Consider the following 72,089-nt stretch of genomic DNA (forward strand, 5'->3'; position numbering starts at 1 on the left):
AACATTTGGAACAGCTGCCAATCTTCCCAAGTAGAGTGAATCTTCTTAAGGGGTTCAATTAGTAAAAAGGAACAAACAAGACTTGTTTTGAAGGGTTACAATAAGAAAGACTATTGACTCTTAAAAAACATGGCAGCCGAATTTAGATTAGCAAAGTTGCATAAGTCTGCAAAGCTGAACCATAATATACTAAAATACTCCTCAGAGCGATATTGCCAGAGGTTGTTTTACCAGGGCATAATAGTTGGGATAAACTTTGTTTTTCCAACAGTTTTCCAGTTAATTATAAGCTGGATTCATATACATACACATTCCTTTTCTACAATATGTTTTATAAAATATCGCTGGGAATAAAGGTCTTCATAGAGAGATACAATGTTGTATAGCTAAAAACATATTCATCTGCTAGACTGAAGTCCAGACCTAAATTAAATTGAGAATCTGTGACAAGACCTGAAAAATCATGCTGACCATGATCCAACCCATCTGACTGAGTTTAAGATTTCTCACTTAGAAAAGTGGGCAAAAATGTCTTTCTCTAGATGTACAAAACCGGTGGAAATATTACAAAAGACGTGCAGCTGTATATGAAGCAAAAAGTGGTTCTCAAAGGTGGAGGTACACTTTTCAAATTTGTAATTTTAACATATTTTTTTAATAATTTATCATCCATAAAACAGTTATGCACTCCTCATAAGGTTAATGATCAACATAAGGAGAGTATTTCAGGTTTCCATTGTTTGCTGCAATATTAAGAGAAGATGACCACCCTGGCAAAACCTGGTGCTACTCACATTCTTTACTGGAATAAGTGCCAGGTGAAATATCTTGGTCCTTAAAGGGGTTTCTTTTTTCTTTTTTTTCTTGGTTATGACATGTTACATGCAGGCATACCATGTTTCTTGTGGGCTTGTGTTACTCGTAAATTAACCACTACTCATTGCAGATTCAACAGGTCAGCTCATTTGTGACCCCAAGTTAATTTGCGCAGGATACGGTAGATTACTTTGGTCATTACTGAAATGAGCTGCCTCTGCTTACGTTCATAAATCAGAGCAATGTTACAAGATCACTAAGAAACCTAACATCTTTCATCAGTTTTTTTAAAGATACTGCTGCACTGTTTGTATGATGTTTGTTAGCACATAGATACACTTTTTTGTGTTCAAAAATGAAGCGCATATAAAGAAACACCATGTCCCATTATTTACATGATGCATGATGTGTCACTGTTACCTGAAGTCTTCTCTATAGAGAGTAGTCACCCTGTTAAAATGTCAGTGAAAATGTCAGATATTATGTAACATTTGTTCTGTATAATTCAACTGCAAAAACAAATCTGTATGAAAAAGGTGGAATAAAACCTAAAAGGTAACTTCAGCTGATTTAATAAATATTTGCATGTAACAACAGCAAAATCACACAACCAACACTGACTATAACAAAACTTAAATAGCCATCCACCTAAATTGTTTCTGCCAGACAAGGGGAGTATTTGTTAGAGAAGCAGTGGCCTTCACAAATTGGACAAGAAGAAGTGACAAGAAGAAAATGTTTGTTGAAAGAAAGCCATATGAAGGACAATTAACACAACACTTACAGTGAAACATGGTAGTAGCAGTATCAGCAATTACTTTTCTTAATATGGAACTATATATTATTGATATAAAATTGCTTACAGAAAACTGATTATATCCAACTTCACGCAATCACCAGTAGTGATCAGGGTTCAGTAAAGTCCCCTCCTGACAGTAACAGATTTTATCTCCCAACAGTTGTATCTGCTTGGCTAATCCTCACATGTCTCAGATTTTTTATATATATAACTTTTTGATAATTTGGTTCATAAAATGTTTTGGTGCAGTTCCAGTTAATCGTGTGCAGTCACACTTTCTATAACACTTGATGAAAAAAACCCAGGTTGTTTAGGTAAAAAAAAAAAATCTATTGCGCACCATGTATCGAACTTTCACAAGCTGTGCACTTAAAAATAGTTAAACTTTTTTTTTTAAATTAGATGAGCATGCTACAACTGCACAGATATCTTGAGCAAAAGCAGAGATGAAGTCACAGACATTAGACCAACAACAAGGACCAGAAGTTGAGTATACGTAAGGACTCAGGCGTTGACTGCTTAAAAAAATGCTTGGTCAAAACATTCCTACTTATTTTCATCTCCTTCTGGGTCACTTCGCCTTTCAAATGGAAAGACTACATCTGAAAAGTCTCTTTTATGTTGTTTGTTGTTTCTGTCTTGTGTCTAACTGAGCAGGGATGATTATTCTCAACTTGCATTGACAGCCTTACCTGTGACAGTAAGTGGTTTCGACATGGCTTTCCCTTCACTGCCATTGCCGAAGGCCTCAGTAATGCCGCCCATATGTGAGACCTAATTACTTTCTGAGCCGCCCATTGCAACAAGGTCACACTGCTGATGCCACCTTCCCATTCACACCTTCAGGAGTCACACAATGAGAGCTAATCTCATTCCTTCACAAGCCATTATCTTGATAAGACCGGCTTTTACACAATTTACAATGCTGTCCAGATGAGAGAATGACTTTTCTTTAGCAGGAGTGAACGCACTCATCAGCATCCCACTGAGAAGCTTCAAACTGTCAGCCAACACGCACCATCTCCAAATTGGAGTTAAATTGAAGAGGCGTCCGGCTGGAGAAAGGCCAAGAAAAGCAGGCCCGAGTGCCGCGGCAGCGGCAGATGTCGATGAGGGTTTTAATGGACTTGAATTAATTCACATCGGGCGTAATTTGTCCTGTGGATGAGGAAGGCGTACCAAACCTGAACTTTTTCATGGTCAAGGGAGTCATCGCATTGATAGACATCTGCTGGAGAGGCCAGCAAATTTGCAAAAACTGACAGATCTGTTCTGGTGTTGGGATAATGATGAATTGCTTTCCTCCAATGTGAGCTTAGTTGCGGAGCCAGATCAGCACTTTCACATATGTTTGGCCATTTAAACAGCTCCTCAACCAAATAACTGCTGATTTACTCATCTTGAAAAATTCCAAACCACCATCTGTAAATTTATTAGAAGTCTATGAGCTGAATGTTGCCCTGAGTTTGGAGAATAAATGTTTCTTGTTGAGACTTAGGACATAATTGACATAATTTAACGCTTGATTTTTTAGAAAAGCATATCAAAAAAAATGTAAATCTGGATGTGGGTTTTCATCCGTTGTTTTTAAAACAGAAAAACTTCTCAGGATCCTTAATTGTATCAAATCTAGATAATTTCAGAAAGCTTAATGAATTTTAGACAGGTGATGTTAAGGACAAGTTCTGTCTTGGCTGTGGAGACATTTAATGCATAAATAGGGTGTAAACCAACCTGACAGGTAAACAGCTCACAAACATCAATCCATTCTCTGAAATTGAAAAAGTTCCAAATGGAAATCTACCAATACATGGCCATCCACCTTAACTGACGTGGGGATTAGTGGGGGGTTGCTTAGATGGTCCGTGTCCAGCTCGCTGACTCGGTCCTGGTTCATGGCGGCTCTCAATACTGGTTCTATCTGGGGAACAGGGTCAGCATTGCTCGGGCTGGCTGAGTAGAGTGGGTTTGGTCCAGGTGGGGATGGTCCAGTTGTGTGAGTGTTTGTGTTGAAGGAGCTGGAGTGTTGGTTTCGGCTTTTGGCTAGAGTGGATTAGTTTTTTTCTGTTTGTTGTTGCCTGGACCATCCCGGCCCCCCAAAGGAGGGCCGGGATGGTCCAGGCGATGGGGGATGCTGGGGGTTGGTTTTCTTTTCTTTCTCTTTTCTTGGGGGGGTGTGGGGGGGTTATGGGGGTTTGGTTTGCGGTTGGCTCTCAGGCCTCCTCACTTGTCTCTAGCCTCTGACCACGCAGACTTTGGTGGAGTGGCTAGTGCGCCCTTCCTCTCTGAGTAGGTTCTTGGAGAACAGGGTTGGCCTCCCGGGAGGGCATGTTGCTCTCCAGTCATTTCCTCCACATCCCCAGACGTCTCCCTCTGCTTGCTCCATCATGCTGCCACACATGTAGGACCTTGGAGAGTGGGAATGTTATTGGGTAGCGGGAAGGATTACCCAGCCCCACTGTTTTGTGATGTTCTTTGTCCCAATTGTATTGTGGAACTTAAACAGTTTCAGTTATAACATTCTCACAAGACACATATGTATGGCATGGATTGGGGCAAGGGTAAGGCAACAGTGGGGGAGGGGGGGTGGTTGATTGTGTCTGCCTCACCCCCGATGGTTTCCTCTGCCCCATTTGTATTTAGACATCGAGGGTTCTGGGTGGGGTGTGTGGGGGAGGGGGTGCGCTAGCGCCATCTGCCTTCTGGAGGGGCATGGGCTGTGGCGGATATCCCCCTTTTGGCCCTCCCAGCTCTCCCCCAGAATAATGGGGTAGGATGGAGGGTAGGGTCTGGGGGAGGCAGTGCCCCTGGGTTCAAGGGGTGGGCTCTGGTTGGCTGGCTTATTTGGTTCAAATTGGCCCCATCTCCAAGTGGATAGGCTTTTCTCTTTTGTGTCTCTCTGACCACTTTAGTGGTGAGTCAGAGTGTCAGTTTTGCCCCCCCTGTCCTGGGCCTGGGACAACTGACCCGTTTGCCCCCCCCTGTCGGTGGGCGTGTATACTGGACTTGTAACCAGTGCAAATCTGCTAATACTGGGGTAATGTGTTCTCTTTTATTTATGTGAGTTAAAAGCCTTGCAGCAGAGTTCCGGACAACCTGAAGACGGTTTAGCTCCTTCTTGCTCAAAAATGTAAAAAGACTATTGCAATAGTCCAACAGTGAGGAAATAAAAGCATGAATAATCATTTCCAACTCACCCTTTGACACCTATTGTCTTAATTTGGATATATTCCTTAGTTGGAAATAACAGTTCCTAACTAATTGTTTAGAGTGGTTCTCCAAGGACATTGCTGTATCGAACACAACACCTAAGCTCCTGAGTTCGGCTGAACAGACGAACCTAAGTCAGCAATATATTGCGTTATCTGAGGGATTTTACATTCAGGTGCGATAATTAGTGTTTCCGTTTTCTCTGAATTCAGAAGCAAGAAATTGTCACTAAACCACTGTTTAATACTAGCCAGACAGTTTGTTAAGGAAGACAATTTATGAAATTCAGTATCCTTAAATGAGCAATAAAGTTGAATATCGTCTGCATACAGATGGTAAGATATGTCACTGAATTTACTAATTAGTTGACCTAGTGGAAATAAAAGCTTTTAAAAACAATGTATCATTTTTCTTACAAAATTCTCCACTACTTTCTGTGGATCTTCATTTTTTTTTTTTTTTTTTTTTTTGCTGGCTTTCTCACACACAAACACGTCCCCAATCTCAATCCCCCCTACAAAGCACAGATTAGTTTGACATTTGTTTGGCTGTGAGAAACTGGCAGTGACTCAGTGGTGTGAGGGCCAGAAGCCCTCTGTGTTTTCATTGATATGTCAGTCTTTTTCAGAAAGAAATTAGATTGCTGAGGTTTCTTCTTACGTGCACTCGAGAACTGAATTCAGCTTTGCGGATGCCTGGAGACAACAAGGCCCCTGGTTATTTCAAGCCATAGATGTTTGTTGCATATGTCCTACTTAGGTTTTCTTTTTTTTCATAGCTCATCTACTTGTAAGTAACATTTACCATTCAGGCAGAGTTCTTCAACACCCAAACTTGAGCCATGAACTGATTGTAGCATAGCTGGATTTATTTCTCTAGTTTCAGGCTGACTTCCGGTGTGACCTACCACTGGTCAGTTTAAACATCTACTGATTCAATGTGTGGAGCTCCATTCTTCCATCAACATTTTGAGAGATAAAATAGGTTATGGGTTTTATAAGGGTTTCTTAATCAAAGTTCTGCACTTTTTAAAGCAAGATATACCTTGAAGAAATATAATTTAACTTAAAAACAGGACTGAGTCTTGACGGATTAGCAGATTCTCTCATCTCGTCTGCCCTTGATCTCATTCTGGGATGTGCTGCCACCTGCTGGTGTTAGCTCTACATGTGTGCATTTAACTAATTCAATGTAATTTATTTTTCCAGTAATTCAGATTTATTTAAAAAATAGATTTAAATAAGGTCGTATTAAGTAGTGATAACACACACACACACACACACACACGCACACACACACACACACACATACTGCTCAAGAAATAAAAGGGACCATTAAAACAACACATCCTAGATCTGAACTAATAAAATATTCTTATTAAATAATTTGTTGGTGAATGTGCTGACAACAAAACCACACAAAATTGTCAATTGAAATCAAATGTATTAATCCTTGGAGGTCTGGATGTGGCGCCACACTCAAAATCAAAGTGGAAAAACACACTACAGGCAGAACTTTGAGGCCATGTTCTTAAAACAAGTCAGAATGAGGCTTAGTAGCGTGTGTGGTCTCCATGTGGCTGTATGACCTCCCTACAACGCCTGGGCATGCTCCTGATGAGGCGTTGGATGGTCTCCTGAGGTTTCTCCTCCCAGACCTGGACTAACACATCCGCCAACTCCTGGACAGTCTCTGGTGCAATGGAAGGTGGATGGAGCGAGACATGATGTCCCAGATGTGCTCCATTGGATTAGGTCTGGGGAACGAGCAGGCCGGTCCATAGCATCAACGCTTTTATTTTGCAGGAACTGCTGACACACTCCAGCCACATGAGGTTTAGCACAGTCTTGCATTAGGAGGAACCCAGGGTCAACTGCTCCAGCATATGGTCTCACAATGGTCTGTGGATCTCATCTCTGTACCTAATGGCAGTCAGACTACCTCCTGGCAGCGCCTCCATGCTCTGGACACTAAGCTGACACACACAGAGCAAACCTTCTTGCTACAGCTCGCGTTGATGTGCCATCCTGGATGAACTGCAATGCCTGAGCCACTTGTGTGGGTTGTAGACTCCGTCTCATGCTACCACTAGAGTGAAAGCACCGCCAGCATTCAGAAGTGACCAAGAGATCAGCCAGAAAGCAGAGGAACTGAGAAGTGGTCTGTGGTCACCACCGCCAGAACCATTCCTTCATTGGGGGTCTTGCTAACTGCCTATAGTTTCCACCCGTTGTCTTTTCCATTAGCACAACCTCAGGTGAAATTGACTGTCAGTCAGTGATGGTTCTTAGGTGGACAGTTTGATTTCACAGAAGTGTGATTGACTTGGAGTTACATTGTGTTGTTTAAGTGTTCCTGACATAAATAGTGGTGGTGCTTGTTGTTGGACCCGAATACAGAGAGGATACTTGCTCTCAAGTAGTTATTGGTGGATTTAATCAAAACTCACAAAAACACTTGAGGATGCAGGTGCCAAAGCAAAAACTTAGACCTGGGAAGCAAACAAGGAAGCGATCGGCCGAAGTGACAGAAAGAACACAGTAGAAACCAGCGGCGAGTGGGAAAATGAGAGGAGCTCAAATACTGGGAGGATGAGAGCTGAAACAACGGCAGGTTGATTGACTAATTGATGGCAGGTGTGGAGAAGGAGCTGTAGGACAAACTGAGGAGAAAGAGTGAGTGTCAACAGGGGGCGAGAGAGAGCAACAGTGGAACGAAGAAGAGAATAAATGTAACTGAGGGTAACTAGACACAGGGAATAAACTAAAGACTGTCCAGAAGTCACCTGGAACAAGGCTGATCTAAAAAATATAAGAAACACAGGACAACAGGGGAAAACATGTAAGGAAAATAACTAGGATAACTAAGGAAAGACTGAGATGTCAAACAAGGAACAAAACATAATCTAAAGATACTGAAATGGTAAAACAGCACAATAACCAAAAACTGTGCAGACTGTGACAGTTCCCTGTATTTTTTTGATCAGTGTACATGTGTGTGTGTGTATATCTATATATATATTTCTATCTATCTATCTATCTATCTATCTATCTATCTATCTATCTATCTATATATATATATATATATATATATATATATATATATATATATATATATAGCTCTTTATTCTTTTATTTTTATGAAGGCGTTTGTCTCACACAAAGGAGAACTGGATCCCTGCACGCAAAAAAGAGAGTTTAAATTTCTAAAACAAAAGAAAACAACAAATATATCATACAAGATACACATAAGCTAAAACTAGAAATATGTCTAATTATCTTTTTCTTCCAACATAACATAATAACATGTCAAGATTTAGTTCTCAAAACTGCTCTTGTTCTTTTTGTGAATGTGACACGCTCAGAAATTATAGCAGTTTTAAAAATTATAATTTGCATAAAATATTTTCATAATATTACCCTTAAAAGATTAGAGATTGTGTTGTGTTTTCTTCATTTTAATTGAGGTAAAATTCCTTATAGCTATGGACACTAACAGTATGCATACTGAAACTTACCTGATGAATTTCTAAGTTAATTTTAGTATGATTTTGGCAGATTAAAAAAAAGTCCTAAAAAGGAAAATAGCCACTTTGTATTGAATTGAAATTCTGGCTTCTTTTTATCAAATAGAATTCTGTTTGGGTTTATTATCATTAGTTTTAGATCTGTTGTGTACATGTTGTTTCATGTTGACTCTGTAATCACGTAACTATTTACTTAGACACAAAACTAACTATGTTGATCCCTACACATTTTATATTTCTGCAAACATTTTCGTCGTGCTCTGACTGCAATGCTCACAAACTTTTCTCTTGAAGTCTATTTCAAGTATAGGATGCTGAGCGTAAAGATTAGATTTGCAGTTACTGCAGCACTATCTTTGATCCTAATTAAGTTACGCAGATATTATGTGGCTGAGATCTTAAAGGCTGGTTAAAAGTACCTACTTTTATGTCTATGCTTGCTGCTTACATTCTGTGACACTATAAATCAGGCCATCGGACAAGTTGAGCAACACCGCCATCCGCTGCCCATGTCAGGCATATGCGCAGCTGCGGGACCGACATGACAAGGAATAAAAAAAGGCTCTCTGCATTCAAAGCATAGGCTACACTTAAAAAGCAGTTTATTCCAGGGTGAAATGGTTATACATCATACAACCCAACCCTGGAAGGTTCAATCCCACAGTGAACTGGACCCAGCAGGAGCACCAGTGTTGCTGTTCACAGTGAGGACAGTTTCACATCATCACAGACTAATAGTGCTGCCCAGAATGAAAGTCCCTTCTTCAAAAGCAATCCTTTCAAGTTTGACAGGAATGTGCAAGGGCCCACAGGAAAAATCCAAATTTCTTCTGGAGAAGAGTTTCATTGTCCGACACGACTAAGGTGGAGCTTTCACCGCCATGACAAGAACAATGTTTGTATGTAGGATTCAGGTGGGGGGGTTTTCAAACATAAGAGCACCACATCAACGTTCAGGCATGGTGAGGGTTGCATCGACTTTTGGGACTCTGTTTTTCCGCCAGCGGTACTGATGCATTGCATAAAGTGGATAAAATAATTGCAGAAGGACTATGTCAAAATCAGCTGCTACATGACTGAGATGTGGACATGGCTGTGTGCTCCAACAGGACAGTGAGCCTAAATAATCAAAAGAATTGACTTTGGAACAGATGAAGCAGGCTAACATTGAGTTTCTGGAACTGCTTCCCCAAAGCCCTGACTGTGCCTAACCAAAAACCAATTAATGCTTCCAATTCTGATATGAGCAGTCAAATGCCAGGTTCTTCGTCGTCGTGGCTTAATAATTATATGTGAGACATGTGGGAGAGGGTGTATGTATATATTTGAGCCTGTATGTATAATTCTGGCTCTGTTTGTATTTCAATAAATTCAGAATAAATGTAAACTTGTGCGCCTAATTATAATTTTTAATTTAAATTACCTGCTGTACAATCATTCATAATGGAAAAAGAACAGCTAAATTTATCATTTAAAGTCCAAAACTAAAAACACATTCATGCCCACCATGAGTGTATGTGAGAATCTTGTGGTCAAAGCAAAATGAGGCTGTTCAAAATGCTCCTCTGTGTGTGTGTGTGTGTGTGTGTGTGTGTGTGTGTGTGTGTGTGTGTGTGTGTGTGTGTGTGTGTGTGTGTGAGAGAGAGAGAGAGAGAGAGAGAGAGAGAGAGAGAGAGTGTGTGCTGCCCTGTGGATGTCAAAAACTGAGCCCCAAAGACTCTTTGATTTGGAGATGAAAACGACATTTTTCAATGCCATAACTCTCAGCTGGAAAAGTAAAGTTCTTTTAGAAGCCCAGGGCTCTTTTGAAGTCAACACAAAAAAGAACAGGAACAAAGCGTGCTCTCAACGTTAATAAGACTGCAGTATATACCAACTTTTGCCTTGCATGATCGTTGTTAGGTCACTTTGCAAACAGGACTCTGTAGCATGTGCATAAGGTCTGCCACGGTTCCTGAACAGCCGGCCTAATTATGAACAATAAGACAAAGACAAGAGCAAGATGTGATCCCAATGTGTGTCGAAGTGATTATTCAAGATAATGTCAAAGATGGGCCCCTTAGAGCCAAACTGTAAGTGACTTTCTGGCAGCAGAAACTGACTTAAGAAAAGAAGGTACCTTCCTCCAGTGAGAGGCTCGGTACACCCTGGACAGGTGGTTTGTCCATCAATGGGAACACAGACATGCTAACATTTTTTTGGACTGAAGCCAGAGTACCTGGAGGTCTGGAACTGGCCTAACAGCTGAGCTGGGTCCATGTCAATGCTGCTCCTTGTGCTCAAACTTCCTCTTCTCTTCTGTAAACTCCACAGGCATGACCCAAAGAAGGCAGCAATGTCTCCATCGGCTGGAACTCCGCCCGGTATCAGCTGCAGCCAGTGGACTGACAGTGTGACTTTGACACCATGGCCTTCTTTAGGGCATGCGTGTTGGGCTCCTGAAGAGAGAGATTCACAGAGAAAACACAGCTGAGGGCTCAGGGTTTAACCCGGAGATAAGGGGAAGCTTGAACACGAGAAGCAGAAATCCAAGCAGATATATCTGCAAGAGGCGCTAAATCTGATGGCAGAAACATCGTTTTCTGAGGGAGCAGAGGAGCGTAAGCAAGCAAGGGTTTTTCTCAGAGTCAGAGCAGTAAAACATCGGGAACTAGAAAAAAAGGAAACTTGCTCTCAAACTGAAATTGTATGCTCTTAGATTTTTTTAAAGACAAACATCTTCATATGGATCTTATTTAATTTATGTTGTGCCATTATACGCTGTTTAAAGTTATTTCATGTTTCATAAATAACTGTGTGGTAAGTATTGTCTGGTGATAATCAGCTCTTAAGCTGATATCAAGACAATGGTTGAAAGGGATGAATTTGAGCGCTAGCGATCTTTTAACAGCAAATCTTGCAGACACATAGAATAAAGGAGTGACAGCTTCTTTTCAAGTTTAGCCTTCTTGGTAGGGACATGCTGAATCCTCCTTGAGTCTTTGCTTATGTTTGTTAACTTACCTTTGGGTAGTCCAATTGGCGTGCGCCCTTGGCCTCCAAGGTTGTCTCATGTTGGTTTCCAGGCCAATCCTGCGCCACTTCTACACAAATCTCCATGACGGATCTCTCCAGAAATCCTTCCATGGCTGTGCTCTGCAGCTTCACTGCAAAAATATACCTAAAAATAAGAATTTTTTTCTTGAAATTAAAGTATTTTTCCTTGATTTGAGCAGGTAAATAGGATTATTTGCCAATGGAATAAGATTTTTGCACTCAAAATAGGAACAATTCATCTTCATTGTCTTATTTTAAGTGCAGTTTATCTAATTATCTTATTTTAGGGGTAAAAATACTCATTCCATTAGCAAATAGTCTTATTTACCTGCTCAAATCGAGGGCAAATACATTCATTTCAAGAAAATTTTACTTATTTTTAGTTCTCTTTTTGCAGTGTTCGGGGACCTGCAGGCCATCACCTGCCTGCTCTCCAAGCCTCCTCCTGCCAACTTTGTTCAGATCTCATACCTCACACTGGAACCCATCCAGGAACTCAGCTTCAAGCAGAACAATCCTCATTCTCAGACTACCACCAGAGTCCAGACTTTCCTTCAAAATCCTCCATGTGCATCAGAAAGCCTTCTATTAACATGACACTAGCACTGTCTACATATAGACTTTTAGTTAAAGTCTGGAAAGAATAAAACCGGCAATGTGTTTTGTCTATCTTTTAATGCGTCTGTATCCCGGACAGCTTGCAGAATTCTTACAAAAACAGACTACCATAGAAATCTGTAGGGTTTTTATTTTTCTGCAACGATGAAACAAGCCTTACACAAACAGGCAGACAATTGGAGACCGTTCATTTCTGCTGTGGACTGCCTTCATGTCTAAAGGGAGTTAAACTAGAAGAGAAACTTTAAGGATCACACTTGCTTTGTAGCAGGAATCCTTTAATCGTACCCTGAAACAGAGCGATCCTTTACATTGCAACGAAGAAACAGATGAACACAGCTCCTCAGAGAAAACGTAATGAGTACAACGCTTCAGTTTTTATTGTCAGCAGCAGAATTTGGACGTACAATTGCAGGTTCTCACTGGAGAAAAACAGGGGGAAAAAATCAACTCTGCAGCCACAAGAAAACAGAAGAACATATATCATCACGGCTGGTTGGTCCTCTTGTCTTGACCGAGCGATGGCTGTCAGTAAGCCGAGCTACGCTTTAAGATGTAAGGCCTCCGTGACTTGGTGTTGTGTGCGGCTTGTCTCTTCAGGATGTACGGGGATTTTCGCTTCAGGGGAGCATCGCTGTTCTCCTCCGAATACTCCACAGAGTCTCGGAGTAGCTGTGATAAGTACAGAGAGAGAGGGAAGACCGTCACATATCCCGCATCTGCGTGTGTGCGTGTGCGGGGGGGGGGGGGGGGGGGGGGGGGTTGGGTAGTGAGTTGTGGTGCGGAAACATGTGTTTTGTTGCTCAGAGGCAGTGTAATGGGTTCCTGAGCTGGCGTAACTGTGATTAAAGGAGTGCACTTGCTCCGCATAATCATGCACGGTGAAACAGGTGCTAATCTGCAGGCGCAGTGTTAACATTTAAAAAGAAAGAGGAGGAAAACCTCCCTGAAAGAAAGATGATGGAGGATGTAGATGAAGACAGGGGAGACTTTAAAGAGGTGTGTGTACCACCTCTCTCGTGGCACACACACCTCGTGGGCTGCCATGTGGCTGTGTGTGTGCGTGTGTGTGTGTGTGTGTGTGTGTGTGTGTGTGGTTGAAGGACAGGACGTGTGTTCAGGGGATTTCAAATCAGCTTAGTCCGGCTGTTATTGGCTTAGCTGGATCACTTTTGTTGATGATTTTCTCATCTTTTTGCCAAACATCTCGTCTCAGCTGTACCAGCATCAAGTAAAAATGGCACATTTTCTCAATGTTAACACAAAAAATTGTTTTTGACTTAAAAAGAAAAGCAACACTAATTCTTGTTTTCTCTATTATGATATGATAAATATGATAAAAGAATATATGTATTATTACATGTATAATAGTATTATCCATAACTTTTATTTTTATTCTGATAGCATCAACAAAACAAAGAAAATATCTAGACATCTTCCATTTTTAATAGTGTTTTTTAGACTAATTTTGCAAAATGACATCACTTTTTACCATTATTTGCTTTGTGGAGTTAAAAAATCTAAGAACCTGACATAAGCTGAGTAACAAATTGGTATATCTCATGTGTTGCTTCAAAAAGAGTTGAGCCGATAGCATTTCCAAACAACCACACAAAAACGTTTCTTGTGCACGAGAGAAAAGTAGTTTAGCTTTCTTCCAGCCAGCTGATTGACAGTGCACAAGGATACTTAGGGAACAAGTAAGGGTGTTCTACTCTGTGCTGCGTATAAAACAACTTGTTTCACTCTGGCACTTGATCTTGTTAAAAAGATTTTAAACCATATGGCTGGTATGACAGAAAAGGTGGGTGGTTCTGAAATCCTGCCTTTCTAATACCTTGGCATGTCTTGATACAGGTCGGCGACCCATACTGACATTCATATTAGCCTCCGAAAGATTGTCTTGGAAATTTCATAGCATAAAATCGCTTTACCATTTCTGTTTATCAGACTGCATTTTTATTTCTTCAGTGGACCTCTAGAAGCCACAATTGCTGATTTCGAAGCCGTTATGACCCCAACCTGACCCCAACTTTAGAAACCACTGCCCTAGACTGCCTGATCACAGCTTTTAGGCATTGCGGTGTAGGATAATACATGTTTATCAATACTCTTATAATAATCTTACCAATTCACATCTATGATCTCCATTTGATATTTTGGTAATAATAATTCGGCAAACATGCATATATATATATATATATATATATATATATATATATATATATATATATATATATATATATATATATATATATATTTGACTCATTATTACTTTTCGTGTGCCTATTTTGCAGAATAAAATAACCGTTAACTCCACACAGCTGTCCTTGGCCTTAGACCATTTGAGAATGAGAAGTAAAAGACCTTTTTAAACTCTTAATTCTTCATCTTTATTACAGTCTTATTCTATTTATCAATTTCTGATTGCTGGTGTAACTGTGAAGCATGTGTTTCAGCTCTTATTGTTTTTAGGTGCTATTAGCTGGCTAGTTAATTAATATTCCTGCTTAGGTAGCTAGCCTGCAGTCTGCTGCCTTTCCCACTGTAATTTCAGAACAGTTTTAATGATTGTAATGAATGTTTGAGGCCTTGCCAATATTTACAGGTCAAGGCTGTCTGTGGAGGCTTTACCTTGACTTCACTGACACTCATATTAATTCACTACCCCCTTGCTAGCAAATGTAACAGAAACAAGAGTGCCTATAATAAAAGTAGGTATTTGTGTATAACAGGTTTGAAGTTCTTGATCAATGTCTCACATTATTTTAAGTGCAATATTTTTTGCTTTTGTCCTTTGAATAAAACCTAAAAAGGTTCATGTTGAACCTCAAGTTTTGTGTAAATATCTTTTGCAAAAACCTTGGTATTTGTTTCTAAATACTGTGAGATTCCAGCTCATGTCTATTCAGATGGTATCAAATAGTCCAGTGTATATTACAACAGAATAAAAAACACCAGAATTTCTGTTAAGACTTTTGCCTTTAGTGTGAGAAACATCATAATCAGCCTCTGTTTGGCAACTCCATTTTTAAACCTTCATGCTCAGCGGTCAAAACTGAAGACTGTCCAAATGACAAATGGGAAATAAGGCCGTCCATTTGAGTTATACATTGACGTACAAAGCAAATGGTAGAAAGAAATGGCTAAGATGTATAGTTTTGATCTGACTGTTTATGAGGACTCTGCGCCTCCCTGTGCTCCCCTCACCCTCTCCTCCTGGCTCTGCAGCGCTCTGCAGATGTGTTGCAGGCTGTACAGCTCCCCCAGCAGCTGGAGGCTCCCTTCGCTCAGCTCGGAAACCTCCTCTTCCTCCTCCTCTCCGCTCCACGCTTCCTGCCGCAGGCCAGCCACCAACCTGCAGAGGTTGGTCATTGATACATGCCAATAGGGGGCACTCTGCCTATTGTTTTTCACCTGTAACAGAAAGAGAGGAATGGGGGTGGTCAGCTGGAACCAGGATTGGCCTCCAAATGTAATTGTGGATGTGATTGAAGGGATTCACTCTATAAAACTGAAAACAAATTAGATCAGACCACATTTTAAAAAAATCATATGTGCACTGATGGATTTACTTTGAGTTATGTTTCATGTTTTGAGTTTTAAGTATCAGATTCGGATAGGAAAACTCAGCCTAATGCCGTGCCATCCAGTATTAAATATAGTTGTTTTTTGATTAAGCAAATTAATCTGTAAATGTAATGTTTTGTGGCTGTATATTGGCTCTGTTTACATGCACAAAATTTCACGATCAGATTGAATGTATTCGGATTAAAAACCAAGAAATAATCACATTGTACCACTTATATGGGCACACAATCAATTAAACCGATCATAGTGTGCATTTATATACACCTGGCTTTATTTAGAATAGAACCACTATGACATGCACAGAAATCTCCCTAAGAAAACACAGAAGAAGACCGTCTTTGCTGACCAACAAAAAATAGTAAAAAAAGCAGCATTATACGAGTTTGTTAGTCTTCCGAATGCCCAGGCTGGACTTGCACCAGGTTCTAATTACGGTTGAGTCGTTAATGAATGAATAATCATTTTGAGCTCTCTTAATGTTTCGAATAGAAAGGTTGTATCGGGAGCCCCGACAGTTTTGCTTCTCAACACATTTGCACTACTCAACAACGTGGAAATACATCACATTTACGTCGGGCACACATGCACGCTTGAGTCAGTTTGCCACATTCCAAAAAACTTGATCCTGACAAACTTTTATATGCATGTTTTTCGGATTATCAATCCGCATAGACCACCCCTCTCCTTCGGATTACAATTTAATTCCGATTGATCTTAATCCAATCACGATATTCTGGTTGGTTTGTTTACATGACACATTTTTATTCCGATCAGCCCTCTATTCTTCTTACTTTTGTCCATGTAAATGTAGCTAATAATTCTATTGTGATAATAATAATTCTCATTTGTCATGTGCTGAAGCACAGCAGGACTGATGAATACATATATATATATATATATATATATATATATATATATATATATATATATATATATATATATATATATATATATATATATATATATATATAAACTGAGTAAAGGTTAAGTCTTCTGGCTAAAGAAGCTTCTGTGCTCGAGCAAGAGTTTGTACGTTTCCAGTTTTAGCTAAGTTAATGACAGCTACGACAGCTGCAGTCAAACTTGCTAAGCCTGAATCACAAACCAATAATGTAATTCCAATAATATCATGAAGTCTTATAAGTAACTGATGAATAACTAGTAGTTGAAAACGACCTAGTATTGCAACTGCACTGTTAATAAAGTCGAACATGCTGGCAAGATGAGCTTCTCTTAAAACCAGAATAATATAAAAGATAAATGGGAAAATTTTTGATTTCATGGCGATATGACTACCAGAAAAAAAATCCAGTTTTTCAAAAGACAACTTTTTCTAAAAACGGGTCTAACCTAATGCAGTTGCTGCTAATGAGCGGGATATCTTAGCTGAGCTAAGATAAAAAGTTTACAAATCAGCTTAATGCTGTAGATTTAATACTTTTACTGAAGTTTTGAACTATTACCATTTCTGTAAGCTTTTATCCTTCAATCACAAACTGTTAAACTTTGTCCTTAGGCTCGAACATGAGTTTGTAGGTTTGATGTGAATATTTAGGATTCTGGGCTGAGAAATGTCAATAGCATGCTAACTGCCTGTCCATTAACTGCTGTGCAGATGTTTTGTACTTACATTGGATTTATAAAACATAAGTAGACATGTTTTTTTCTGTGGTGTCAAAAAAATTAAATCAAATAATAACTAATTAAAGTTATACATTTTTTATTAGGTGTCTTTTAGCTGTTAAGCTTCCAGAATTTCTATTCAGAAATGACGACTGAAATTTGATGTGTGGGTTTCTTCCGTTTTCCATGTAGAAGACAAAGAACTGTCAAAGAAGCAATAAGCTACTGACATTTGGAAATCAATCCTAGATCAAAGACTTGAACAGCTTCAGTTTAACTCCAGACTGATTGGGACCCTTTGAGCTCATGCTTGTGTTTTATTTATTTATTTTTTCTTCAGTTGTCATAGTAGCATCCATACAAGAGCAATTACGACAAAAACTTCACCAGATCAACAGCGAATGTAAGCGGTCGACTGAGGTCAGAGGAAAACAAGTCGGTCTAACAGGTTAATGCTGTCTGTTTTATGATTACATGTTCAGATACGACGTATCTCATCGGAGAAGCTACGAGGACCACTAGGTCATTCTTTCTGAATGATCATGAATATTGTTCAAATGGAGAGTGACAAGCATCCTCCTCTTACGCTAGTTCTCCTTCCGGTTCCTCGAACGCTCTATCAGTCATCCGACAACTTATAATCACGATCATCACCCCTGAGCACGCACTGAGCATCGGCAGCAATGAATCACACGGCCGATTTGTCACTGTCACGTCTCCGTGTGAGCGGCCCAGTTATTTATCAGGCTGAGAAAAGGAGCAGGATGTGCTGTCGTTAGGATGCTGTCGGCTCCATCTGAATCCCATTAGCCAATCTCTGCACACCTCTAGCTCCTCTCGTGGAGACTTCATCGCTCCGGTTTGCATGTCATTGACTCGACGTGTTCAGCCTGACGTGATAAAGTCCAAAAGCAACAAGCGACTCACTTTTCTTCTTTGCATCTCATCCTCAATGAGCGCGTTATCTAGCCGCAGAGATTGGAACTGGAATAAACAAAGGCGTCGTTTTCCCTCAGTCAAACCAAAAATGCGAGCTACCTCAGGAAGTCTGAGTGCTCTGATTGATTGTTTGCCACCCACTCAGCATGAACACAAGCCAGACCCGAGGCTTCCACCGAGGCTTTTCATGAAAGGACACCTGGGCGGCTTGCGTGGCGAAGGTGGGAGTGGAAGGTCGCTAAAAACACCCGGTGTATGAGGCGGCTTTTTGGAGACTGGTTTCTCTGATGTTACAGGAGCAAAACGAGAACGTACCTTAGAGGTGAAGAGGCTGGTGAGGAGCTCTTCTGCGAGCGCTCGCTGCTCCTGGTCGACATCTGTCAGAGAAACATGACGATAAAGCGTCAGCCTGGTGTAGAAATGTAGGCTCCAACTAAAGACAGCTTTAAATCTCAGATCATTTACGAAAGATCCTCTTGAGTGAAGGTTTCAGGGAGTGAATGCAGCTGAACACCAGTTTTATCTGACAGAAGCTAACGCCGAGCTTCCAGGAGGTGATTTGATTTCTACTAACGAGTCCTAATTGCAGTTGAATATGTAATGTCCATATTAATGGACAGGCTTCTTCGTGGGCTGTTAAGGACCGACACAGGAAAAAGGGGACTGATCGAATTTCAGAATCTGCAGGTTAAAACTTGTGCAGAAGGAACGACAAATATCAAGATCACACAATAAACAGGAGGCTATTGGATATTAGCCTTTAGAATTATTTTAACTAGGACTGTCCATAAATTGAATGCTAAATAATGGTTGAACTGCTTTGTTTTTGGTAACAAACCCTGCCTAAATGTGCTGATCAGAATTTAGCTGAAGAGGCTGCTTCCGTCAGCTGTTGAACTATTATGCTATTGGTCAAGAATTTAATAGGAGTTTGTACCTAGCAGCTAGCTGCCACTCTTGAGAGCTAGACTTATGGGTTATTCACGTCTTGTATCCAAAAAAAGCCACCTTTTTTTACCCATTAAATGTATGTCTTTATGACTATTTTATTTACGTGTTATGCCTTAATCAAAAACTAATTATGATTTAAGTTTCTCTTTAGCAATCGAGGTCACTTGTTCGCAACTTATCATACATGATTCTACTGCTAACGAGAACCCAGCAGAGATGTCTGTTGTGGTCGAGTGTCCATAATACCTGTTTGCTGGTCGCAACTAAATTCTTCTCTGCATTGTTGATCAAAACCTAAGCAAATTAACCTGCGTGTGAATTGTACATTCTCTACTGGGTGAATTAATTTGTTTTATCAGTGAACAACATTCACCCCCATGCTGGACCAGAAAATAGCCAAAACACATCTTACCTGTTTGAAATGGTTTCCATTCAAAATGTTACAATGCCATTTGAAACAGAAACATCTGTTATTGGAGAAACTTTTCTAACAGCATGCACCTGTTGCAATTTATAGGTTATGTGAAAATGGTGAGAATTCATTTTTATTTCTATTGCCCCAATAAATGAAAGGATAAAAAGACACACGCGGAACCTGTTGAGTGATGCCTGTTGCTTACCTGTGCAGAGAGCGCCGCACGTGAGACAGAGAAGGAGCATACAAGCCAACAGTGCCTGCATCTTGATGACAAAATGACAAATGTGTGAAATAAAGGGCTTCCGCACTGACGACTGCACCTAAGGATGAGTCTAGTCCATAAGGTTAAGGGTCAAAGTTCTATTGAAGAGGCTGGAGAGGATTTAGAGTGGCACCGCTGCTGCTGCTGCTGCTGCTTCTTTTCTGTTTTCCTTTTCTTCTTCTGTTCCTCCAGGTCTAAGATGGTTCTTGCAGGTTCCAGGTTGGATGCGAAGTGTAGCGGGCTCCATTCCCTCAGTATATAAGAGCCCATGTGATGTCAGAGCATCAGTCTCCAACTCCCCAACTCCCACCCATCTCCTCTCCTCATCTTCATCCCCACCTTCCCACCCACTGACACAGCCCCCCCCCCCCCCACCCCACTTCATATCATCTTTTTTCCATCCTGTCACGTCTCCCCAGACGTCACTTTTGCATCACGAAGCCAAAAGGTTGTTTTTTTTTGTTTTTTTGCGTCACAGCTTGGCAGATTTGGTTTTAAATTTAAATGAATACACTTAGAAAAAAGGTTTGCTGTAGACTTGTCTCTGAGTGGTGGAGGCTGACGTGGGAGGATCCGCAGATCACAGTTTCTGTCACCGTTTGAAATAGAAAACAAAACATTAATCTTTGCTAATTACTGCATGAGTTTCAAACAAGTTGAACAGGTAGCTGTCTAGGGCCGGTACACTGAAACGCCTCTGAGTAAAGCTTTGTCTGTCGCTAGGTGTTTCAGTTAAGGTTTCTAAGCTTACTATAAAAGTACATACATTTTTTTTCAAAGTGTTTTGTAATTATTGTTAATTTGCCCTAACAAGATACGTGTTATGTGACATATTGCACTGTATGTTTTTTGTTTTTTACTAAAAATAAAACCAAAATCCTGAATAATTGAAGAAAAATAAATCCCTGCAGATTTTATAAAAAATAATTAGATATTATAGCACCTCTGTAACAGCAGAGGTTTGACTGCTCTGGGGCCCCGGGCTGCGTGTCTTAACACAATGCTGCAGTAGTTCATCCATCTGGGAAGTAAAGGGCTTCCCTAGCCCTTTATAAACACGTCCGTGGTGTGAGGAGTGCAGAGAATTCTGGAATAAATAAGTATTATTTGGTGTGCTATATTAGGTAGGTAAATTTGGTATACATTGTATCCAATATGACAATATGAACCGTATAAACAGCACTGAAAGAATAATGGATAATAACTGGGGAAAAGGCAGCTAATAAACAGCTAAATGGCTAATTAGAGGCAGAATTACTGGGGTACTGCACAGGAGTTATTTTCTTGTTTGTTTGTTTACTATTGTGAGTGAGAGTCAGGAAACGCTCGTTAGAGTGATGGCTTCTGGGAGGAAATGGAAACGGTTCCTGAGTTTGTATATTTTCACAACTACTGGCTTCTTAGGCCTGGAAGACTTACCTTTACATCTCAAAACATTTTTCTAGGTATTCTTGGTCAAACAGTTAAACCTTTGTTTTCCTTGAATTTTTTCTCACTTTTCAGTAATGTTCAGCTCACTTCACTGTTGACAAAGAATGAATCTGGGGTTCCAACATCTTTCACTTTACAATAGGCTCGGTGATTCCTGGACTGTACCTGAACATTTTAACACATTTACTTTCATGTGAGAGTGAGAGTTAGTTTAAAATTAAGATAATCACTGTTATGTAGTGGTGATTCTCCGGGATTATGAGGTATTAAATTAATCAGTTAGGAGCCTAGTCTTAAGGAACTGTTAAGGTTTATTCCTGGTTATTGATAGCGGTAGAGTTTAGTGTCACAGCAGATCTATGTTGCAAATGCTACATGGATTCATTGCGATCAAATAATTACTGACTACTATTAGAAAATATTTCTCTCTGACAAAAACTGATTCTTTTAACCAACTTATGTCAATTTTCTTGTGTTAAAAACTTAATGATGCCATATTTTTTAAACCAAAATCGCATTTTAGATGCAGTGAGTGTTTTTCAGCACAGAAATTTGAACTGTGGCATGATTCTTGGAGCTTTTTACAGAATGCAATATTTTGCAACATTAAATGCTGTCATGGTCTCCATTTGAATGCTGTAAGGCCTTTGTGTTTAATGTGGGATAGGTGGAATAATGTTCTGTTTAATTAGTTTAATCTCCTATTCTGAGTTAACAGAACCCTAGCCATAACAATGTTATGTAGTACTAGTGCCTCATTACTAATCTGGAGTTGATTCATGTATATGGATGTCTGTAAATACCCCACAGGCACTGAGCATTGCAGTAGGGCACACACAGATCAATCTGATCATCCCCCCTGGAAAAAAACCCACAGGTTAGGACATCAACAAAGAGACATCAGAAAAACATATAGTTGAACTGATTGGGTAAAAAAAAAAAAAAGACTTCCTTCTTTGGAAGGAATTTGAATTCAGTTATGTTTAAATCCAGCAGCCTGAGTAATTAACTGGAGGTAAATATTTCCCTCCCTTATTCCATTTTCAGATGAGTCTGCATGGAAAGATATTGGGGATCAATAGAACTTTTTTTTTTTCTAAGTTCCTGCAGTCTCCTGGTTTTTATGTACCTTTTTTTTATCTGAGAACGTCAGCCATTCTTTAAAAGATGTTTTTAATTCCGTGTAAGTCGCATATCTGGTTTGATATCTCCACCTGTGGCAGGACTCTGCCCCCTTCTTCCTCCGGGTGGAAGAAGGGGGCAGAGTCAGACCAGAGTTTCTAAGGAAACACCTCCCTCGGATGGGGGCGGACAGAGTTGCAGACGGGACGCTTCTGAAAACTTTTTTTTTTTTTTTTGTTTCCCAATCGAAACATTCCAGCACAGTGTAGTGATCGTCCTGCCATGCTGCTGCTGGGACTCTAGTGCGTGTTCGGATCGCCGGGACTGTCATACCTGTCTGTCTTCTTGCGCTCCAGAGTCATGGCTCCGTTTGGAAAGAACTTCCTGAAAGCTCGGCTGAAGAACAGGTAACTTGATGAGTTGTTGGAGGGTTACTTGAAACCTGCGGAGTGCGAGCTTTCTGCTGCGAGAAGGCGCTCTGTGTCTGAGGAGATGGATTACGCACGCAAGGCGCAGAGCGCGTCGGATTTGTGCAGCTTCAGGAACAAAGCGGGTTAAGCTGTTTCGGGCTGCTGTTCATGTGTAACTTAGGAAGCATTATAACAGAGTGAAACAAATGTCTATAATCCTATTTATGGCACATTATAAACCTCTGAGGATTAGAGTATCACATTGTTTGCGTTTACGCCAAGGCTTTCAACCCAAAACACTTTTAAATGGATATCAGCTTTTACTGTAAAACCTGAGGTTTTTTTTTTTTATACCTTATTAGTGGCAATGGAAATATGTGGAAAGACACAAGTAATGACATGAAACGGAGGGAGCTTAGTTTCCCTTTTTCTTTTTCATTTTTGTGTCAGTGCAGCATTAAAATATGAGCTTCAGTGGTGGCTCTCATTCCTCAGAAATTACAGAGTTCACAGTCTTACCTTTGACCTTCTCTCTCTGTAATTACAACAGCCTTGCTTTCAAAACTTAATGTCTGAAATATATTTCAGCCTCTGCAGCGGGGGCATAACTTATCCTTTTCAGACTTTGAGATGCAGTTTGCTGAGCTTGCTCTTGAGCTTGTGATCCATCTACGTCTGCAGCTAAGGTCCAGTCGAGTGGCTTGAAGAGGCAACAAGAAGGTTCACTTACAGCAGAAAGGCAGTGCAGTTGGTGGAGAGGAAGATTTTTGTCTTATGCAGCTGGTAAACGTGAGGTTTCCTCACACTATGGAAAGGAATTTTAAGACTATTAAATATTACACATTTAAATGGTTAAACATTTAATCAGTCATATTGTAGCTTGAATTTCCACCAAGGCTTGAATTCTAACACCTTAACCTTTTGATCAGAGTATAACAGAAGACGTTGGTTGAGTCAGCAGCTTTTTTCTCGTTGGCTGTGTTGGGCAGAGAACTGCATGTTTTGTAGGAGGTTGTATCTCTTGTATTGTATGAGATCTGCATTGTGGTTGAGAAAAGTTTCTTTGTCAGAGCAAGAATTCACATTTGGATCCAGCTGCAATTAGCTCAACAACAGTATTAATTCTAAAATCAAACTTGCCAGCAAAGTGAGTTTCTTACACTGACGAAAACAAACTGTTGGAATTTAATGATTAAAATCTGTGAACTGATTTGATTACATTTACTATGGGCGATGATCCAAATTTTGACATCATTTATTAAAAGTGACCGCTGGAGACGGGCTCAGTATAATTCAAAATGGCGGTTTGGGAAGAACTATGAGGCCTCCTCCGGTCTCTTCTAGATCCTAACAAACTGGGTCACAGTTTTGTACCCACTGTCCCCAAAGCAGAAACCCAGTATTCAGGCTAATGAAATTATCTGGCAGTGTTTTTGCATGTTTGGGTCACGATCAAGTCCCTCACAGGATCTGTTCTGGCAAGACCAGGATCAAGAGAGGAGAAGGATTCTTTCATTAGCTCTACTTATCAGAAACGTTATTTGCCACCAAAGTCTGCGTTTGAAATGGTTTGATTGTAGAGATAAACCAGCCTATTATGTTCAATTACTGTTAAATGCTCCACAGTGGCACCGTTACAAGACAGCATTTGTTTTTCTATATCATCCGGCTCGCCGCAATCTTTGATAACTTCAGACAGTCAGACTGAAGTCGTCTCTGGTCGCTGTCTTTTGTTGATGTGTCTGTAGCCTACCTGAGTGCGAGTGTGTGTTTTACTCCGTAATTACCATCGCAGCACCTATAATTATGTGAAGCGTGTAGATCTCCAGATATGTCAGACGTTTGATTACAGAGACTGGCTCAAAATCGCACTCAGATGCTGAGCTGAGCAGGGAAACATGGAAACCTGTCAGAGGGTGAGCCCCAGCGCTCAGATGAGCTCGTCAGATGACAGCGCTGGCTTAGATTCTTTCAGCGTCCTAATAGCTGATCGGCGAGTCTTTGGCATTATGCAGAGGACTTACTCTGAAGTAGTTGCCAGCCGGCACCATATGCACGAAGGAAACTGTGTCTGCTGTCCTCAACGTTTTGAGATGAGGTGTTTGCCAGCCAGCGAGAAATGTGGCCAAAAGTAGCTCCCTCCTGTTGCTCACCACAGTTGCAGCTCCTCGGCACGGTGCACAAGGCCAATTAGCTGCTGAAATAGCTCAGGGTTTACAAATTAGCTGACAGAAGAAACCGAATAAAAGGACGCTATTTGCACTGGAAGAAACCGGGGAAGCCATTTATCTTTTATGCAAGCAAAACCTAATTTGGTGATTCACGGATGCAGTTATGGGAAGAGCCAAACGGGTGTGGGGTGGGTGGGGGGGGGGGTTCACAGAGGGAAGGAAGAGCAGAAGAGAGGGTTTGTGTTGTGTCTCTGCTCACAGATGCCTATCATGGTGGGACTCATCTGAGAGATCGACATGTCCAGATAGAGAAGCGGTGTTATTTCCTTAATGATCCTCCATCCTCCCTTAGATAAGAGCGACAGGAAGCTCCTTCTGTCCAGCAATTGGTTGTTCCTCTCCTGTCTTATTTTTTGTTTCTGGTTTGTTTTCTTTTATTATTCATATAAAGCATCAGGCCAAAAATTACATAAAGTTGATAAGTATGTTTATCCTCATTCTAGGATTGAATTTCATATCATTTTAGACTTTTTCTCTTTCCGTTTTGTTTTTTTGGGGGGTTTTTTGGGGGGGGGGGGTGATGATTAGCAGTAAAGTTATCCTTTTCTTTCTTTATCCAAACAGGCATCCAAACAGGTTCAAAAGACATTTTAGGCACCCAGCCGTTGATTTTAAAGGAAGTAGAAATAATTGGAGGTAGCTCGACTTCAATACTCTGATCCATTCTGTGCAACGCACCAATTCCAAGGACAAGGAAATAGCCCCACATCATGATGCTATCACCACCATGCTTTGCACTTGTTTTGCAGCGTATTCATAGATCTGAAAATCTCATCTCAGACTCTTACAAACACTCTTTCTGTCATTATGATCATCAGGCCAATCTTTGTCCCACCTGACCCTAAAACATTTCTCTTGAAGGAAATGTTCAGTTTTTAAAGCTCTGTCTTGGTAATTTAATGTTAACCATGTTTGTTATTGGGGAACTTCTTCTCATTTAACCTTTTTACGTAAGTGGATGAAAAAGGTCCATGTCTGACCAACGCTGCCTTGAACGGTTTAGAAAAGGCCAATGACAGATATTTGCTTTGGTTGCTAAAATGTCTGGTGTATTTAACATTAGCTGCATGAAGGTCCCGTCTTGTAATGTTGTTTAGCATGTCCCACATCCGCCTTCCAGAAGTCCTGGTTTGCAGGGGAACTTCTTTTAAGTGACTAAATGGAGCATCAGCGGCTCCAGGTTTTAGATATTTAAACAGCAAGTGGATAACTCACCTTTTTTATTGTATCCAGAAACCCATTGTCTATATAGGATGACTGTTTACAAACTGAACGCTTTCCTGACTTCTGCTCCTCTGATGTAATGAAGTTGGCATTTATAGGCTTGAACAAAATAGCTCCTACTACAGGTTGACATTTGTAACACACATTCACCTCCACAGCAGAGGGAAATTCAATGTCTTTATTGATCTTTCAGCTTTATGTCCAACAACCATAATCAGGTGTTAGAACCATCAAAATTAATACTACTGACTATTCAGATTGCTCTAAAGTCAATATATTGAAGATAAAGATACTCACTCAGCTTAAATCTCTGTGAAGATATACATCACGTTTGAGGTAAATAGTTGTAAAGGTGCAGCTTCTGTACTCACTGCATCTCCTTTATCAGAAATAGTACTGCAAAATGAAAACTGATTTAAGGAATTATGTTTATTTAACTCTAAAGAACAGAAAATTATTGTCTAACTACTTTATTTCAGAGATCCAATACAAAAGTGTTTAAGTCATTTATTTCTTCTCAACTTAATGGCTTTTCAGTCAGCATAAAAATCCTCACCAACTCAAGAGTCATGAAAGAGAATTGGTCAGCAGGGCCTTTTGTTAGAAATGCACGTGTCTCATGAAGTTAGATCTCACTGTATTTCATCACTGAGGACCAGTTGAGACAAGATCTTAGCATGATAACTAAGAGACCTAGTTTTTGTTTTTACAAATATAGCAAATGTTAAAGAATGTAAAATCAACATAAAATGTCAGTGTGGTGATTGGAGGACCTGAAAGCTGGCAAGGTCGGATGTAGAATATAGAAAATAAAAGGTTTATTGATTCAAACAGAAACGTCCAAAAACAGCTCAAGGTCTAAAATCCAACACATAAAGTGAAGGATAGGAAACAGAAACAAATCCAAAATCCACTGGTAAAATCTGTAAACAAGAGACATGAGCAGATGTAGCAGCAGAATCACCAGAGACGGAATGGGCCAATAAGGACTATAAGCTGAGGCGGTAGCTCAGTGGAAAAATAGATGGATCAGAGACTAAGTAACCAGAGTTAGAGTAGCTGAGTGACAAGATCCGCGTTTCTTACATAACTGAGTGTTTTCTTCCAGTCTGAGGAGGAGAACTACTTCCTTTCTTACTCCAAAATAAGTGCCTTAAACATTAATCCTCTCTGGCATTTACTGGGCAAGAGACGAGGAACATGTCACCAGTCCATCACAGGGCAACATGGACACAAAGGACAGACATGCATGCATGCTTACACAAAACTAAGGGCAGTTCAGCCAAGGTTTTGGTCTGAGGGAGAAAAGCAGAGTACCCTATGAGAACCCATGATGAAGTAGGGAGAACATGTAAACTTCATGCAGAAGGACCTGGGACCTTCTTGCTGCAAGGCAGCAGTGCTATCAGCTGCTCCCCTGGACAGCATGATGGTTTTATTCTGTTTCAATACCACGCAATATAATTGTATTAAATGTAGTTTAAGTAATTTGGTTGTATAGTAAAATGGGGAGTGTCGTTGCCATTACTGCATTATCTCTAATCTGAGTTGACGTGCGGAGACAGAGGAAGTTTGTAGATTCTATCATTTGCTATGACCTGGTAAAACCACCTACACGCAGTCCTCTGCGCTGACATGTAGCTGGGAGATTGATGACTCAACAGGGAATTGCAGAGTTGTTATTATGAGTGTTACAACCGACGGGACCATGCCACCACAGCGGAGCTGCAAGGCAATCCTTCCACACAGAGACCTGCGTCCAGAATTCCTATAATTTAGAAGTGGTTTCCTCCCACATGGCTGATGTCTACCTGTACAGGTTCAACCCAAGGTCGAACCGGTCTGCTCGGGTTTCTTGCCTTCAGTCAAGTGGGAACTGCTCCGTCCTTTGTCATTACCTGCTCACCATCTGTCTTTGCTCTGATGAGTTGTAGATGGATGAGGAAAGTTCCTTGCATCCTGCCGTCTTGTTCCGCATAGCATGCATTCACTTAGTTTGCTTCAACATCCCTGTCAGAGTCATCTTTTATCAAAAAAATGTCCGCAGTCAGCCCTTATCCTAATATTATTTGTGATGCAATCCGCCCGGTGATGCATGCACTGCATGTGTTTCTCCTGGCAAGAAGTAGCGAAGGGTTTTACATTCCTAACAACTGATTACCGTCATCAAGACGTTTGGCCGCATGCAACATTTTTTGAAGAATAACATTCAGATTTTCGTAGTGATTCATCGTTGAAGTCTTAATCACCAGGACTATTTATTTTTATATGTAGATGACACATTGTTTTTTTTTTGTTTTTTTTTACCAAGACCTCAACAGCAGTCCCATGTTTGCTACATTACTCCAGCAATGAGAAAGTAACTTGTTATTAAATCTAAACTCTTGAGAGGCTCGTGAGAGAGGCATGAGTAATTACTGAATTAGACAAAATAAAAACTGTCTTTAAAAAAGATTATGAGAGTTTTGTAGATTTGTAGCTTTCAATAATTTTTCCAGTAAAAGCAGAAGGGATGGTGCCAAGGCGGAACTCCCCCGGGCTATTTATGCAAGAAAAAGTGGAACAGAAACAACCTATGAACTTCCTTTAAAAGGTAACCTGTTTAACAGTGTAATTTAAATTACACCACTAATTCTCCCCTGGAATAAGGGGGATTTCTGTTCTGAAATCACAACACATTTTACTTCTCACTTTAATAGTTTACCCTAAGGTAACATAGATGCTTCAAAACCTCTAGAGCTCACGTGGCATGGTATGACACTCCTCCAGTATGTGCAAATAGGATTTCACTCAACTTACCAAGAAAGTTTAAGAAAAATGTGAAACCTGATTTATTTCATTTAACGCAACTGCGTGAGAACAAAACCCAAAGATAAAGTTGTTCTCTTATTTTTTAATATTAGCTTCTTGCTTTGAACATGGTAAAAATGAATGACTAGAGCTTCAGCTACTCTGTGTTTTATCTCAGAGCAGCCCAGGCATCACATGAGAGGCAAGCGAGAAACAGCAGCAGCCGATACAGTCTCTCTCTAATCACGAAGGTCATTGTAAATAATGAAAAACGCTAAAACTTGGGGGTAAAAATGAATATTCACGGTCTATGACGTGCAGGGGTAGATCATTGGAATAAAGGTATATCAAGGTTTCAAAACCACAAAAGTGTTCTGTCATACTGTGATTAGATGTTGAAAAATTGCTTGGAGTTGTTCCCTGCCTGTTGCTGCACATTGCCAGTCAGCTGGCAGAAAGAAGGCTAATAAACTTTTCCCTCACAGGAACAATTTCAGCTGCTTGGAAAGATAGGCCGGCATAAAAAGCACAGAGCCATGCTGCGGAAAATAAAGGTCTGCCACAGATTGCTCTTATTAAAACTGCAATTCAAGATGCTCTTTTATTTAAAGCACAAAAGCAAAAAGGCTTGACGGTAGAAAATAATTGTTGTTTTTCCATTTTAAATAAAAGCAACTAGATCATGCCATATAATCTTGGTGCCTCCACTGTGATCCTGTGAGGCGCTGGTATTTTTGTTAAAGGTTATCATACCGTGGTAGCCTAATGCCTAGACGATAATGGAGTTATGTAAACCATTACCATTTTCCTGCTCTAAAAGGTGGTGTGATTTTAAAATTTGGCTGCAGATTGCATTCAAATGAACTTCCACCATCTCATCTAACTACTAACATAACATACCACAGTACATGGACAATAGGTTATGAGGAGCCGAGGTTAGCCCGGGTCTCAGATATGATCATATAAAAATGCCAAGGTTTTAAGAACCCTATTTGATACTGGATTGGGACATCCCTAATTGTTGCAGTTCTGTTAATGTCATTGTGGTAGTTTGATAAAGTGACAGGATGGTAGTATGAAAGTATTAAACTGACTTTTCAAGTGCATCTCAATGATGGTAAGCGGCCAACTCACATTCTGTGAGCTCGGGTCAAGTCTAATAGTTTCAGTAGCGCTTCTATGTGCTACATTTGCTCACACTCAGCAGGAATGTTTTGAGTAGGTTTTGACGAATAGATATTTCTTCCTCTTTGCACACCAACATGCCGTTTGTTCTGAAACGTTGGTTCCTGAAAGCCTGCGCTCTATCCAAACGTGAATCCACTGCGGCTGCAGTTGCCAGTGGCTCACATTTGGTCACACTTTCCTCGCATTAGAGCCGATGCTGAAAACGGGGCCGGCAGTGACTGATAGGGAATCCATTATTCCCCTTCCTCCCTCTGTGGTGAAGCTGCAGCAGCAGGATGTTGCCTGGGAGTGGGTGATTGTGGCCCAGGACAAACACAGGTGTTTCCCCGCTTTGCTGTACCCTCTTCCTGTACAGCTGAGGCCTTGGCTCACCCAAACTAAAATACACAATTGTCTGTAAGAGTGCATTTATTTCACTGTTATGTTCCTAAGTGGCTAGAGCAACATGTTTGTCACATGAAAAAAAAAACAAAAAAAAAAAACAGTTTGTGTCTCGGTTTATGTAAAGATGTCTGGTAAGTCTGTTCTTTGCTTCGTCTATTCTTTCAATTCCATTTCCTCTTGACAACAGGCTGATTCCAACATGGTTTTTCTGCTTTTTTTTTAATAAATTCAGAACAATTATTTTGTACTCCAAGAAGCACAAACACATGACTAATTGCAGGACATGCTGTGTTAGACTGTGTTATGCCACACAGGTGTGACTGTTTGCTCGCACCCGCTGCTTCCTTAATTTTGCAGCGGTAGTATTTGTAAAGAGTACAAACAGCGAGTGCATTTGTCACGCGACATGTGTAGAAATGCCAGAGGCGTTGGATGGGTTTGTGTGCCCTTGGGTATTTTCTTTGGTGCGCTTTTCTTCGAAGGTCTATGCGGCCGATAACCAGCCGCCAAAATTGAATGTGCCACAATCCAGAGACTTGATTCAGTAGGAGTTTACACAGCAATCTGGATCTATTTCCATGTTGTGCTGCAACCAAGCACACAGTGGTGTCAAGTTTAAAATCTGCTAAGTGTGAGACAACATATAGGCTCTTCCCTTCTGAAATAGCTATTTCATCTTCTTCTGCTGTATAGTTGTTACTATGAAGACAGATAAACCAAGATTATCCAGATAGGAGCAGAATAGCTATAGAGCTCTGCAACAGTATTCATAAGCTTTGAATTTCCTCACACTTTCCCATTTAGCAATAGCAAACTTCAGTGTATTTCATCAGGTTTGGTTTTGTAATATCACAGCACAAATTAGTAGAGGAATTGTGAAGTTTAAGGAAAACTAAAGAGGGTTTCCTTCCAAATAAATAGAGAATCATTAAGGTGCTGTGTGTCTGTGTATGATTGAGTTCCAGTATAAATCCAGCTGCTCTGTGAGGTTCCTAGAGGCTTGCTAGAGTACACTAGTGACCAAATGTTAATTTTAGGAAAGTCAAGGAGCACATATGACAGGGCGGCGTTAATGCAGTTTAAAGGAGGGTTAGATTGTGAAGCAACATCCTGAGTTTTTTACAATCTAAATGAGCACTGTTCAGTCAATCATCTCAAAATGTAAAGTATTACATCTTATCATTATTTTGATTTACTGATTTATTTTTACTCGCCAGTCATTTTACTACTTTATCTATCTGATTTTAATGCGCGCTCACCTATCAGCATTTTGTTGGGATTCCCAGCCTGTATAAACCGTTCGTATTTGGCAAAACAACCAGCATAAAATGGAGAGAAAGGGTGGAGAAAACCAAACTGGGCATCAGTGTTGCTCATTGCTCTGGAGGAGAATAGAGGAGTGTTGGAAGGTAAATTGGTATTTGGATCATGCCGCAAATACACGGACATTGAACCGTGTTGTCGCAGATCAACACATCTTTTTCTCCGCTTTTACGCACCAGCCTGGCGAGAAGCGCTCCATGCAAAAGCAAAGAGATGGCATCACGCAAGCAGACTTCTAGATGACCATTTAGGCTACTGGCATTATCATGCAATACAGAAAATACTTTCCCACATCTTTATATATAGTCTTTGTAAATTTCTCCACCTTTCATTCATGATTATTCTATATTTTTCCCATTATTTGTTTGATCTCAATAAAATTACGTCACTAGATCCTCGCCTTAAACCCGTCGGGCCGCTCAAACTAATTAATTTCCCCCTATGGGGATGATAAAGTTTATCTTATCTGCATAATAATTGTATGGTTGTTAAATAAGTTTATGTGCTCATTTCCTTCACTGATTAGGTGGTGGATCAGCCAATCCGCTCTCTCTGTTTCCACCATGTTGTCTGCTTCAGACACTTAGGATCCTCCTCACCACTCCTAACATTTGTCACTGTAGATGCTCTCTTAAAGCCTAAGTTGCTTCGAAAATAACTTTTACCTTACCGAGTTAAAATTCTCCTAAAATGATGTCACTAAGAGCTACTTTTAGTCTTAGGAATCTTTGTGAATACGGCGCCAGCCTTTATGGAGGACTTGTTAGAAGGAAGCCATTGTTGGGAAAAAAAAGAACATTGGATGTCCTGTTTGGAATTTACCACAAGCCATGCAGAGGATATGTGGAGGAAGGTGCTTTGGTCCAATTGGGACGTAATTGAACTTTTTAATGGAACATTAAAACTGCATGTTGACCCTCATTACACCTTTATCCCTGTAAAACCCGGTGATGGCAGGACCACAATGTGGGGAGAGGGATGCTGGTCAGGGCTGATGGGAAGAAAACCTGTTAAAGGCTTGGTGAAAATGTCAGAATCTTGATGTGAAATGTTGATAGAGGCATACCCTGAAAACCTACAGCTGTGATTTCAGCACAAGGGGAAAACCCCGAGTTAAATTCAATGTGCTTTGTGCTTGTGAATAGACAAACTGTGAAAAATGTCAAGAGCTTTGGATAGATCTGTAAGAACCTGCAAATTATGTACTATTGCTTTTCAGAACATTCAGCATTTAGGTCAGGTCAATCCTTTGATTATCAACCTGAACTCTATTTAATTTCAATGTTTTTTAAAAAGTGAATAGCGAACCCAGCAGGTGAGGTTTTAGTGGTTGATAAGAGGCCTGATGAGCAGCAGCTGAACTGATGTTGTTCACCTTTGCTATATTAAACAAGGTGTGTGAACCTGTTCTGAGTGAAACGTAACATTAGACAGCACATTAATTTGATTTATTGATGTTAACAGGTTCATGTAATGCCAACTGCCAGGTGGCTCAACTATCCCACAGCATTCCCTCAAAGCATAAAATCAGCCTCCGGTTCAGGATCACAGCAGGAGTTCACGTTTTGTCTCTTGATAATATTATGCATATTATCTTTCTCTGGTTTTGTTGGTCCGGTAGTTAAAGGAATATTCTGAGTCATCTATTTGTGTTTTTTTTATCTTAAAATCAGATTGAAATGTTTGGCTATGTTATCTATTTATCGGATTACCTGCGGCTGTCTGCATATCTTTTAATGAGTAGAGATTAGGTCCAGGATATTACCGGTGCTCCATTAGGCTCGTAAAAAAAAAGGACATCATCAGCCCATCAGCGGTCAATTTCTGAACAAGTTTTATGGTGCAGACAAAAACCTAATGAGGACCTTGGGTTTAAATAGCTCAGAACCAAAGCATTAAATGATCATCTCTGATGAGTAACGCGATGAGTATAAGCCTAATAGAATCAAGCAAGGGAGCACAAAATGAGGGGAAACCAGTTTTATGCTCACTGGCGTAATGGAACAGCATCAAACTAGCATGTAGTCATCAAAAGAGGCGAAATGGCGTCGATATCACTCAAGGCTACATTATTGTACCTACTGCTGTAAGAAGCTAGATCGAGCTTTTTTTATAGGTTTGTGTTTTTATCCAATGCAATGTGCTGTTCTTGCTGTGAAATGCATTTTTTATTTTTTTTTTTGTAAACTGTGGGTTCAACAATTAGCTTCGTAAAAACAATATGATTTTTTTTAAAAAACATTTTTGGAATACTACAACTTCACACTGTAAGTCCATCCATCCATTAAAAATCCGGTGAGATTCCCGACACACACAGGCAGAACAGCGCCATGAAGAAAGACACCAGGCCAGGATTCAAACTCAGTACCAGTGCTAAGAACCGTGCAGTGTTAGCTGCACATTCTAAATCTTAGTTCTGATTTATTTATTTTTTGTTTTTATTTTTTGCCAAGATGGATTGGTGTGAAGCTCAACTGAATTTCTACTCCCACTGGATAGGTCTATGATGTTGTATTAAGATCTATTTCTGGTCCCCTTCTCTTCTTGGCTTCCATGTTAGCAGGCTGCTGCTCTTTTGCCAAGATAAAATACCAAATGCTGCGCTGTGTTTTGGGAACCCTGGGAACTCTCTTATGATTGGCTCAGGCACCAGGAAGTAAACATGAGCTACACTCTGAACTGAAGTTGTTTTGCACCGTATCTCTAGGCTTGAAATGAGGAAAAACTTGATGGAGAGGTCCGATTGTTTATAGGGAATGTTACTTCCATCCCAGATGACAAATGAGAATGAGTTAGGTTGATTTTACATTAAATATCTTACTTATAGCTTTAAAACACTGAATAAGTATCTTTGGGCAATAAACAAATAATGTCATATTACTACTGGATAACAAGTATTGTAATAATTTATTTACTCACCCTAGTGCTGTGCTCCTTTTGAGAGGTCAATGATGGGATTTTCTTTTATCGATCACAATAAAGCTTACAAAAGATTTATGACTTAACTTCCTGTCACATGGACTAATAGAAATCTATTTTGCAAGTGGAAATTACCTGTACTTGTGTTCACCATGCATCTTCTTTCCTTCTCTCTGCTAACGTTCTTCTTGGTATGAATTCTTTTACATGTAGTAATTTAGTTGTTTTACTTAGAAAATAAAATAATAAGCTAGGCTTATTCAAGACATCAGCCCAAAATTTGTGCTAGGGTTTTTAGAAAATTGTGCATATCACACTGGCAGCTAGCTAACACTGTGCCACCACAGCAAATCATCTTGACTGGGCTCGGATCTCCCATCAGCTGTCGGTGTTTCTGCTTCCCCATTTTTGCAGAATTCCTTCCAATCTGCTCGTTAACTAGTAATACGTAAACTCCAGAAAGGAGAAGTATGTTTTCATATACTCCACATCGAATTATGGCAGGGCAAACATAGATTCATATGAAAAACAACCAAGCATGCATACCCCGTGATACCCAACCATTAACCTGAAATCTATCTGTGGACTGCAACAGAGAGCTTAAGTACCAAAGGAAAGCTTGTTTTGAAAATTATTCTATGAATGTTGATAACTAATGAGCCCCCTATACTATAGATGGATGCATTTTCATTTGAACTCCTTACCAAGCTAAGCAAATGGATCATTTAATGTTTATGCAGGTTTTGCAGTGAGATCTTTTTTACAAGCACATTAATAGGTTAAACTTATATAAACAATGTTGAAAGACCTTGGAATTTATGAATGAATTCAGTTACACAGTGGAGTCAGATATTTGTATGAATGCCATGGATAATTAGATAACAAAGACCTCGGTCACACACTGCTACAATAAAGGGATTTAGCAACAGCTACACCAGGTGAGAGTGAATGCAAAGAGCTAAGACTCCCAAATCTGCCGGTCCAAAGCCACAATTGTAAGCTTTGTCTTTCTCTCTCACTCAGGACAAAACAAGCTGATCCTGTGGTCGGGAAGGAGATTCAAGTTACCGTCTGCAACGAAGAGAAGGTCGTATGCGGAGTAACAAAGCACACCACATGCACAGATATGATTCAGGCATTGCTGGAGGACCACAAGTCTCTTCCAGAGAGCAAACGGCTCCTGGATGGGGAACCCAAAGACTTCTGTCTCGTGGAGCGCTGGAGAGGCTTTGAACGGGCCTTGCCGCCTCTTACCAGAATCCTGAGGCTTTGGTATGCCTGGGGTGATGAAAGACCCTTCATCCAGTTCCTTCTGGTAAAAACTAGTGATTTTGTGCCGCAGACGGCTAAGAACAGTGGAAAGTCCAAGGGAGCCAGGCCGAAGCGATGGGAGCTAGGTCACGCTCAGTGTGGCCAGCCTCTTCCTGTGGACAAGCAAAAGCGCAGGGTCAGAAAGGCCTTCCGGAAGCTGGAGCAGCTTCACAAGGAAAACAGGAGTTCCCCTGGCGCCGACGAGGTCGAACGGATGGTGCAGCTCATTCTAAACCAGGACCACATGATCAGGGAGCAGATCCAGCGCATGAGGGAGCTAGATTCGGAGATCGAGCGGTTTCAGGACCCAGCGCAGCGGGAGGAGGATTCTGAGAGTTCTGCGGATCAGGCTTGTGGCTTGAGTTTGGCAGCAAACAGTGAGGAGCAGCTGGAGAAGTACTTATACACCTGTGATGGCATCGAGCAGCTGGAAACGCAGGTCCAGCGGCATGAGGATTTCATCCTCCAGCTGTCCCAGGAGATCGACGCCGAGCTGAGGAAGTTATGTCTCCCTCCGGTTCCAGAAGAGGACAGCGAGGAGGAAGGAGCTGCCGCCGCTGCTCAGTCCCCCTCTGACGCTGACGAATCCTTCTACAGAGCAGAGCTAGAGAGGCTACAGGATGAACTGAAGCACAGCCTCTTCAGTGGAGTGGCTCTGCAAAACCAGGTTGCAGAAATGGACAAGCAGCTTGTGTACATGGACAGCTCGCTGATGGCCAAGGACCAGGAGTGTTGGCAGGTGGCTGCCCAGCTTAACTCTCTGCAAATCATGGACAGCGCGGAGGAAAAGACGGCCAGCCTCGTCCATGTGAGCGAGGCGCAGAACAGCCTGGCCCGGACGGTAAAAGCTAAAGCCAGCCTGTCCCCAGCAGACGTTACAGACACGGACTCAGACACCGGGATCAGCTCCACGCACAGCCAGGACTCGCTGTCGCCGTGTCTCGACTTCCCTCCTCCGCTTGATACAGACGTTTAGAGAAAGTCTGAAACCTTTCCGTTTATCATTCCACGCACACCAGTCGCAGGTTATGCTTTTCACATGTCGTCTGTAGGCTTGAACGCTGTGTTGATTCATTTTAAACAAAAGAAAAACTGGCTCCTGGCTTTTCTGGAGAGATGTTTATTTATTGTTTTGTTTCTGGACAGCGGCAGAGACAGTGGGTTCGACAAGTGTACACATTCCTGTAGTAGCGTTAGATTTTTTGTGAGTGTTTTCCAACTTTAATGTGACATGTATTCTGTTTTATTCAACTGAAAATTAAACTTCAAAATGTTTTGTTGAATCCCCTTTTTGATTGAGTTAAAGCATCCGGTCGACTGCGGAACCCACCTGCCATCAATTATGGAACATGTCCTCAACAATGAATAAACAGCTGCAGGGAGATTTCAAATGATCCAAATCATAAAAAGCTATTAGTCAGGAAAACAATACAAAAATAAATCTAGAGCATTTCGTCTGTGACACCGATAACTGGGGATAAAAACATGGAACAACAAGCTTGCAAAGTGTTGTGGGGGAATGTGTTTTGGTCTAATGGAACCAAACTTGGACTTTTGGCTGTTACTCCAAAAGGATTATTTGGCATATCACTGAAATAACTTCACATCCAGAGTAAAACACATTGGTGGTGGCAGCGTCTCACTCTGGGGTGACTTTTTATTCAGATGGAACAAGACCGTATACAGTTCATTTTGACCAAAACTCTTCTGAAAGGTAAAGATTAAGAAGGGTTTCATCACAAGACAAAGATTTGGCATGGTCTAGCCTTGACAGACAATCTATAGGGTTAACAGAAGTGGGATCTGGAGAACTAATGCAGGGAGGTATATCTTGTAAAGTCAAGATATGGCATGGTCGTAGACTCCTATCATAGAAAACCGAATACTGAGATTGAATCAAAGCGTTGTTGAACAAAGTTTTACTTTAAGGGTGTTCATGGTTCTGCAGGTTATTGCACCTCTATAATGCCTTTCCCTTACAGATTTGTTTGTTTTCCAGCTGAATTCCATGTGGCATTAAAGATGGAAAACCACAGGAAATGATTCCTCACAGTCTCATTTTTTCCCCCCACATCCCACAAGTCTTGCTACTTTGATAAGCGCTTTAATGAGTAAAGCATGATTGATTGATTTTTTTTTTACTCATATGCTGTTTCGCTTTCATATTTTACTTCAGGTTGAGGTGTAAAAGATAAATAATTCAGGCAAGACAGAACCTGACAGAACTCTGCTGCAGGCAAGATGGCAGACCACAACAGTGGTATGTTTACTTCCTGTAAAATGTTTCAAGTCTGCTCCAGGTGGACCACCCGCATTTTAGCTAAAAAAAAAAAAGTTTAGTTTCTGCTTGCTGAGCACTATTCCTCTTAATCATGATGTTGCTTTCAGCTGACTTGTCCATGATCGGGCCTGCTGCCAAGCCGCTCGCAGCTTGAAAGTGGAAGGAAGGTGTCAAAGGGAGCCGCCACCTTACCTGTTTGGGTCTGAACCATTGTATCTTTCTCCTGGCCATTCTTGCCTACCAGTCAAAATTTTGGAATCACCTTCTCATTCAATGGTTTATTCTTTATCTTTATTACTACCACCTGCCTTCAAGGCAGCTGGAAAATAATTTCAGGCGACTAACCACTCTCTGTCCTTCTCTTGTTCATGGAGAGAAGGACAGAGAGTGACCAATGCAGTAATAAAAACAGGAGGAGAGGGGTGGGGGGGGGCTATTTAGTAAAAGCTTATATATACAAGATGTTTTGAGTTATTTAAGAATTTTGTGATGCGTAATTCTATTTACTTTTGATACCTAGTTTCGATGTATTTGTTATGTGTCTGCATAAATCATAAAAATAATGAAAAGAAAAATTAAATAATGAACAACAAAGGTGATTCCAAACTTTTGACTGGTAGAGTAAGTTATTTTTTTTTTTTTACTCAAGCTAATTTCTTGTTAAACTTATTACCTGATTCTTTTGTTTTCAAGCATCCTTGTTCTTCTGGAACGGCCTGTATTCTGTTGTAAATATGAGTCCCAACAGGTTAGGCTGGGTGTTTTTTTTCCTGCATTATTAACGGCCGGCCAATAAAACCCCAACGACTTAAACCTAACATAGTATCCACACTTTAAAACACATTGCCGTGTGCTTGTACAAAGTACATTGCAAAAGCATTCATACCCTTGAATCTTTTTGAACATTTTTGTCTCATGAGATTTGTGATTTTGTAGGCATACTTCTGAGATTAACAGAAAATGACGCATGGTTTTCAAATCCACCTTTGTGTAATTTGTAAATCTAGTTTTCTGTGAAGGCCTTAGAGGTTTAAAAGCATGTTAGTGAATAAACAGCATCATAGAAACCAGGAACACAGCAGAAAGGTCAGGAGAAACCTGAGCAGTTTAAAGCAGAGATTAGATTATGCACAATTTCCACAAATTGAGCATCATAAGGCAAGGCAAATTTATTTGTATAGCACATTTCAGTACAAAGACAATGCAAAGTGCTTTACATGATTCAAATATAGGAAAATAAAACTGAATAAAAGCAAGTTGGAATAAAATGTAGAAACATAAATAAAACATGGGGAAATAGAAACTAAAAGCAAATATTAAAAACAGTTGGACTACAAAGTTGAACTAATGATGTTTCAGTGAAACAGTCGCAGGCAATCCTAAACAAACGTCTTTTTAATCTTGATTTAAAAGAACTCTTTCAGCACTTTTACAGTATTCTGAAAGTTTGTTCCATAGAGAGAGAGCTGTTCACTCCATCAATTGAGTGTCAGTAAATTTACAATAACCTAGCTGTAAGGAAAACATCGCTCAGAGAGGCTGCCGGAAGGCCCATGGTAACTCTGGAGGACCTACAGAGATCCACAACTCAGGTGGTAGAATCTATTGACAGGGTAGCTATTAGTTTTGCACTCAGCACATCTGCTCTAGTGGCAAAATGAAAGACATTGTTTCTAGAGTCACAAGACCGGTAGACACAGAGTCCAAAAGATTTGCAGTTGGCAGTGCAGCAAAAGGTGGTTCTAAGAACTATTGACTCTGTTTGTGAAAGGATCAAAGAAACAAAGTACAATTTTCTTCCACTTCACAGTTTTGTGTCGGTCTGTCACAAAAGAAATTGTAAAATACAGTATACATGACAAAATCAAGTGGTAGAAGTTTCTTTTCAGGCCACTCTAAGCTTCGCCCTCACTGATCAGTGGACAGAGTTAGACGAGATGTGGAGGAAGGTGACTTCTGCAGTAACTCTCCAGCCTTTGCCTATGTGTGCTGTTCATGTCTCACCTGTTCTACCATTCCGGGTTATAAAACCTTTAATTTTTAACAATAGAAAAATGTCACAAAGGTCAGTACCAGTATTTATTTTAATTAAAGAGATTCAACCCCATCAGTTAGTGTAAAGGGGAATACAGTGTTTGCCATTATATCCACTTGTATTTGCGAAGCTGCCTGTCTTTTTATAGGCCTGAATATAGTTTTTATAGATGTTTTATATTAAAACAAGCACCTAATTGTTTGGATGTAGAACAACAACAAAAAAAACTTTCCAGTCCTCATGATATGGTAAATTGTAAATAAAAAAAAAAAAGATGTAACCACTGTAAATAAGAAACATGATTTTAAAACCTCATTTTATGAAACAAATGAAAAAGCTATTTATTTATCTTGTACTTGTTTTTACCGCTTAGGTATCCTATACAAACTCACAGCTCATTATTAAAACAAGTTCATTAACATTGATATTTTTCTTTGTCTTTTTTTTTTTAATAATCCACTCTGTAAAGTGATAGCGCACATTTTTGCTTTTCTAATAAAGACCATTTCTGCAAACCCGTAAAGCGTTGTTGTGGAGTCTGTCGATGGACTGATGATGAGAGCTGCACAAACAGGGCCAGACCGCTGCTGCTTTAGATGACGTTAGCGTTTAAACGCCGCTAAAGCCCGGCTGAAATGTATAGATTCCACAGGCTCTGAGTCACCGGTGAGAAAAGGCACAGCTCCCTAAGAGCTCCCTTTCAGCCACTGCAGCATATAATCAAATGAAACGGTCGCCAGGGAAGCAGTGAAAACAGCCAGCCATCTCTTCAAGTGAAGGTGCTGCTGACAGACTAACACTTTGTGCTCGGGGCAGAGTGGAGAAGCCGGGGATATCTGTTTCACGGAGTAATTGCTCAACCCTTCTCCCCTTTCTCCTTCTCAAGCTACTAAGCAAGCGAGCATGAAAGGCCAGAGAGCTTACAATGTGAACAGTCTAGCACTGGTGCCTCACACCTGTTGATGGAGAGGTGGGTTTTAACTGGTTTGCTGTTATGATCTGTCTCACTGACATGCATCCAGCAGGTTGGGAGGGAAAAAAAAACATCTTGGAATTGTATATTATAACGCTAAAGAGACTTGCATTCAATTGGTGAAAAGAATACCAAGAGTCTAAATATTTTATTCTCTCGGTAGCCATGAGGACAAAGGAGTCGCCTGATGGATCTAAGTTTGCAGATTGCCACTGAGACGCTCTCACGCCGTCTTATCTTGTCTGAAATGTCGGCGAATCTAAAAGTATTTTATGGATCTAAATCAGGGCTGTCCAAAGGGCAGCCCCGGGGCCATTTATGGCCCTTGGATGGATTTATTTGCGGCTGCTGACCACAGTTCAAGAAAGAAACCAATTCTGCACAGGTGGTTGATGCAGGTGAAGCTTTTTTTACTGCTAGATTTCTGGAGACAAATTACAACTTTCCGTACCAAGGCAAGGCAAGGAGAGTTTACTTGTATGGCACATTTCAGTAACAGCACGATCCAAAGTGCGCTGCATGAACGGAACATGGGAAAAGAAAACATACAGAGGAAAGCACATTGCAGTGAAATAGTAGTAGTAGGTCAAAATAAGTTGGACTTCCACACAAAGTATTTTTTCTGTTATCGCTCATCTTTTTGCTGTCACTTTACTTTCGACAGTAAACAGGACTGTAAAACATTGAGCAAGTTTTACTCTAAAGTAGACTTGGGCACATCTACCCGTCAAACCTGGCTGAATACAGGCAGCATATTTGAGGAAATTGTGACTCATATCCACTTCTTGTTGTTTTTTTTTTTTCTGGACAAAAATAGAAAAAACTATATGCCTCTCTTTTTCTATAAGGCATTTGAGCAAAACTATATTTTTCAGATCGATTCAGTTTGAAGATCCCATTTCTTCGACAATCAGATCATGTTCATTTTGTTAGAATATGGCAACATTAATTTATGGTACGTAAAACAAAAAACAAAAATTACAATAAATGTACATTACCATGTTTTAAATTTTTTTAAACGGTCAATTTTTGTGGCCCGTGCATATGTTTCAATTTGACAATCTGCGGTTCTCCAACTATGGTAAAAGTACTACTGTTGGTAACTGGGCTGCCTTTAGTGGTAAAATCTGTATCAGCTGCCTTTGCTGTGGAGCTCCCAACCAACCAAGAGACAAAACGAGGATTTTTTCATGCATATTGATTTGGGCTGCATGAGAATTGGACCACGTGGAAAAGATTTTACGAGATACAAGTTATAAGAGCTGCAAATAAATAAATAATTTGGAGTACATTTTTTCACAGTGGTTGTCAAAATGTTTGATACACAAGGCGGCCATTTTGGTTGCTGAAGTTGGGGTTGCTAAAGAATACCTGATCTGACAAGAATTCTATTTTTATGAACCTTTAGTTTTTTCCAATTTCACACCTGAAACATGTGTAAAACAGCTCCATAAAACTGAATCAAAATTAACTTTTTTCCCTGCATCCTTAAATCAGCCATGTAGTGCCATTGGAAAAGATTCAGCTTAATGACCCAACAACGACAAAAAATCCCAGTTGTACTGGACTATTTTCAAAACGGTGGTCAGTATGCTGGTAACTAAAAGTCTTCACACTTACTGAGGGGACACTTTCTATAACAGCTTTGAGAACCATTGCTCTAAATATTAAGGAAGCATAATTTTTTTAACACATCAAGTCCTGTGTGGTTAATGAAGTACGTGTTATGTTGATGAGGCTGTGCTGTGAAACATACAGGAGACATCCAGTTATTTCAAAACAAATGTTCACGTAGTGATTTCTAATCCTTATTTTATTATTCATCCCTGGAAAAGAAGGTGATTTGCTCACAAATGTGCACTAAGAAATGAATTTGCTTTAGTTAGACATGCCTTGTAGCCATCTACCATTATGTGACATCTAAGGAAAGTTTTCCTCTCACTGCCAGCACTCCAAGCTCTGGATTTAGGGGTTTCTGGCATTTATCGCCCATTTCAAGTCACCTAACAGAATCACAAAGAGATCAGGATTTGAGTCTTAGCTCAGCCTAGGACTTTTCGTTTTTTTTTTTTCAGTCTAAGGCAGTTTGTGGAGGATTAACTGGTGTGCTTTGACTCATTGACGTGTTGCAGGCTCTAGTTCTACTTCAACTTTAATTCTTATACAGCTGGTTTCAAATTTTCCTCAGGTATCCTCCGATATCTGGTACAATTCATGGTGGAGCTGGCACAAAGGATCCTGAAATCATGATACTCCCATCGTCATGCTTCATGGTTGACATGACATCTTCTCTACCTTGAATGTTGGAGCTCGGTTTATGCCAAGCATGTCATCTGTTCTGTTATTTCAGAAGTTCTGTTCGTTGTTTATGCTCCCTCTCTGGAAAACCTCAGTCTGACCTTCATGTTTTTTAGAGAGCAAACGTTTCCTCCTTGCACACCTCCCATGACAGTTAAACCTGTGCAGTCTCTCTTTCTGATTTATATTACTGTCATGCTTTTGGTATGAGGACTCAGACGCAGAGCAGGCAAAAAAACCTGTTTGAATGTGAGTTTAATGATTTAATAGGAAAATCTTACAACAAAAACAGATCCTGGACAATGGTGGTGACAGTAGTAGCACTGGAAGGGGGGGAAAGACGAGATGACAAAAGAAGATGACAAAAGGATCCAGTGAAGAGCAACCAGTCAGTATGTTTACACTGAGGTAGGACAGAGAAATGACTGACAAACCAGGGCCACCAAGCGTGTGTACGCACAAAAAAATCTGTGGCGCACTGTTTTACGCACAATTTGGGATGAACAAAAGTGATTGTTGTGTGAAAGCCTGCGGAAATCCGCACAAACCTTTCTATCGGCAATAACAAACCACAAAGTACTAAAACTCACCCAAATGCACTGACATGTAACAGCATTTAATTTTATTTAACTTGAGGAGCATCCAACATTATGTTTTTTCATGAGTTTGACCCTTAACGGTTTAAACCTGTACAAAAGAAATTGAAGCACATTTAGCCTCACATAAGAACTGCAACCTAACACACCTCAAAAATAATTGGAAACATCCTCCTTCAGATGTAAAAACTATAAATATTCCAGTTTTTGTAACATGCAGATATAAATGAGCATCAGCACGTGCGTTGAGAAGCATAAAATGCATGTAAGTTATGCAAGGAGCTTTTTCATTCTCACTAAGAATCAAGGTGTGTTAATCAGCAGATTAATTCCCAACAAGTCAGATGTGATGATTGCTAAGGTGGAGACAATCGCACACGTCCATCAATAGCTGCATAAGTTATGCCTCATTGTGGAAGGATGGCAGCGTCGGCGTTGTTGGAGGACATCTCCCATGGACGAATGTGGAGGGAGCGAATTTTCAGAGATCCTGCTGACCGGCTAGAACGTGATGATGAGTGGCCCATTAGCCGGTTTCAATTGATCGGGGCAGTTACTGTTCAAGCGTTACGGGGGAAACTCGGGGGAACCGTGCGTCGCCGGTGCCGTTTCAGGTTCTAACTCTGCTGTGGTCTTTGCAACCTGACCTTTTCAGAGGGAGCAGACTGACAGGTTGGGTTTTCAGTCAGCCATACACCCACATGTTAAATTAAAGAGTCTGCAGGGACCCAAGAGTCACAACTGTTACTCAGTCTGTCCATAAAACGCTACAGCATGATTAATGTTTTCATGTGTCTTTTGATGAGTGATAAACTTCTCGATGACACCCTAAACAGTAAAAAAAAAAAAAAAAAAAAAAAAAAAAGATTTCAAGATCTCTGCAGATTGCTTTGGCCTTGCAGTCCACTCTGATGTTAGCATTTATTTCTCCATTCAGACACTGCTGGGTTTAGAGACTAGGTTGAAACAGTAAAGATCATTTTGTGGCATTCATCTCATTCATAATTAAATGTTAAGAAGGAAGGAGATTGTAGATGGAAAATAGTTTGAAGGCTTATCTATGACAGAATTGTTTCAATTTTAAAAGCAAAAATACAGCAGACCATAAGGCTTCTACTCAGTTTGAAAAAAAATTGTTAGATTATGGAAAAAATAAATAAATAAAAAAATTGTCATTCGTTCCTTATATTACTGTTAAAAGGTTAAAAGGTCCATCCATCCATCTGACTGCGTATCCATCCTTCCTTTTTTCCTGTCTCCCCATAGATGTGTCTGTAATAAATTCACAGTGAAGGTTTGTGTTTCTACTTCAAAATGCGCTAGAAACAGACGAAAAGAAAATGCTTATCTGGAAAAGTATAGACCTTAGACAGGTAAACTGTGTAGAGGCCCCGAGGCAATAATCTGCAGGTAAACAGAGGAGCTGCAGCTGCGCAGCGAGCCAATGACTGCTTAGTGTCAAGTCTCAACTGTCACTTCTTCCTTTTCTTCAGAACCACTGGTGCAATTCCCAAGACTGGAGTTGCACAATTCTCCTTACGAGCCCGTCCCCATAACTCACCGGCTGTTGGTGTTGTTCCAGCAGAGAGGGACAAACCTGAAAGAAAGAAAAACACCTACTGTGATCCTTCAGGGTGTGTTGGAAAAGGAACAGCCAGGCCTTGAGGACAAACTCGCCTCAGCGCAGCATTCTACAATCAGACGTGTTGAGGCACTTTTTTGCACTCAGATGGCTGTAAATAATAAAATGAACTAACTCTTAATATGTGCTCTAGTCTATAGCATCAGGACCTGCCTTATACTTTTTTTCTCATCCTACCCTTAGCAGAGAAAGCTTCCCAAAGCTAAAAACTCTGCAATAAAGCAGAGTTTACATTTCTTGTCCTTGCAGGATTTAGAGGCCTGAGCTTCAGCTGCAGACTGAACACAACTCCAAATGCTCTTTGGTAAAAAGAAAAATATTATTTGAGAAATGGTTTTGGACCTTGCTGGTTCCCTAGACATTTTTTAATATGACTAGACTTTTATATTATTATTTTATTTTTGCATACCTTTTGCTAACCTTTCCTACAAGCTCAGGTCTTGTGCTATTTGTGCGTTCACAACGAGAATCCATCTTGTACCTCTCTCAATCAACCGCTTGTGGCCAATCACTTTGCCGTATTATGGTTTAAGGCGGGACGCACAGCTGTGACAAAAGCAATAGCTGCCAAGTCCACAGCCGAACCAACACAAACATGGCAACTGTCAAAATCCACTATTTATCCTTTGAAAGAAGAACAGCAAGAAGTGCCATGACCAGTGTAACTTGTTGTGGTTTCTCATTGATAACATGATTGGCTAAAACCAACCTTTAGTAGGCAGGCACTAGTTGTCACTTTGCCCAATCAGCTCGGAGAGTTCTGCTGAATGTCCCTCTTTGCAGAAAACGGATTCGATGGGAGCAGTCTCAGATTAATAATGTGCAGAACCAAGAGTGCCTCACATTATCAATCTGGCTGGCCAGGTTAACCCTTTGCTGCGTAAATGTAAATGAACTGAAGTTTGTCCAGATAATATGTTTTGGGGTAAATTTAGAATGTCCCCTTTACGTGCCTTTTAAAATAAATAGAGCAATCTAGATCTTTTTGGCAGGTATTTTTTGCCATTTTTTGCCACTGATTCCAATTCAGAATGTATTCTTTCAACATACTACCATTTGAATAAAATTTCTATTTGTTTATTTTTTTACATTGGTTGACAATTAAATTCCATCAAAAACACAATTTTATTGTTTTCAAGTAGATTATCATGTTCCTGCTTGTCTGTAAAGTCGACATTCATTTAGATTTATTAGAACTATTGTTGCCACTGACTGCTGTATCTCCCAGGCAGGGATTGTGACATTTATAAAACATTTGAATAAATATGTTGATTCATTATATTTGTGAAAACATTGACAAAAGCTATTTTTGTGTCCACCGGACATAACCCCAGGGGTTAAAATATCCTAAAATGTTACTGAAATAGAAATAAACCTTTAAAATAATTTTAACAAGGTGATGTAAATCTTTCCCCACAGCTATGGTGTATTTGTTCTTTGGCAGCGGTTGCCTTAGACTGAAGAGGCTCATCCTGCATGTTTTTAAAATTTGCAAGCATGCTGGCTAGTTCAACTTTAACATTAGTGATGTTGCTAAAGTTAGCCAAAGCTGGACTTAAACCTACATTTTTGTTTAAAATTCCTGCTACATTCTACTCAGAATGTTATAATACAATTTAAGCATCGCTGGAGACTACATCTGCAGGCTCATATGCTTTATTCTCTACATTTGTTGGCACTGAAATTGCTTCAAAAATACAAGTTCTATTGTTTTCCGATAGAGTGTTATATTGCTGCATGTCTGTAAAGTCCCCAGTATGGTTATTTACATTTCCATTGTTTAATTGTGTTTTGTAGCTAGTTTCTTATTTGATTATTGCGTGCATAGTTTTTTCCACTTTGCCCCCTATTTGATGTTCGGCACTTTGTGGCTGGTGGTAAATCACTTCATTAATAATGATGATGATGATGATGATGATGATGATGATGATGATGATGATGATGATGATGATGATATATTTGTATAACACTTAAGGAATTTTACCAGCTACAATTTAATAGCCTCAAAAACTAATTTTGTGTTTTGTTTGTTTAAAATTTCCCAAAATGAACAAAACATTCAAACTTCCATGAAGAACATGTTTTCCTTTCCTCTCTTAACAAAAACAATAGTAGCGGGGACAGTTCTTCACCGCACAGCAGAGTTTAGAGCAGCTGCAGGTAACAGTTAGTTCTCCTCTACTCTGTAGATCAGCAACTCAAAGACTTACAACCTCAAGCCCTCAAACAATAATTAGACCCACCAAAATTACAATTAGGTCGCCTGGAAGCCTCTCCTCCCAGCTACAGCAACAGGGCCGCTTGGGTAAACTGTAATCTGTCATCGTCTGGGGCTCAGCCATTAAAGACCGAAATTTCCACGCAATAGGGGTCCTTCACAAAGCAATCGTTTTATTTCTTTACCCAAGCGACGGCCTAATTAAGAACAGACGATGTGCAAATTCTTTTACTTTAACTCTGTTGTGACTGTGGTACGTTTTTATCTGTCAGCAGCTTTCAGATTTCTTTAACATCACCTTGCAATTAATCCCTTTCAGCAGCGTTTAGTTCACAGCATGGCCTAAATGCTTTTAGAAGCATCTCAACAGTCACAGTGAAATAGGCTGTCTGTAAGTAATGTCTGGAGACAAACTAATTAACCAATCCGTGTGAGAGCTGCTCATAATCTCAAGACCTAAAATGCTTTTAAAGATCCACCTCCACTCTGTCGCTTTTGAATCATGTCGAACTCAACATTTTAACTATTTCTGCTTTTTACATTGATCTGTTTCTTCTTAAACTAATGTATTATTTTATCCATGTCTTTCGTGTGGGTGTTTTTCAGAATACTCCTATTAATTGTTTCATTGTTCTTGCTGTACAGCACTTTGGTTCAACTTGTTTGTTGTAAAGTGTTGTATAAATAAAGTCGCCATTAACCTAAAAAAAAAATGTAATCCATATATTAGTTGTTTTTGTCATAAGTAAAGAATTTGCTAACCTTGATTTTTGTTTAGTTTTTTTAATTATTATTAGTAGTAGTATACATACAGAAACAACAGTTAAGTGTTTTATAAAAGTATATACACACTTTGAATTTATACAGTTTTTCAACCTTTTGTCATGATAAACCTCAGTGTATTTTTAGTGGATATTATTATTATTAAAAGGCCTTTGCTTACTCTGCTCCCTTTACATGGAATTTGCTGCAAAATAACTTGAAACTTAGTAAATTGGTTCCTTTGAGTATTTTTAAGCTGAGAATGAGATGCTTTGAGTTGGACTCCCTCACATGTTAATGTTTTAATTGAGATTTCATTGTAAGTGCATATTTGGCTTTCATGTGTGTGTCTTTGTATGTATGTAAGGATATGATGTAATTTTGATGCCTATCTTGGCCAGGTCTCCTTGCAAAAGAGATTTTTAATCTCAATAGGTATTATCTGGTTTAATAAAGGATAAATAAAAAATAAATAAATAATAAATAATAAAATAATTATTAAACCTTTATTTATACAGGTCTCATTGAGTCAAGTTCTCAGTTACAAGAGAGACACAAAAATTAGAGCATAACTGTGAAGTTACAATTTCACTGTAATGATGATTCCTTGAGAGACCAACTAGAGGTGCAAGGGTTTGACTGAGGAACTGTTGACTTTAGTTTGGGTTGAGTATCAATGATAAAATCCAGTATGTTGCACTCATTGGTTGTTCTCATTAATGTCCCAGAAATGGCAAAGACGTCAAATGGCAGCAAAGAAAATAAACCTAATGATCAATGAATATATAAAGGCATAGAAAATATGGAAAACTTTATACCCACACTAAAAAGGTGAAAAGCGGATTCATGCAAAGCATTTGTCTCGAATCTCCAGTGAGTCACTATCACATAAAACCAACAGTAGCTGCATTTACAGCAGTAAGTCTTATGGCGTATTTATCCACCAGCTTTGCACATCAGGGGAGAAGTTTCCCCATCCTTATTTCCTAAAAAGCTCAGACTCAGTCAGATTAGTTTGGAGAACATTGGATAGCCTTCCTTTTTAAGTCTTACCACAGATTCACAATTACATTCAGGTTGAGACTTTGACTAGGCCATTTAACACTAGTTAGTTTTGTTGACATGCTTCGAAATGGGTCTGGCGCTCACGGCTATGTGCCGCGGTAGTTATCCGCCACACATTGCATGTAAGCAAAAGTTCCAGTTTGGTTTTATCTGACCAGAGCACCTTTTTTAGCTGAATACCCTACATGTTCTGTAGTAAATTGCTAATAGAATTTCTTATAAGTTTGTTCTTGCATCTCCATAAATGCCAGATTTGTGTGGTGCACACAACTAATAGTTGTCGTATTTACAGATTTTTTTCCACATGAGCTGTGAACCTCTGCAGCACCTGCTGAGTTACCATGGACCTCTTGGCTGTTTCTGTCGTTGTTGCACTCCTTGATTAGCCAGTTAGGTTTAAGATGTTGAAAGCTTGATATAATATGTAACACTCCCTAACACTGGATACTACTTAGGAGTCTTAAAGGGGGCCCGTAAATAAACATACGCGAGGTAGATGTTCAATTTTTAAAAACGTTTTCAAAGCATTTCATAATTTCCCTCCCAACACAGTTAAATGTACTATTGTTCAGTTAACATAAAAAATGTCCCAATTGGTGCATTGATGCTTGTGGTTATAAGCTGGAAATGTGAAAATTGTTGAGAAGTACAGCATAAATGTGAGGGTAAGTCCCTGTATTAGCACATCAGATTGAACTGCTAACAGGTGTCTAGTATTTGGACTTCTTATTTGAACACAGTCACTAGATGGATGGGCAATCGCGTTTGGAAGTTTTAAAAGCAATTTGCAGGCAGATGAGTGTTGAATGCAGAAAATACTGACTGGTTAACGCCACCTGTTTCGTCCTCGCTTAACACTGAAGCAATACTTGGGATGAAACACATTTTGGAAACCGATTAAAGTGCTAAAGTGCTCTCGCGTTTCCAGGCTCCAATCAAAATTAAGAGGAGACTGGAAAGTTAAGTCAGCTACTTCCTCTCCTGAGTGCTAAAAGACTCTGTGAGGTCATGTTGTAAACGGTGCAAACCTTTCCCTTTATTTGTCACCACAAAACTTGTTTTTCAGGATCAAAGTCAGCTTTTGCTCATGCCAACATCACGATACGCTTAATGGCGTTCCCATAACACACCTGACAGCAGACGCAGTTTCATATCCTGCTAAAAAACGTCAGCTTTCTGCTCGTTGGCAACACGTGGCGTGACTTCTGTTTCCCACAATGTTCCCACCTCAGAATGGGACCGTTTCTCAGTGAAATGCTGGAACAGTAACCAAAATCCATGGAAACAATCCACACCATTGACTGATTTTCATTTGGTCGCAGCAGTGAGTGCCACTGCCTCCAGTTTCAAGTTTATACAAGTTGGGACGCGTCAAAGTAGTTCAAGGGCCTTGGGCTTAATTGCTTCAATCAAAGCAGTTTTGGAGTGGCACCTCATCCAAGAAGCATTAATCACCTGATAAAAGGAGCACGTAGCAATAAACTGCCAGGTATGCTGGATGAGAGCGAACAGGGTAAGACTGCTTGCACATTGTCGTGTGTGTGTGTGTGTGTGTGTGTGTGCGAATGTGGCGGTTGCTGCAGTTTAAGAAATTAGATTTAAATCACGTGGCTGCTTCTTGCAGAAAACAAAATTTGTTTACAGTTCAAATTAAGGTCAGCGCGAACATTAGGGCTTTTCACGCAGGCGCACACCTCAAACGGCGGCTCAGTAATCCTCACATGAACACATTATATTTTGGCATGACTGATAATTACCCCCCACCCCCCACCCCCACCCCTTTAAAGTAGCTGCTGTCCAGGAGGCGGCTGTTTGCTTTTCTACAGGTGCTGTCTGATGCTCCCCGCACCCCCAGCCCCCCCTGCTCCGCAGCCTTTCATTACGACAAGCTGGAGACACTCGCTGCTGCTCAGACAGTCGGGTGGAGGCCACATAGATGGGTTCAGTGTTTTTGTCTTCTGGCACAGATGGAGAAATCGTGGAATGGATTACAGGCTATATAGAGTCTGCTGTATTGCTAAGATCTTCTGGTAGAACAACAAAGGAAACAGAGATCTGTTGTTTCTGACGGCATGAGAGTCAAGTACATTGAAATGTAGACGCAAGATCAAAAGACCCTGACTTTGAGACCTGAGTATAACATGATAAAAACATAATATAATTATCACCAAATAAGTCATTAAGACATATTAGACAGGATGTTTGGAAAAAAAAAAACGTAGTTCTGATTATTTCATCTGTAGGACCTAAAGCAGATGTTTCAAAGGAGTTGCCAATATCCATACACACATCCCTTTTCTAACATGCTTATCCCTATTGGGGTTGCGAGGGGTGCTGGTGCCTATCTCCAGCTCTCGGAGTTGCAAATAATCTTTTTATTTTTATTTTAAATGTATTTCTTAGGAGTATGTAACAATATATACAAAATGTTTAAAAAAACAAGAAGAACAAGAGCATAAGGAAAGAAATCATGTACAAAATGAGTGTACATATTCAATGGGTGGGCAGAAATATAATTCTGCAGTTACCCACTCCTTCATCAGATATACTTTCACACTGATCTATTACCGGTTACATGCAACAAGTTAAATATTTCCTTCCAATATTATTTACATATTCACACGTATTAGGATGCATATTATGCTTTTATTGGTACTAATACCAATAAAAGCAACAGCAATGTAATTAGAAATGTGTTAAGTATGATATCCACTTATTATAGCACCTTTTATACCATGATTTAAACTGTTTGATTTTTGAACATTGCTTGAGCTCCACATTCAGCCTTTTACAAAGCCTCACTTTGCACACAGAAATGCAGAAAATGTTTTGTGTTTGGATTTTTGATATTTATTTAAACCTATTACCTCATAAGCTCATTCTCTTTAAACGTTGTTTTAATTTTTCTTGTAGCTGGTTATTTTGGGCTTTGAACATTCTTAGAGCTTTATAGACCATCTACGTCTGTGAATTTTGATAATTGCGTATAAATGGTAGATTAGTGTGTTCTAGATACCAAGCCTTATTGATTATTCTCATTGCTCTTTTTTAAAGTACGATTATTCACTCTATAGTGGTTTTGTAATTGCTTCCCCGAATCTTTGGACAGTAACAGAAATAAAGAAAAACTAAGGAACAACTCAGAATATGGAGCACGTTATTATCTAATACATGTTTGGCTTTGTCCAAAAAGTACACATTACGTTAAAAAGGTAACGGAGTTAATACATTTGTTACTACACTAATTACTAGGCAAGTAACTATGCAGTTACTTTTTACCATTTAAAATGTTGAGGAATATGGATGACTTTTCTGTTATTGGAACTTTAAATAATACCAAATACAATTATCAAATATAAATTGCTTAATAATTGATTAAATGGTCTAAATATCTGAAGACATTGTCAGTAAGTGAACTTTATTTATATAGCATCATACACAGGATAAAAACAACAAAGTGCTTGCACCAGGGTGCCGCAGAGACGTCTAGGCTGGGCACTGACAGTGGATGTCAGTGGATCCCCGCTTACATCCTCCCAGACCATGGGCCCAAGCAGTGTGCGATTTGCAAAAAAACCAGAGGGGGGGGATAATTTCAAAAGTTGTATTAATGAATCAAAGTTTTATTATTAATGTTTAGCTAGCAGGTGCTCTTTCAGGTAGCTAGCTAGATCCAGTAGGTTAGACTTTTGTTTTTAAACTTGCGCCATCTACTGTCGGGACTCAGGAGTGGGTATTAATTTACTTTAACCGCTTTGAGCAGAAAATGTCATTTAAATTGTCTTTAAATACAAACAACAAAATTAATTTACAAATGTGAAGGACACAAGACATGTATTAATAGCAATTTTTAAAAATCCATCATATTCAGGGGTTAAAGCAAAAACAATCAATTATAATATTTATGATTTTCTTTACTTTTTCCGAATGAGACCCAGTCAAACCGGGACATCGTTTCACATTACGACCCTCCTTCTTCTTCTTAAAAAAAGCGCGTCATGCTAAATTAGCAGAGCTAAAAGCATTACTCTTTCAGTTTTAAATTAAACATAACAGCAACAGACACACTTACAGAGGGAAGTTGTTGTCAGCTGTTTTATGCACTGAACTTTCTGACCTGCCGGTTTACATAAATCCAAAGAAAACCTTTGACTACCGCTACTTTCATTCATGCATCTGTGGTCAGTTTGAGATTTTCTTTTAAAAGTTAAAATGATTGAACACCGATAAACCTCAGACTGGTAGATTTCCGCTTTGCAAAGACCCGCCCTACTCTCCTTCTGATTGGCTAATGTCCTAGCTCTGCCAGATTTCATTGGTTAAGCGCAGCTTCTGTTTAAAATCTTGAATAAAATTTCTACACGTAAAATTTTGCGCTCATTTTCCGAATGACGAAAGTCCCTCACAGCGACGGAGAACATTAAACCCCTGATAATATTACTTATTCAGATCAGAAGGGGGAGGAATGTATCCCCCCCAGGGTTAAAACACGAATGACCAGAGGGGGGGACGTCACAACCAGAGGGGGGGAAATTTCCCCCCCATCCGCCCCAGAAAATCGCACCCTGGGCCCAAGTTCACTTCTCGAGCCTGGAGAGAGTTCTCCGCAGCCTTTGGCGCCCGATACACCCTCACCTCCGGATATCATTCCCAGTCCAACGGCCAGACAGAGCGGATGAATCAGGAGCAGCACATCCGCCGGTGCAGGGAGGTCTAGTCCGAGGCGGTTTGCTCCCTCCAGAGGTCCGCGGAGCAGAACCGTCACTTTGCAGACCGTAGACGGGTCCCGGCTCCTCAGTACCACCTGTGCCAACAGGTCTGGCTCTCTTCCAGGGACGTTCCTGCCAGAACCGCGCTCCGTAAGTTAGTTCCCCGTTACACCGGCCCATACATCATTGAATCCATAATCAGTCCTACGGCACTTTGCCTCCGTCTACCCCCACACTCCAGGATCCACCCTACCCTCCACATTTCTCAAATTAAGCCCGTCCTCTCCAGTCCAAGTTTTATATTTAAGGAAACCCACCAGATTGCATCGAGTCATTGACTTTCAGCATTTGCTTCTCCTGAAAGAGCGTAGAGCCACAGTAGACAGTCGTCTGCACTGTCACTGGCTTTGCAGCAGTCCCTTTACACTGAGCATGCATGAAGCAACAGTGGAGAGGAAAACTCTCCTTTAACAGGAAGAAACCTCCAGCAGAACCAGGATAATGATAATGGAAGAATTTATTTCAGACAGATAATTCCACCAACTAATACAAAAGGATCAGTGTAAACAGTGATCCTGCTTCTGGCCATTCCTTAAATATCCAAACAAACAATCCAAGCAAAACTCCATACTAACTACTAACTTTCAATTTGTGTATTTATTCCCCTGTCCATCCATCCTGTACATTTTTGCCTTTGACCTGAGTGAACGTAAAATAGTGGCTAAACTTTCAGCTTCCAACGCTGTCTATGAATTTGCAAGGCTCTCCTCCATCAGTGTGTTGGTCTACTCTGTGCAGTGCATAGTGAACACCCGCCCACAATAAGCCTCCTCGGCCAATCAGTATCACGTATCTCTACCAAACACCCACATCCCTCTCCCTTTTTCCACTGCACTAGGGTAAAAACTCCTACAGAGGAGAAAAGTCAGTTTAAGGTGATCGGGTTGTAGTAAAACGTAGTGTTATATTATAAGTAACATAACTGGGTACCTGTGATGAAAAAAGTAAAAGTACTCCACTGCTGAAAATACTATCTCCCAACTGTAATGTTCACAGCTTTTGCTATGATTCGGTGTCTCTGCTGCAGACGTCACTCTCTGCTCCCTGTGCTGCTCTAGCAATTATCTCCTGATGTCCTGCACCTGTGACTGCTCTGATTACTGGTGCTGCCACACCTGTATGGAGCACTATAGATACCTTCCAGCAGTCCTAGACTTCCTTCCTGGATACAACTGTCATTAAATTACTGGGTTAATTTGCATGGACACAATCAAAACCATACTACACAGGTAACTTTACATCCCTGCAGTGAGAAAGAAAGAGCTGATAATAAGTCATTTGGTTGGACAATTATTCAGAAAGCAACAGAATTAGGAATAAATAATTTAAACATCAGTCCAACAGTACCATTATCAATAACACCACCATGGATTTTACCTGATGCAACAGTAGATTTAACAACATTAGAAAGGAAAAACAGAGATAAAATGTATATACGTAATTCCATAACAGTGGAGGGATATATAGAACAGTTTTATAATTATGTTAACATTTATACAGATGCATCAAAAAATCAATTAGGACAAACAGGAGTAGCCATAATAGTTCCAGAGCTTAAACTGCATATAGGGAGGAAATTAAATGAAGGATTATCGGTTTATACGGCAGAAATTATTGCATTATTAGTTGCTGTAGAATGGATTGAAGAAGTGAGAACATTAAGAGCTGTTAGATGTTCAGATTAAAGTTCATTATTGAATCATTCAGAAAGCCATCCAGATATTTTATTAGAAATTTAACAAATATTAGATCATATTCAGATGATGGGGTTAAAAGTAGTTTTTCTTTGGGTTCCTGCACATATAAGAGTGAAAGGTAATAAAATGGCTAATAAAAAGGCTAAAGGGCGGGGGGTTGAGGATGTCTGTCCTGATCCACACTCCTAACTGGTTGGTGGCGGTAATGCACCAATAAAATTAAGAAGAAGTAGACTGCCTTCCTGTGAGTGACTGTTTGTTGGACTCCTGCCTGTTTGCCTCGCCCATGTCGGACTCTCCTGTTGGTTCTCAGTTTCTGGACATTGACCCGTGTATGTTACCTGCCTCAGACTCTCTGCCTAGCCCTCCTCTACCTCAGCCTCTCTGATTACTCTGTGGATCAAGACCCTGGACCGGACTCTGGATAAAGCCCGTTGTATTTCCCCTTTGTCACCTCTGCCTGCCTCTGTATTCCCATGCATGACCCTGGACCTTCTCCCCAACAATAAGTCATGATTTGGACCCAGCTTCTGTGTGTGAAGAACTGACTAAGATCTTCCTTAAACCACTGCTTGGATTCTGTGCTACTCTCTGGATTCAAGAAAGGTTGGAGGCTCTAATATAGTGGTCCACAATCTCCACTGTTAAACTTACATTCCCTAACCTGTCCCTCTCCCTAACAGTGGTTCCAGAAGTTTCCCACACTGGCTACACCTATCTAAATATATCTTTTAAATCTGCTCTTTATGTCTGGCTGAATTACTGTATCCAAACCACGATTCATTGCACCAACACTGAGTGCAATACAGACATTCTATTTTTATAGTTTGTTTGCACAGTGGCGCAGTGGGTAGCGCTGTTACCTTTCAGCAAGAAGTCCCTGGGTTCAAGTCAGCCCTGGGGCTAATTGAATGGAGTTTGCATGTTCTCCCTGTGCATGCATGGGTTCTCTCTAGGCACTTAAACATGACTGTAAGGTTAATTGGTCTCTCTAAATTGTCCTTAGGTGTGTGTGAGAATGTTTTTTTTGTCCTGTCTGTCTCTGTGTTAACCTGCGACACACTGGCGACCTGTCCAGGGTGTACCCCGCCTCTCGCCCAGTGAACGCTGGAGATAGACACCAGCACCCCCATGAAGGATTAAGAGGTTCAGAAAATGGATGAATGGAAATTTTGTTACATGTGCCATGTCTATATTCATCTGATTTATCTTTGAGCTCCAAAATTGACCCGCAATTTACAAATATTTTTGTTTAGCTGAATAAACATTTGTAATACAGAACTGTGAGCTTAATGAAAAGTATATGTGTAATACCTGCTTGAAGGTGATTTTAAAAAGGTACTTTTGATCTGAGAAACGAGTCTCCTCAGAACGCATGCTCGAATTTTTTGAATATGACTATATATAGAGATATACCCTATGCTGCCAAGAATATTTACTCTTCTGCCTTTGCACACATATAGGCCTGGCTCTCAAAGTCTCTGTTCATCCCACAGGTTGTGTATCTTGTAGAGCCCAGGCCTTGGGGCTTGCCACTCAGTTCCTCTGCATAAACTTCTTTATCCATGTCTTGATGCATCTTTTGTCTCAGGAAACTACCAGGCAAGCAGATAACAACATTTTGAACTCTGAAAACACTTTATTGAAATCCAGAGGACAGTACAGCATTCCACCCTGTAAACACTGATATAAAAATGTATCCATTCTTCAATCAACCTTTAGTGATTTTAAAAAGAGAACTGAGCCAGAATACAGAAAACAGGCCCCTGGAGGCCTGAGGATAAACTGTTCTGAATTTGAATGGCTCAGTAGAATGGTGGCAATATATTGTACACATAACCTTGGTATGCCGAAACATCAAGATTTTGAATTACTGGAGTTACAGTATTTCTGAGTTGCTAAAACACATTTTTTGAAAATTTCTCTCGCTTTCCCAAAACCGTAAACACAAATCACCAAACTTAAGCTACACTGTCAAAACCTTTGACTTGTCTTGCTATATCAAACAATTGCTTCAGAACTACGTTATCTTTACCCAAAACCAAACACTGTTTTCAGATATCACACACATCCAGCTAATGCATAAACACTACGCAGCAGTCATTACACACTACAGAGATAAATGCAAAACACTGCACTCAAAGCAGAGCAGGGGAAAAATTTAATTTATTATGAAATACTTGCACAATCCTGCACACAAATATAGTCACAAACAAAATATGCAGCAGATCGATAGCAATGTCTTGGAATCATTCTGCCTCAGCATCATGCCTCTGGGCATGGTCAGGCCACAGGACCTCATCAACGTCACAGGCAATCCTGTCCCTTGCTAAACAACGGGGAAAGAATCCTTTAGCATGACGAATCCAACCTTGAATCGATTCCACTCCAATGTTGTCACATGCTGCATCCATTGACTGAAGGAGATTTTCCTGTGCATAAGGATTTCTGTCATAGACCTTCCACCTCCATACAGAAAAAAAAATCTTCAATGGGATTAAGGAAGGGCGAGTATGGTGGGAGGCACACATTTATAAAACGTGGGTTATTTTCAAACCACTCAGGTATTCTAGGACCACGGTGAAAGTTCACATTGTCCCAGATTACCACGTACATGGGATGCTCTGCCTGCTCATCACCTCTCTCTTCACGTCTCAGTAATGCTTCCTGTAGAGCATACAGAAACGTTATAAGATGGGCAGTGTTGTAAGGTCCTAAAGTCACATGGTGGTGAATAACCCCGTAGCTGCTGATGGCAGCACATATGGTCACGTTGCCACCACGCTGCCCTGGCAACTCTACAATGGCTCGTTGACCAATAATGTTGCGGCCTCTCCTTCTCCTCTTGGTGAGATTGAAGCCAGCTTCATCCAAGAAGATGCACTCATGAGGCTTCTCCATGTAATCCAGTTGAAACATTCTCTATAATAATGAAAACAAGTTCATTTTTGATATAACGTAAATGACATAGCATTCCAGGCTTCATGACTCTGTATACATGTGCTGCATTACATTCAACACAGTAAAGATGTACAGTAACTCAATAGTGCTGTATAATCTCTGGACATTACGTATTACTTACTTGTACATATTGATATCGTAGCTCTTTTACCTTCTCAGAATTTCTCTCAAATGGTACTCTGTAGGCTTGTTTGAGACTTATCAGGTTGCGTTTTAGGACACCTCTCCGTCTTTCAATTCTAGCAAATAAAACATCTTGTTAGAATTGTACAGACAGACCTAATGCAATGTAACCAAATATGTAAAATACATAAAATATATATTTTTATGTAATACTATTATTAGTTTTACTGTAATACTGCTAGAAAAGGGCCAATTTTTAGAGATGTTACAGTAATTTACTGAGACATTCCACAACTGTACATACTGTACTGTAAGTTTGAGGGACCACAAATGATAGTACACTTACCGGTTGTGTTCTCTGAATGTCCTGACAATGGAGGCCACAGAGAACCTGCTTATATTTGGTTGAACACGTAGTCCGGCTTCCCTCATACTCATTCCATGAACCAGAACATGGTGTATGATTGTTGCTCTAATTTCATTGGAAATGATGGCTCTTGTTTTTCCTCCTCCTCCTCCTCCTCCATCTCTTCTTCCTCCTGCTCCTCCTCTGTCTCTTCCTCTTCCTTCTCGTCCACGTCCACTTCTACTTCCACCTTCTCTCCTGCCCTCCATTGTGAAAATCATACATGCCATTTGGATTTGACATGGCTTTATATCCCCATTACTGATTGGGTGCAACACATTACTGATTTGAAATAGGTGTGTTAAATTTTGAGTGCTTGTGTGTTACCGATGACAACAGTGTGATACTTGTATTTTACTTTTGGGGCTGTGTTGTGCCATTCTGAGTTGAAGTGCACCAAAATGCTACATGTGCTTTTTGAATGACAATGTGTTTACAGTTTTGCACAAAGAGCAATTCCCATTTGCTAGCTGTGTCTAACCACATGAGAAGTGTTTAAAGTTTTACAAACTGTGTGCTTCAATCAATAAAGTGGTTTGTACACTTGCAACTTTGGTTTTGCGAATGGATTTTAGTGTTTTAGCAACTCAGAAATACTGTAATGGGCAAACAGCCTGACACCATATTCCCCTCTCCATTACCTTTACTCTTGACACAGTCTAGTCAGGCAAGTGGAATTTGGATCTGTGCACTAGATTGCCAGACATGGGAAAGATTTGTTTCTCCTGAAATCGCAAATCCCTGGTTTGCATTGCATTTGCTGATGTAGTGCTTGGATGCAGCAGCAGCAACCATGAAAACCTATTCCCTAAAGCTTTCTTTTCACTTTTCTGGAACTAATCTGAAGATCACATGAAGTTTGGAGGTTCTTAGTTATTGATTGTTCTCACTCTGAGCTTGAAAAGTCACTGGCCTTGCTCTGGGATGCTTGGTGACTTAACACTTCCTTGAAGAGTTGCTGTTATTTTCCGATACCTCCCAGTTTGTTACAATAGCTTTTACAGTTGGTTATGGTATATTTCATACAAGGAGATTTCCCAACTGGACTTAATTTACAGGTGGCATCCTATCCCAGTACATGATGTAGGACTTAGGTGTACTCCTGAGAGACATCTGTTATTTCATCAATGTTTCTAAAAGCAGCCTGCATGTCTAATAATTATGTTTTTTGTCTAATTTTAAATAAACTCAGACAGCAAGAGGTAAATTACAGCTTTAGATTGCATGAGTGGACTTCTGTTTTGGTTCAGTAAGTGCTGATTTTATAAAAGGAAAAACAACGTTTGGTCATTTAAACTTGTGGATTAAGGTGAACAGTCAAAGAATTCAGTTGTAAAAGAAGGCAATAGTCAGATACCTCATAAAAGAAACATTTACAGCTTTTGCTTTGAGCAAAATTGATACATTAACTTAATTGTAGGGATATTTTATGACCAAAATCAAAATCCACACCCTGGAATGTCATCAGGTTGGTTCATGCAGCCGGCTATCAAGTAGGAAACTCACAGTGATGAAGAAGGCCTAATCTGACTCAACAATTGTACAAGCGTGTCGGAAAATGGACGGATATAACATTTTCAATGTGGAGAAAAAAATCTAAAGTTGACAGATACTCCTATGTGGATTTGTCAACGCATATGCAGTTTATATATATATGCAGACGGATTTCTGCATTCTTAAAGCCATACTAAATCATTTTTGAGAGGCGCACCCCCTACAGTCCTTTTGGAAATAGCACTGTCGTAAATACCTGCTCCCCTCAGTGTGTTCCCCTACCCCACAGCTACAGCGCACTGTCACTCTCAAAGCAGCTAGAGATGGAGATAAAAAGAGAGAGAGAGATGCGTGTATGCGGATGGGAGACCGGCACAGGTCCTAGAATCACGGGTGAGTCTAGGAAGAGAAGAGAGAGAGAGATGTGTGTATCCAGACGGATGGTGGCCGGAGTCACCAGCTCATGTCTGCAGCGCAGAGGTAGCGGTGTCTATTTATAGCTAGTGGCTTAGGTTGTTGCTCTCTGTGCATACTGTGCATAAAGAAATTTCGTTCTGTATGCACTCTGTGCATACAAAATGACAATAAAGAAAGCCTAAGTCTAAGTCTAATAAGAGACTTCCCGATCAAAAACTAGCTTGATAAACCGCAAACTTTGACTCACGACATTCACAAGTGATTTAAAAAAAAAAAGCTACAAGTCGCTTATAACAAGCAGACTTGGTACCACTCTCATTGATGCAAATGGCCTTAAATTGGGCTGCCGTAAAGCTATTCGTCTTACCACGAGTACGAGAACAGAGCTGCAAGAGCGCCTGTCACTACCCGATCTGTACCAGCAGCACGATCCCTTTACGCATGCGCTGACGGTACGGATGGTGCTTCCGGTACAGATCGGGTAGTGACACCGCCTCCAGGTCAGCGCATAGAAAGTTGCAAGTGTGGTTTTTCAGCCAAAGACACTAGGGAGAGATGACAGACCCCTGTGTGTAAAGGCAGCACACACCGTGACTCACGCAGAGACACGGTGTTCAGGTCCAGGGCAGATGTCTTTTTCCCCACTAATATTCTACTATTATGTTCACATGCACACAGCCTCTCTCCCCTTTGTCTGTCATTGTACCCGTGCCTTAACCTGACGCCGCCAGATAGATTTGCTTCGCATATCCATCTGGAAACCTTCCGTTGAAGTAATTTTGGGAAGGGGCGAAAATACTGGTTAGCTGATTGGCCTATGTTGGTGATAGACGGGCCAAATAAACCAATCAAATTAACGAAGCATATGACGTAATCGTCAACATGCTTCGTCGTCGCTCTGTTACGAGCGACAACGAAAACACAACCACAAGCCAAGCTACTCTTGCTGCTGCACGTAAAGGGTCGTTAGCTCAGCAAAGAAATACTCTGTAATTCCGATAAAACTTGCTCGATAGCCACGCTAACGCTAGTTTCATCGGCTGAAGCCGCCATGTTCTTTAGACTGAACTGTCGCGCTTCTCGTTGCGTCACACCTCAACCCGCCTCAAAGCCAACGCTGATTGGACGTTCGTTTGGTGAACGGCTCCAAATTTTCTTTAACGGAGAGTAGCCAGACTGATCTGCGAGTGAAACCTTGAAAGCTCGCGAGATCAGGATGGTCTCACGAGGCTACCCGTTCCTCCCTTCTGGCCGCAAACACTGATAACATTTTATGCCTCCCATAACCTCCCTTTTACTCCTTCCATAAATGTGTGCAGTTTGGTCATTAGCATATGACGTACATATTTATGAAGACACACGTACGGAACCCACTGTTCCGCTCATTTTACACATGCAAATTGCTTTGCAATTGATATGATGATAGGCTTTATACTCGCTAATTAGTTTGCACATGTTTTAATATGTGCAAACCTACTGAAAACCACACCCATAGTGCATTATTGCAATCAGCATTCTGCGGATTTGAAGAGCAACTCTAATATTTTTCATAGACTAGCATATGGTCCATTATCATGGAGCTGCTGATATGTTTATGAACTGAGGTACAATGGTTCTTTGTTCAGGAAAAATACGTGTGTAGGTAGCTGACTGTATAATATATAGCCAGTGTTGTGCAACAGGTGCTGTGTGAAAATACCAGGAGCTACACATTTATATTCACACATATTCATGTATGATACAAGCGCCTTCTCGCTTAATGTGTGCTCCTTGTTTTTCTCTCTCTGTCCCTGTATCATTGTGCTCCTCTCCTTCTGCCTTTCTTTTAAAAATAAAAATAGTCGGGCCAGCTCCAGCCAAGAGGGCCTGCTTCTTTAGTGTGTAGCCAATCGACCTGTAAGGGCAGCTGTACAAGCGGCCACTGGAGATTGATAGTAATTCTGTAGTCATAACCAGTTCTGCTGAAGTATTTTTTTTCTCCAGGAAGCTGAAAAATGAAACTGGTGGTTTATTCAGGGTTGTTTTGAATAATTGCATTGCACAGAACCCTGTTGAACCGGTACTAATCCACTCACTATTGAGTCGCTGTATGTAGTTATCCTCAGTTTCACGACTTAAGTCACACATCCGAGTGACCATGGAACATGCCAAACAAACCAAAAGTTTTTTTTTTTTATATATATTACAATTAAAATAAAGTTAGGACACTTTTACTAAATTAAAGTCTATTACGATACGTATTTTTCATGCTTTTAGCTTTGATTTATGTAAACTTTGAAACACTTTCCCATTTAAAAGAGGTGTTGTGAAACAAATGGCCGCAAATTCAGTTCATTGCTTCAGTTAACTGTACCACAACCACAGCAATTAAGATGCCTTTTATTTGATGCTGATACATAATCCTGCTACAACTGAAAAAGGCAATCCTCTCTTTTTACTAGGACTGTGTTCAAGAAGAGTCTTTTATTGTAGGAAAGTCAGTCAGACACATTTATACTTTGGACAACATAACCTTTGTGGAGGCCTATTTGTTCTCATCAACAGCATAACAATTTGAATACATGGTTGGGTTTCTTACACACAGTTTCTCTATAGGGTAGACTAGAAGTCTTCAGATAATTAGCTTGACTCAAAGAGCTACACAGACAGGGGGGTGGGGGGGTGGGGGGTCAGAAGGCGCTCCTATTTCCTGTACCACAAGAAGGCTAGATGACGGCACTAATCTAGACGCACTTCCCCCTCCAGAGCTGGCACTTTGAAAAGCCCAGTCTGTGAGATTATGATTTGGGACCTGCTTCCTGAGAGGGGGTCTGTGATTGTTGCAAACCCACCCAAACATTTGCACAGTTGCACACAGAGTGTAGCCTGTTGGAAACCCTCACACAGAGACATAAAAATGTAAAGCAGAGGCAAAAAAATGACCCAAACATACACTTTTCACAACATGGCTGTTTCTTTCACTGCCCATTACCATGGTAACTGAAAACACACACTTAAATCCCAGGGTATTATCCCAAACCATCCATTCTAAAATATCTACAATAAAATAACACATAATATTGAATTAATTTAGTGTTTTTAGAGAGTAAAATGAGATGCACTTGTTTTTATTCTATTCATATTTATTTAAAGAGTCCTGCCTTTTCAATCTAATCTCAGAGACGCTTCAGAATTCCCAGCAGAGATTCCAGGTTTGTTGACACTGATAGAAAGAGGGTTGCATTCCTTTGTTTCGAGACGTATGACAGCAGGTCTTGACCTGGCTTTGGGTTGGGATCTCTTTCCAATAGCTCATGTTTACTCATGGGCAGTGGCTTCCTGTGATGTTTCCCGTCCCAAGGGGGCTTTCAGGGCAGCGGTTATCTACTGTCTGTAATGTTAAATGCATGAGAGGAGCTGGGAACCTGAACAGCACAACAGATAACGATTTTCTTTAATGGTTTGTTGTTGTGAAGATGTTTAAACAAGGTGTGGGAAGATGCAATAAATACAAGCTTGTATTGAAGGAAAATGTTTTATTCAAGCAAATGTGGCTCTTTTTACTGATTTGTAGGAGTGGGACGACACATCCAGCTCCTAAATAGTAGACAAGTTGACATTTTAGCAATATTTTTGGGAAACTACACTCTAAGAAATGATATTTGTGACATTGCTTGTTTTATGTCACTGTTTTATGGTCAGATTAATACCTAAAATCATGTTTTATGCTGAACAGAGGCGTGTTTTGTTGTATTTAAAAAATCAAGAGAAAAGATAAAGATAAGCAAATTAATTCCACGTTGTCCTGTCGCCTTAAACCTAATAAGTATGCTAACTTATGCTTACTTAAGATTATCCACAGTTGCTGTCCGCATTGCTCTGTTATATCAGTTGCGTATGCCTCCTCATGACTGCTTGGAAGTAAAAACCCGGCTTTTATTTGCCAACATTCTCGTGAGTACAAAACTGAAATCACCAGGATATTTAAAAGCGCTATTTTATCCCACAAATGTGATACATTCTCATTTATTTGTACGGTTTTTGTATAGTTTACTAAAAAAGTTTACTATTGTAAGTTAGCTAAAAGATTGAGCTAGCTTAATTCACACACAACCCTGTTACAGAAAGCATCTCTTCTAACCGTTTACACAAAGTTTTCAAAAAGTACAAAAGTATCACTTTCATAATTCTGAAATTAGAGAAAAATACTTTACCCACATAGAAGGTTGTTTTTGAGTTGGTTCTGAACGGAACATTCCATGTTACACACAAGGTAAGGAAAGTTTTCTTTGGTCTACGTAAAAGTTAAAATTAGAAGATTCAGTGCTTCTTTCTAGCGGAAGGTTGTTTTTTTCTGATTCAATTGTGTAATATTATATAGTATACAGTATAGTATACTATGCAGTAATGAAGGTAAAGGCGGAAATTCAACTGAAGAAACTCTTGTTCACTTTCATCCAATCGGAGGCTGGTCCGCCTTCGATGCAGCCAATCCTCTTCGAGCCGCACCTCCACGAAGCCCAATCATCATCCAGCGTTCACCTTAAAAGCATCTCCAAATCATCTCTCGGCCTGCTTTTCAGCAAGCGCAAGAATAGCCGCACTATGTCGGATTTCGATTCAGGCGACCATTTCAACCCACCTCCATCCCCTTCTCCACCATCGTAACAAGCTCCATCTGGCTTTCCTCGATGCTCCTCCAACCTCGCCCCTACCAGAGTGTAGTTCATCCAGGACTCTCATGGAATTCCCTGTCACACTGTAAAACGGTCCGTCAGAAGACCACCATGTTGAGCCTGGTTCTGCCAGAGGTTTCTTCCCAAAGTTTTTTTCTCTCCACAGTCGCTTCATGCTTGCTCATCATGGACAGTTCATGCAAACTTTGTTTATCGAGTTGGACATTTAGCTCAAGCATCATCTATATCAACTCCACCACCAGTTTCAGGCCTGGGAGAAATATCCCTACTCTCATACATCTGCTTATGTACATTAAAGTATAAATCAGCGTTCATGTTTCCTGCTGAGGTCTGAGCGCCAAAGTCTAAATGTATCAATAAATTCTTCTAATTGCTTTTCTCTCTTTGTGAGTTTTTCAGATTGAAATATAATCCCTTAGTTTGGACATTTGGAAATGGCTGCACAGCTCACACCAGGCTGTTAGTTGACCTGCAGCCATCTCGCTACAGCCGGAAACAAGGCCTACTTCCCAGTGCACATTGATCCCGCTGGTTTTGGCCAGTGAATGGAAGTCAAACACAGATAGAGTTCACTCAGATGACCTTTTACAGTTAATCATTGTCTTATTTCATTTGAGATTAACGATTGAGATTAAAAAAACGACAGAATTCAAACGGATCACTGAATTCTGTCATTTGATTGATTCATAACGGCATGCTATTATTTAACTTTAATCTTTCAGGAGAGTTAGTTTGGAAATGAACAATCCGTTCATCTTTATTCTTTGCCGTTAATACTGGAAACGTTACCTCATAAGTGAGCCAGTCTGAATCCACAATATGTTTATATACTTACCTTTTTACAGTATCATTTAAATTCCTTGAAAACATTACACAATGTTAAGAGCTTGAAAGTCAATTTTGTTTGACTGTAAATACGTTAGTAGAGTTTTTTAACTATACTTTAAAAAAAATTGGAAATAGATACTTTTGTTAAAAATTAGTCTATATAAAATTAGTCCAGTTTCAAACTCATATTTTGTGGATTTTTTTTAAAATGTGTTATAGGAAAGTGACAAGAAGAGGTAATATAGAAAGATTCACTGCTGCATAGCCCAAAACAATTGAGTTAAAATATCTGAGGCATTATGAGACTGTTGGATGCATGTTTGACAATTGTCCTTTTCGAAATAATGTTTCTGGTACTTTCAGATCTCAAATGAATAGAAAGCACATTTTTTTAAATTATTTTCAATCTTTATTCATCTAATCTATATGCTGTCAATAATGTATAATAATGTATATATTTCACTAAAGTTAGAAGGAACATTTATTAAGATCTTTGAGTGCATTTTTTAAAGCTGTAAGGTTCTTCTTTCACACAGAATCCCAGGGTTGAAGGACGCTGATAATGCCTGCTGAACTCTCTATGTGTACCTTAATGAGCAGCCTAACAGCCTCATTATGGAGGGCTCTGGAAGCATGTCTGAATGTCTGTAGACCAGTAGGCAAGAGCCAGGGCCCAACGTGGACAGATTGCCAATCTATCAGAGCTTCTGGCTTTGGATTTATATCATTAAAATCCAAGCTCCGGCATGTGATATCTTGAGAGTAGTGGCTCCAAAAACACCTACACAACACAATGTAACTTCAGGTCAATCACACTTCTGTAAAATCAACTGGTCCAGTTAGGTAGCAACACTGATTGTGACTCAATTTCAGCAGCGGTGTTGCAAATGAAACAGACAACAGGTGGAACTGAGAGGCAATTAGCAAGACCTTCTATAGACGAGTGCTTCTGCGGGTGATGACCACAGACCACTTCTTTGTTTTCATCCTTTCCGTCTGATAAAGAGGGTTGTAATTAAACAGAGTCCAAAACAAATCGAATATCTGTAACAACCAAAAGAAATGCAGAACAGAATACACATTTGAGCTGCCTTCAATAACAATGGAAAGTTGTACAAACTGAGAAGTACCTCTTCAAGGATACCTAAACTTTCCTTTTCTTTAGAGGACGCTGATATTGCTCCACACAAAGAATTTGAAGGAATAACAATGGCCATGTGCGAGGCCCAACATGAACGTGCAGATGCTGCTGGTCCACCTGAGTCGTCATCGTAGGCTGTATGGTGGTGCAGGAACTGAGAGATGTTGCCAATGGATGTGCAATTCTGCATCGTTGCTGCTTCTCAGATAAACAACGCAGTGCGTAGCATCAAACGTTGCCCAGATACATGTAATAAAGACACTGTGAGTGACATTTTATTTGATCTTGCTTTTGTTATCAAGCACCTGCCCTGAGCTTGTGTGTAATTTGTTAACATTGAGTGAAAAACTTTACTTTTTTATTTTATTGGTCAGAAACTGCAGTGTTTTTTGCCTTCTTCTTTGCTGTGCAGATGGACAGGTTGACAGATGAGGTTAGACAGGAATCTCCATTAACTGTGATGTTTGCAGATGATATTGTGATCTGTGGTGAAGAGCAAGGAATAGGTGGAGGAAAATCTAGAGAGAAGGAGGTTTACCATGAAGAGGAGAGAAATGTAGGTTGGCCATTGGTAAGCCATAGCAAAACAGAAAACGTGTGTTTGAATGAGAGAGACTCAAGTGGAGCCATGAGGTTAAAGGAAGTAGAGATATAAAAGGTGGAGAATTTTAAGTACTTAGAGTCAACAGTCCAGAGTAACAGCGAGTGTGCGAAAGAGGTAAAGAAACGTGTCCAAGCAAGTTGGAGCAAGTGGAGAAAAGTGTCAGGTGTGTTGTGTGACAAGAGTCTCAACAAGAATGAAAGGAAAGGTGTAGAAGACAGTGGTGAGACCAGCAATAGTGTCTGGTTTAGAGACAGTGGCTCTGAAGAAGAGACAGGATGCAGAGCAGGAGGTAGCAGAGATGAAGATGTTGAGGTTCTTTTTGGGAGTGACGAGGAGGATGGATAGGATCAGGAATCAGAGGGACATATTGGAGATAAAGCCAGAGAGGCCAGACTGACATGGGTTGGACATGTACAGAGGATGGATACATTGATAGAAGGCTGATGCTGGAACTGCAAGGCAGGAGGCCTGGAGGAAAACCAAAGAGGAGATTTATGGATGGAGTGAAAGAGGTTGTGAGTTGGTGTGAGAGAAGAAGACGCAAAACATAGGGTTAGCTGGAGACAGGTGGCTCGCTGTGACAACCTCTGAAAGGAAAAGTCTAAAAAAGGATAAGAAGGAAAATATGCTTAAGAGTACATCTACAGGTACTGAGAACATCACAGAGAGATGCAGAGGAGCCCTGATGAAGCAGCTCCATGTAATATTAGGCGGAAATAATGGAGCTGGCAGGCTAACCTCATGGAGCTGGCAGCACTTTGTACAGGAAGTGAGGAAAAGGGTATTTTTATTCAACGTAAAGGTCACAGCGTAGCCTGGTTGTGTACTTTCTGGAAGAAACCTTTGTGAACCAGTGTATCTATCAGTGCCAAATATTAACAAGAATGCTCAAAACTTGACTTTTTAGAGGAGTTTAATTTGCTAGATCTGTGACGAAAAAGAAGCCACAGGGAATAAGATTAATGGACACAGAAGTCATGAGATTCAGTTAAAAAGAAGAGCCAAGCTGTTGTAAAACACTGATCTGTTGTTCTCCCCTCTAATTTCTTTCTCTGCTTGATCTGATGAAGACATTCTGATCAGTTCTAATGGTGTCTCATGCTGAGGGAATATGACACATCCGCAGAATTTAAATGTTATTCAGCATTAATGGTTGCAGATTTTGCTCCCCACACTTACATATAATTTCCGAATAAAATAATCATCAACTCACAACTTAAATGCATTCTTGTAGACTTTAGCTTACTCAGAGGAGGAATGTTTGACCCAATAAAGCAACATTATGAAACTTTGAGGTAAATGAATGATTCATGTTGGTAGGATGATGATGCCTAAAGGTTGTACTACCGAGAACCGAAGAGAAAAGCAGTAAATTGAATATTAGTGCAGACTGTGTGGAGGGAAAATGGAGAGTTAACCTTTAAACTAGTCTGACTGTGACATTATATGATGCTTAGTGTATGCCATGAATCTGATTACTGTTCACATGTTTAGGCCTCACTCCGCTTTTACAAACAGTGCTTTCTTTGTCCGTACTGGACATCATGCTCTTATTAGGCTCATTTTGAAATGTCTCCAAGGCAATGAACAATACTGGAGCTAGACAGTTTTACGGTCACAAACAAGAGAAAAGCCTTAGCAAATAAGACTTAGTTTTGTTTAGATGCACCACTTCAACAAAAAGTGGCAAAGCAGCATCAGGATTTGAAATTGTTTGATATTGTATATTTAAAGGTATATAGCCATGGTATATGCTTATAAAAAAGACCAAAATCTGTGTAATCATGATAAAATAAATACACCAAGCCTCCATCTTGAAAGTGTTTTGATTCAAGAAATAGAATCCATCACCGGGTGCAATGAGCAGATAACAAACAGACGGGGTGCCATCTACTAGCAGTAATCCAGAACTATCATAACGCCGGTTTGCTTAAAGGGGTCATAACTAGGTATTTTACATATACTATCCGTCTGAGAATGTTTTTAAATTCATGTTTAGTCAATTTTAGGGAATTTTCTTTAAATAGAGCCAGTGTTGTAGTACTCGAGTCCGAGACTCGAACTCGAGTCCGAGTCATTAGCTAAATTTAGAGACTCGTGACTTGACTTGGACTTGAGCACTGATGACTCGAACTTGGACTCCTACATTCAGATCATTCTGACTCGGAAATTGAGAAAAAGACGACATTTTTTTAATATCATTAGGCTCTTCCCAAGAGCTGTGAGGGCAATCGCCCCCTGATGGGAGACTGCAGTCCAATGCCTTTAAATCACCCCACTGTTACTAGCCTATCATTTGTTACAATCACCTTAATGTTATTGCCTACCTGCACGCTATTATCTCACAATATCTAAATGCACATTTCTGTAAATGAAGCCTCAAATCATCCTTGCACAATAACCACCTTATTACCTCAATATCTGTTATCTGCAACTAATAAAGGACAACTAGGTCATACAATTTTTGAATCATCCCTTTATTTTTTTTATTTCTCTTGAATACTACGAGGGAAAAAAAAACACTGTAACCCTTGTTCATTGTCTGTTTACCTGTTTGCCTTCATTATGTGTACTCTGAACCTGCGTGGCCAAAGAGAAATTTCGCCACAGTAAGACACGGTGAAAATAAAGACTCTTTGAATCTTTTGAATCTTTATAAATATACATGAAGGACTTTATTTACTAACAAATTGAACAAGCAAAAAAATAGCCAAATAACTACTAATATGCCAGCAGGACATGGCTTTTCACCCTTTAATATTTTGGTTTTCCGAAACAAAACAGTGAGACATGAGAGAGCTACTGATGTCTAAATTAAAACAAAAAAGTCGAATAACATGGCTTTTCACACTTTAATATTTTGGTTTTCCGAAACAAAACAGTGTCTTATGTCAGGTGGCTTTAATATTATTGGTAATTAACTAAACACAATACAGTTCCAGTTAAAAGTCAGGCTAATTATGGACATTGGGTGATTTATT

The 72,089-nt window shown here is 40.1% G+C and overlaps 2 protein-coding genes across 3 annotated transcripts; one reads left to right on the plus strand and one right to left on the minus strand.

Annotated features, from left to right (window-relative positions):
* Window positions 1-12,402: 12,402 nt before the first annotated feature.
* Window positions 12,403-24,835, minus strand: nts (neurotensin). 2 transcript variants are annotated; one of them, XM_021318169.2, is made up of 5 exons: window positions 24,777-24,835; window positions 19,730-19,784; window positions 18,474-18,535; window positions 15,216-15,422; window positions 12,403-12,677 (listed from the first exon to the last, which is right to left on the minus strand). In XM_021318169.2, exons 1-5 carry the CDS (start codon window positions 24,801-24,803, stop codon window positions 12,534-12,536), a joined length of 495 nt encoding a protein of 164 aa, XP_021173844.2. In that variant the 5' UTR covers window positions 24,804-24,835; the 3' UTR covers window positions 12,403-12,533. The 2 variants fall into 2 exon arrangements, with proteins under 2 accessions (XP_021173844.2, XP_012721112.2); XM_012865658.3 differs by lacking the exon at window positions 24,777-24,835 and having other exon boundaries at window positions 19,730-20,077.
* Window positions 22,580-37,374, plus strand: rassf9 (Ras association domain family member 9). Its single transcript, XM_012865688.3, has 2 exons — window positions 22,580-22,749; window positions 35,835-37,374. The coding sequence occupies exons 1-2, from the start codon at window positions 22,703-22,705 to the stop codon at window positions 37,096-37,098; spliced, it is 1,311 nt and encodes a 436-aa protein (XP_012721142.2). The 5' UTR covers window positions 22,580-22,702; the 3' UTR covers window positions 37,099-37,374.
* Window positions 37,375-72,089: the final 34,715 nt, after the last annotated feature.

This window comes from Fundulus heteroclitus, chromosome 2 (genome assembly GCF_011125445.2).
Source record: "Fundulus heteroclitus isolate FHET01 chromosome 2, MU-UCD_Fhet_4.1, whole genome shotgun sequence".
NCBI classification, from domain to species: Eukaryota; Metazoa; Chordata; class Actinopteri; order Cyprinodontiformes; family Fundulidae; genus Fundulus; species Fundulus heteroclitus.

Coding starts and splice junctions, on each gene's coding strand:
- rassf9 (XM_012865688.3), top strand. CDS start 22,703: ATGGCTCCGTTTGGAAAGAACTTCCTGAAAGCTCGGCTGAAGAACAG. Junction 22,750..35,834: donor AAAGCTCGGCTGAAGAACAG/GTAACTTGATGA, acceptor TCTCTCACTCAG/GACAAAACAAGCTGATCCTG.
- nts (XM_021318169.2), bottom strand. CDS start 24,803: ATGGTGCCGGCTGGCAACTACTTCAGA. Junction 15,423..18,473: donor CCAGCCTCTTCACCTCTAAG/GTACGTTCTCGT, acceptor TTTCTGTTACAG/GTGAAAAACAATAGGCAGAG. Junction 12,678..15,215: donor TGCAGAGCCAGGAGGAGAGG/GTGAGGGGAGCA, acceptor TACTTATCACAG/CTACTCCGAGACTCTGTGGA.